Genomic DNA, 60,948 nt, shown 5'->3' with positions numbered 1-60,948 from the left:
AACCAATGGGATTTCTAAACCCTTCCGCTACATAAGTGATTTATCATTCTAGATGGGTACATTTCCAAACCAAATGAAAATTGTTAAACTTATTCCATTGTGCAAACCTGACAGCAAATACAAATTTTCATTACTTCCACAATTCTCAAAAATATTAGATAAATTGGAGTAAACAGTAGATTAGATTCATTTTTACTAAAGTGCAATTTACTCTCAGAAAATCAATATAGAGTCGGAGGTAATAAATCAACAGACCATGCAATAATATGATCAAGCAAGAGACAATAAAAATCATGAATTCATTGACATTAAACATCATTAATCTTGACATATTACTAATCAAAATTGGTATTTAATTGACAATCATTGTTCAGCATTTTCAAATATTACTTACGGTGTCCCCCAGGGGTCAGTATTGTGACCCAAATTATTCACTACAACACTTCAGTGAACATTATAATTTGCTAGAAATAATGGATGAGGTACTTTTTTTTACATATGGCACAATTATTTTTATTCAGGTGATGATCAAAGTCACTTACAGCAAACAACAGACAAGGAGTTGAACATGCTTCAAATGTGGTTTGATTTGAACAAACAATCATTACGTGTAGACTTAACCTTGTTGCAGGTACTGAACCCCACAAGTTTCCTATACACATTCATTGAACCCTTCTTTATTGAAAAATAAAATGTGGTTGTTGTTTTTTTTTGTTTCAAAATTACTTTCAATTAATTTCAAAGTCAAATCTAAATGAATTTCAAATTAAATTCCAAATTACACAAATACTAGTGATATATATAGTGGCATCATTAAAAACAAACAAGGCTTTTTACATGTTTGTTTTTTTGTTTTTTGTTTTTGACAAATGCACAACTATATACTAAAAGAAGTTTTGGCTTGCCATGTTCCCTGCAGCGACATCCATTCGAAAATTCATAATGTCATCATATCAAGAAAGTCTTCAAATGCTTGATGAAACGGCCTTTCAAACCAGACAAAGGTATAACAAGCCAAATGAATCCTATCGTCTATCACAATTTCTATGGAAAAAAAAATACCTGTCCCTTTGAGAAAGACACATTTTCATTTTCTTTTCATTTGTGTGCCTAGACGAAGTTCACCCGTGTCCTCCGTTCGTGGCTTTGCATTTCGTCGACAAACTGAGACGGAGACCCTTGAGATCGGACGTGCTGCTGAGCTTTTTCAATCGACTCTGGAAGGCCTTCACAAAAAACTGAAGCAGAGGTTTAAAAGGGATATCACAGCAACAGGCAGGCTCACTTTTAATAGTAAGGCGCGACAACAATGAATCTTTGAACGTCCTCTGCTGATTTTTCTGCAAAGGTTTGATTTCGTGGGAGCACGTGGAGCTGATGGCAGAACTGTCAGGATGTCGACCTCCAGCGCATGCAGCTATCTGCCATAATCATTACCTCAGCAAGTATCGCTCCATAAATGGCATGTGCAACAATAGGTATTCTACAATGCTTTGATCCACACAAATGTCAAAAAGTTAGACCATTCAACTATTAACTAACTATGAGAGTCAATAAATCCAAAATGTGGTGTGAATGTTGAGAGATGTAATAAAAAAAAAAAAAAAAAGAAAGAAATTGAGGACTATATCACTGCACACGTGTACGCGTGTACTTGTTGTTGTGCATCACAAATCAGTCTTGATGTTTGTTTGTTTTTGCCAGGCACAATCATCTGTGGGGAGCAGCCAACATCCCTTTGGTAAGGTGGCTTCCACCTCAATATGAAGATGGAGTGCGACAACCCAAAGGCTGGAACACAGGAAGGCTCTATAATGGATTTGAGCTTCCCGTGGTAATATGTCAAAAAAATAAAGAAAGAAATATTTTTTTAGTATTCAAATCAAATTTTATTGATGTAGCAATTTTCATACATCAAAATGCAACTGAAAGTGTAATTGTGCGTAACCTGCATTCTCTAGTTAATGTAGGTTTGAATTTATTTTTTAGGGCGGTTTTACAGCAGCAATTTCAAAGCAGCATCATTTTGTTTGACAGGTCACAATTATATGAATAGGTCTATGCATTCAAAGACATCCAGTGTATTTATCTTGAAATATTTTTTGTTCCGCAAGTGAATAGCTATTATTTTTTTCTCATTAAATTTCAGTTTTAATATGTACATTCATCATACAATTGAGGGTCTTGTCTTTCCTCCAGTGGCATTTTTACTATGTTCAAGTCTTAACTGGCATAGAGGATCATTCATTCTTTTTTGCAAGCTTCTTATGGTTGAATGCTTTGCATTTTATTTTGCACGTTATTATTTTTTTTCAATTACATGGTGTGTTTATAGTTGCTCTCCACTGGGTGAAATGAGACATTTGGGACAAGGAACTTTCTGGAACACACAACACAACAATCATTTCATCTAGTGATTAAATTTGCAATAATTTGCACCAGCAAACACACTCTTGTCTAATAGTAATGGAAGAGTGAGGCCAGTTCCTTCCTTTTTGCTGTAGCCTGAAAACATTTGGCTTTTCATTTCACAACAAACAGATGGACATGAGACACGAGAGCAACATTTTAGCTTGTAGTTCCAGGTTTGGATCAATGTAGAGGTCGAAACTTTGGTGTGGACCTGCTGTGGTATCTGTTTTTCTAGCACCTCTTTAAATTCGTTGATGTTTGTTCATGAAATAAAGACAGCTGACTGTATCTGGGAAAAGGTACATGAACATCAATACTATACAAGCAGAATGCACTTCAGAATTGACCACATCAATACAATAAGACACTAGCTAAATGTAGACCCCCTTTGCTACGCAAACGTGGTCCTGTTGCACCATCAGGTATAGTTCGAATTTTTTGACATGAATCTCTATTTCATCCTCACTTCCAGTGTGTGCGATCAGCACTGACTTACCCCTGACAACGTTCTGTGACATGAGTTCTGGTCCGGTGTCGAGAGGAAAATAGTCCAGCAAGTTGGCTGGGGTCACTGAAATAAAGCGTTTTTCTTCTAAAAACTATTTGTGTTCAAAAGAGTGATACCTTTCCATCACAAAACTTCTTCTGATTCCATAAACTTCACCCTAGAAAAAAGTCAGACTCCATTACCTCCGGGCACTATTTTTCTGTTCGTTCGTATCACTGCGTGTCGCGCTGTAGACAGCTGATCTGTAGACAGCTGTAGACAGCTGGAGGTGAGGATGAAATAGAGATTCATGTAAAAAAATCCAAACTATCCCTTTAGAGGCTGAAGAAGTGGCTCATATTAATCCCGAGATGCTACAGTAAGTACATTCTGAACTCAGCACTGACTCTATGTTCATGTTTTGATGTCAAAATGTTTTGGTTTTTTTTTTCATTTTTTTGTTAAAACAAAAGGATTAGCCTTACTGTTTCAATATTTCTGGAAGGCAGTATTTATCAGGCACAGCATAGCATTGCATTCATGTCTGTTCTCATTGTAAGTACTGACTAGATGTCTTGTGAAATTTCACCAGCCAAAGGAAGTGAGCAAAAAGATCATGGAGAGCTCGATCAAGTGTGAAGATGATGCGTACTCTCACATGCTTGTGGAGTGGGGCCAATACATTGACCACGACATAACCTTTACCCCTCAAAGCCCCGGGAAACCTGGAGATGATTGCCTCAACTGTCAAAATGTGAATCCCTGCTTTCCAATCCAGGTAAACTGGAACACAGCAAACATTCTCCCGCACTTTTTCCAATCCATTCTTAAACTGACTTCCAAATAATTACTGACTCAAGTTGGAGCTTTTCTGCAGATGTTTTTGCATATTCTGTTGGGACACCCGACCGTATTCGTCAAGCCGTCAACATTTCAAGACGAATTGCATTGTAATCGCCAATCGTCATTCCTCAGCAAAATGATGGGCAGCCCGCCATTGACGGATTGACAGACGAAAACCCACTTACGTCAATTTAAAAAAAAAAAAGTTTTTTATCACTATCAGAAGACGGCTCTTTTAACACTTCCTGTCGAGTGAAAATTACATCATTGTTGTTGAGGTCTCAGGTAACAACCAATTACAGCTCAGCTTCAGAAAACAGATGAGCTGTGATGGATCGTTGCCTGAGCCCTGAGCAACTCTGACGTCGTCTTTAAGTTGACAGCAGGTGGCAAAATGGATAAAAATGGATGAATTTTGCTGCATACCTCTTATTCCACAAATGTATTATTAAACAGAATGTCATTTTTAGACTAGTGAGGTCCCATATAACATATTATTCTCAAGAAATGATTAAGTTTGCCTTCCACTTTAAATCTGTTTCAGGGTTGATAACTAGATACTACTTGCATTTTTATTTTTATTTTTTTTTGTCTTTACTGTACTCAATGTGAACCGAATCAATTAAGGTACGTACTGGAAAGTGTTTTTTGACATACCTAGTGACATATACATTCATGTGGTTTCACCGTTAAAATCTACCCCCACCCCCAAAGGACCCCATAAGTACGACAAGGGCGAGGATAAAAACAAGTTTGGCATGCCAGTAGTTCATTCGCCTAACTTCACAGTGAGATGTGCAAACTCTAGCTTTGAACACAAAACATTCCTGCTGTAAATCAAAAACCACTCGACTTTTACTTTCTGTAATTTCATTCGTTTGCCCAGGCACATGACAACATCGCAGGTACACCAAGCTGCATGCCTTTCAACCGTTCGTTACCAGCCTGCTTCAACGGCTTTGGGCCTGACATCTCGCAAGCCTTGCAGCAACAGCAGATGAATTCCATCACATCCTTCATTGATGCTTCAGTCGTGTATGGCTCGAGTTCAAAAGTCAACAACTTTCTGCGAGACCTCTGCGGGTTGAACGGGAAACTCGCTGTTAATGAGCACTTACAGGACCCCAAAGGAAGACCCTTCCTACCTTTTGAAGAATCTCTGCAATCAGTCTGTCTCCATGGGGAGGAACATTTGGCATGTTTCCGTGCTGGAGACAGTCGCGTCAACGAGGGTCTGCCTCTGACCAGTTTGCATATGCTGTGGATGAGGCAACACAATCTAATAGCAGAGACACTTCAACTCCTCAATGGTCACTGGAACGCTGAGACCATATATGAAGAAACACGCAAGATCATTGGGGCTCAGCACCAGGTACAGTAAATTACTGCACATATTGCAAAATATCGGTGTTGAGATTGAACTTTGCTCACATGGCGTCATTTTGATACTGGTTTTCTGTCTTTAAAGGGATAGTTGACTCATTGCGCCATTTTCAGCAGTAAAAAGTTATTTTGTCCAGAATTAATTTGATCATGTCATTTTTCTTCATGTACAATTAATACCTTTTAAAACACATTTTTCCACTTGCTATCGACTGAAGATGACATCACCTGTCTTCCTTGACAGGTAACGACCAATCATGGTGTGATTGGTTGTTACCTATTTCCTCATCACAGGTGATGTCATCTTCAGTCAACAGCAAGTGGAAAAAATTTTTTAAACGGTCTTAATTGTTCATGAAAAATAAAGAAGTTATCACATTAATTATAGACAAAAATATGAACTTTTTTTTACAGTTGAAAATGTCTCAATTAGTCAAGTATCCCTTTAATGACAAAATGAAGACACATACACATTACATTACTCACACAAGTGCAAGAAAACTGTGAGTGAAACAATCACTTGATTAATTTGTTATTTTCATTTCATTTCATTTCATTTATTACTTCGATTAGAATCTATTAAAATCAGAATCTTCCAGAATAACTTGGGGGGGATTTTATTTTTTTGGCCATATTGCCTGGCCCTAACATTATGTCTATATATGTTGCCTATTTTTTTGCCATATGATAATACGCAGAGTTTCCCAAATGAAACTGAAGAATTATGTAATGTATGATGATGTTTTCACGCTTTCATGAAGTCTGTTGGAAGACAAGGCATTTGTGAGCATGGTGAAGCAGCCACAATTAGTTCTTCTTTGGGTTTGGAATGCATCTTTTGAGACACCAGTCCTCAACTCAACTTTATTTCTAAAGCACTTTAAGAACAGGCATTGCTGTATACAAAGTGCTGTACATGAAACATAAATCGGTTGTGCAGTAAAGAATAAGGTAACAAAACAAGAACAAAGCAAACATTTTGAAGTGTGTATACATGTTTGTTTGCTTTTTTTGTTTGTTTTTACAAGTACATTTTACATCAGTAAATTAATAAGACGTAGGCGAGTGAACAAATAAATAAATAAATGCATTGATAAATAAGTAGACTAAACATCAAACTCATACACACCACAAAACACCAAGAACAAGTTTCATGTTGCTCCAAAAGCCAAAGAACACAGATGTGTTTTAAGACGTGTTTTAAAAGAGGATAACGAGGGGGACTGCCTAATATTTAGTGGAAGGTCGTTCTAAAGGGAGGGACCGGCAACAGCAAAGGCTCGATCTCCTCTAAGCCTCCGCTTAGCCCTTGGTACCTCCAATTGAGTCTGGCCTGCTGACCTGAGGCACCGGGCAGGTGTGTAGGGGTGCGAGATAAGATGGGGCAAGACCATTGAGAGATTTGAAAAAAAAATAGAAGAATCTTAAAATGGATTCTAAATTTCATGGGCAGCCAGTGAAGAGAGGCCAGAATAGGGGTTATGTGTTCCCTCTTCCGGGCACCAGTAACGAGACGCACAGCAGCATTTTGGACAAGCTGGAGACGCTGCAGGGAGGACTGGCTGATTCCAAAGTAAAGTGCATTACAGTAATCCAGCCGAGATGTAACAAAGGCATGGATTACCATTTCTAAGTGCTACTGAAATAGAAGATTTTTTTACCTTAGCCAGCTGCCTAAGATGAAAAAAGCTGGATTTGACAACAGCGACACGCTTGGTATTAATAGTGAAGAAGCTGAACACTTTTGAATTTGTAGAACTGAAATAAGTAGTGTAAGCATTTTGATTTTTGTTGTAGTTTTAGTTGTTGTTGTTGTTGTTGGTCTGGCAGAGTTGAGTCTAACGATCCAGTAAAGAGCGCAGAGCAGCCTCAGTCCTCACGACCTTGCGGTTCAAGACAGAGCAGGAAGTAATATGATTACCCGTATGTGGTCCAGGAGATGATGTTGTCATTCTGCAAGATTAGGGTTAGTTTAATTAAGGTTGCAAGACCAAAAGGGAGGAGCTACAACAATCAATAAGATAGTAACAAGGGAGGTGACGAGTGGAGCTGTGGTGTGTGTTGATTAGGCTCACCTACTGAAATTTTCAAGCCTGCAGCTATAAATGTGAGGTGGTGAATTTCTAATGCCACCAATGGATTTACTGACAGTCTCGTCACATCTGACCAATGAAACTGTCCAAGGTCACGCTCGTCGGGAATCGTCATATCAGTCATTTGCACAGTTTAGTGGGAAACTCGGATGATGATGATGGACGATTAGAAATCTTCTACCAAAACTGTCCATATGCGAGAAAAGAGCAATTATTGCTCAAGTTTGCCAGTGGATCTTGACAAACATGGAGTCATGTCAAAGAATGGACTGAAATTACCTCAAAAGGTTTGCACTGCTGCATGATGAAGAAGACTGCACACGCTTGTGCATGCTGATGAATATTCTTAGCAAGCATACATTTACATTTGGCCAGAGGTGACTCTAGGGTCTGTTGTGGGGGAATCACTGGTATAAAGTGTCTTTCAAAACATAACAAACTTATGAATGACACATCGACATTTCCACTAATGCCAAAAAAAGGAAGTGGTTATGCAAATGTTTGTCACATAGAGCATCTCTCTTCCACTTTTCAGTCCTTTTACAATGTTGTGGCAGCTGTAGCTGTGTTAGTATGTGTAAGGAATTTGGCTTTGGCTTGGAATTTGGTTGAGTCGGAGGGTCGTGTTTGAGTCCCACTGCGGACAAATGTAAAAATGGCAACAAGCTGTGTGAGAGATGTTTGCTTGTTTCCTGGCAACTGCCGAGGTCCCCCCACACCTGATGCGGTCCCATCCCCTGTGGAGAACAGCAGAACTGTTTGCAGGCCCTTTTCACTCATACATATCGTCGCTGACCTGTGAAAAACACTTATGTGCATTTTTTTGAAATATTTTTTTTAGTTTTATGGTTTTGTAATGTCTGAATGTGGAAGCCCATTCACACCAGTAAACAAAAATAAATAAATGAAAATAAAAAGGTTTATTTATTTATTTATTTATTTATTTATTTATTTATTTGTTTATTTTTAGTTGAAGACCTTTTCTGTCAGCCCTCCATGCATAAGACATCCATCGGCAAGCAAAGTCTGAAACAATTTGTCACACTCAACGGGAATCTAAAAGTTGATTTCATGAAGGTAAAACTTTCTTTTTCTTTTTCTTTTTTTTTTTTGTAATAGGAATCTGGCTTCTGACAGAACTCACCCCCGCCCACCCCCCATTGGGCTTCTGATGGTTTGGGGGACTTTTTTTTTTTTTTTTTTATTAACTGGTGGGAATGGGCTTCCATGGCATTCAGTTTCATCCCATAAATGAAAAGTGTAAAACATGCCAAAAATGGGACATAGTTGTTATTCATAGGACAGCAACGATTTGAATAGTGTACATGCATGTGATAGTTTGCTTCTGTGTGTGGTGTACAACCAGTGGCGGAGCCAGACTTTTATAAATAGGGGGGCCAGGGGGGGGGCAAGGATACTTCATCCAAAGATGATGCCAAATTTGTTTTCATCCATCCATCCATTTTCTTGACCGCTTATTCCTCACAAGGGTCGCGGGGGCTGCTGGCGCCTATCTCAGCTGGCTCTGGGCAGTAGGCGGGGGACACCCTGGACTGGTTGCCAACCAATCGCAGGGCACACAGAGACGAACAACCATCCACACTCACACGCACACCTAGGGACAATTCGGAGCGCCCAATTAACCTGCCATGCATGTCTTTGGAATGTAGGAGGAGACCGGAGTACCCGGAGAAGACCCACGCGGGCACGGGGAGAACATGCAAACTCCACCCAGGAAGGTCCGAGCCTGGACTCGAACCGGAGACCTCAGAACTGGGAAGCGGATGTGCTAACCACTCGACTACCGTGCCGCCCCAAATTTGTTTTCATGTTAATTTCAATCGGAGTCTCTATCAATGTTCAAATATATTTAAGTACATATTAAGCACAGGGGAGATTTTTGCACATAATGTGCCGTTTATTAAGAATGTATAAAATGTACAAAAAAAATAATTCAGCACTGTTTAACTTGAATGAACTTGCACGCACACGCAGATACTGTATTCATGCAATTACAGTACTTTTATCAACATAACATTATATGAACATAATGCAAATTTGTATTACAGTATGACTAAAGATCCTGTCTAAGTGCCAAACTTAATTTTCCACACACCTTATGAAAAACAAATTTATTACTCCAACTACTACTTCATTTACAACCGAATAATTTATTAATGTGATTAATTAATAATAATGTTAATAAATCCTCCACTTCTACTTGTAAATGCAAACGTCAGTTAGTGTCTGTTTGAACTTTCAACCATTGTAAGGTGCTATTGTCTTGCATAACAACAACAACATACTATTTTTAGCTTGCACAAAACTACATTGCTTATTGATGTCCGTCCAAAAAAATCTGAACTCGAGGTGTCAGTGGATTAAAATTTGAAATCATAATTAATCGCATTACTTCAATAATTAACTGACTATTAATCACACATTAATTGCACATTTTATATCTCAATTTATACCTACATTTACAATAAAATGTACACCCCCCCAAATTTCAATATGGTTTTATTTTTTTTTTAGTCATTGATAGAGTAATTTCATAACAATTCAAGAAAAAAAGTTAAAAAAAATAAAAATAAAATATGTGCTGTACTGTAAAACCAAACCAAAGCGTGACTGAAATGTTTTGGGTCATTTTTCTATCACTACAACATGATATAATTGCATTTGTAAGACAATAGTGAAAGCTCAATGCATTTCTCTTTTCATATTAGGAGCTGCCTAATTTTTTAACATGAAGTAACTTGTGAAATTATGCACATTTTTAAAACTGTAAAATACAACACAGTCCCCACAAATATATGCATTCGCGCTAGGCTTTTATTTTGTTAAGTGAAATAGGATGTGCCTTATTCAGATGCTGAATAAAATACGCCTCACATTTAAAGATAAATAGGATTGGGCTCACTCCAACTGTCAAGACGGCGTCCATTCGGCTCTTTACTCTCACGGTTGTTTCAGGGTGCCCATGGACGCCTCTTGGTGCTCGGTGCGAACGCAACGGCTAACCGAGTGCGTTCTTTCAAAGCAAGGCACGGGTGGTAGTGGTGAGACACAGTCCAAATGGCTCCTCCACCTATATTCTGCCCCTTAAACATTGTATTTTAGCTCCAGTGCATTTCTATTGGGTAGTTTTGACGTGGACGTTTCTACTGCGTGGTGACTAGAATTCCCTGAGTAGAGCCTTTCCAAATAAGGAGCGGTCGTTCATCGAGCGTTAAAAAAAATAGTGCCGTTCAAGGCATTTTAAGTTAACGAGATAATAACACGACAATTTTGACACCCATAATCTTAACATAAAAGTTATTTTAAACAGTCACTCACGTCTCACAGGCAAACAAACATGATATAGCCAAATGCCAACATGCATTCTTGATGTGCCGGTACTCAGGAGACTGCTCCTTAAAACAGATGATTCTCCTTTTCCAGACTCCTAGTGAGGTGAATTATAATGCTTTGTCGTAAGTAGCGCCAGCCACTGTTCAGGAGGGGCATAACAATTAGTAGGCGTCTGCTTGAAAAAAAATGCTGGCAGGCTGCATCGGCCAGGCGTGCGACGTCACTGCGCCGGTGCCGTGATATGTCAATCATTTGGCGTCTGCTGGGTCCAATCACATTTCAGCAGGGGCACGTGCCACCCCGGCCCCCCCTCTGGCTCCGCCATTGTGTACAACACAAACAGCAGAGTTTAAGATGAATTGTTTTGTACAACTCAGCAAGTGAGCGGATGTGTGTCAACAGGTTGCTAATGGCAAAGCCCTTTCTAATTATTTCACAACATCTTACTACTGAACCTCTCTCACTTTGGTTTTCTGTTTTTTTTTCTGTAATGAAGTAAATATAATCAGGACGGACCAACGGTTAACGACCCCTGCAAACGAACAGACTACGATTACGATATGTATCTGCGGCAAGCGATGCAAAAACAATCACGGCCTAAAAATCCATCAGGCCAGAATGAAATGTTTGGAGCGGGAGAGCGAGGTACAACGCACAGGTCCTGGACCTGGTGAGACGCAGGAGGAGCCCGGACAGGAGGCAACCCACAGATCCCAGTCCCTCCACGTGCCAGAGTCTCCCAACCCCAGCAGAGTAGTTCCACAGCAGCGGATAAAATGGCCCCCAGCGAGCAGACTGAGCGAGTGGCGGCAGTTTGACGAGGATGTGTGTAAGATCATCCAAGCCACAGCCAAAGGAGATGTTGACAGCAGACTCCAAGCGATGACCACCATCATCGTCAGCTTTGGCTCAGAGAGATTCGGCTGGACTGAATATGTCAATACCAAGACCACCTCCTACACCATGAACCGCAGAGCCACCAAGATACATCAACTCCGCCAGGAGCTTCGAACCCTCAAGAAGCAGTTCAAGAGAGCTACTGAGGAGGAGAAGCAACCGTTGGCAGAACTGCATAACATCCTGCGGAAGAAGTTGACAACCCTACGCAGAGCAGAGTGGCACAGGAGGCGAGGAAGAGAGAGAGCTAGAAAGCGGGCGGACTTCATCGCCAATCCCTTCCGTTTTGCTAAGCGGTTGCTTGGGGACAAGCGCAGTGGCCGGCTCGAGTGTTCAAGTGAAGAGGTGAACCACTTCCTCCGGAACACAATGACCGACCCACTGAGGGAAGAAGAGCTAGGTCACAACAAAGCTCTCATTAGCCCTGACCCACCAACAGTGGAGTTCAAGCTGTCGGAGCCGAGCCTGAAGGAGGTTGAGGAAGTCATCAAGGGAGCCCGGTCAGCATCTTCACCGGGCCCAAGTGGTGTACCCTACCTGGTCTATAAGCGTTGCCCAGAGCTTCTCCGGCACCTGTGGAAGACATTGAAGGTGATCTGGCGAAGGGGGAGAGTGGCCAACCAGTGGAGGCGTGCTGAGGGAGTTTGGATTCCCAAGGAGGAGGACTCGAAAAACATCAACCAGTTTCGGACAATCTCACTATTGAGTGTGGAAGGGAAGGTGTTCTTCAGCATCGTCTCCCGAAGACTGACCGAGTTTCTCCTCAAGAACAACTACATCGACACTTCCGTCCAGAAAGGTGGGATTCCCGGAGCTCCTGGCTGCCTAGAGCACACTGGTGTCGTCACACAGCTCATCAGAGAGGCCCATGAGAACAGAGGTGACCTTGCTGTGTTGTGGTTGGACCTGACTAACGCCTACGGGTCCATCCCGCACAAACTAGTGGAGCTTGCTCTACACCTCCACCACGTCCCTAATAAGATCAAGGACCTGATCCTGGATTATTATGCCAATTTCAGGCTCAGGTTCACTTCTGGGTCAGTAACATCTGACTGGCATCGCCTTGGGAAAGGTATAATAACAGGTTGTACCATCTCCGTTACCCTTTTTGCATTGGCAATGAACATGGTGGTCAAAGCTGCAGAGGTGGAATGTAGAGGGCCCATATCCAGATCAGGTGTTCGCCAGCCTCCCATAAGAGCCTACATGGTTGACCTTACCATCACCACAACATCTGTCCCAGGGTGCAGGTGGATACTGCAGGGTTTGGAAAGACACATCACATGGGCGAGGATGAGCTTCAAGCCCTCCAAGTCAAGATCCATGGTTCTGAAGAGGGGAAAGGTGATGGACAAGTTCCGGTTTTCGATCTCGGGAACCGAGATCCCGACAATCTCGGAACAGCCAGTTAAGAGCCTGGGGAAGCTCTTTGATGCAACTTTGAGAGACTCTGCTGCCATACAGGAGTCTGGTGAACAACTGGGAGCGTGGCTCACCAAGGTGGACAAGTCTGGCTTGCCAGGTAGATTTAAAGCCTGGATCTACCAGCACTCCATCCTGCCCAGAGTCTTGTGGCCTCTCCTTGTTTATGCAGTCCCATTAACAACTGTGGAGTCTCTCGAAAGGAAGATCAGTGGCTTTCTTCGAAAGTGGCTGGGACTTCCCCGCAGCCTCACCAGCGCTGCCCTGTACGGGACAAGCAACACCCTCCAGCTACCCCTCAGTGGGCTCACTGAAGAGTTGAAGGTGGCACGTACAAGAGAGGCTCTACAGTACAGGGATTCCAGGGACAACAAGGTGTCATCAGCAGGGATCGAAGTGAGAACTGGAAGGAAGTGGAGAGCTGAGAAAGCAGTGGAGGTGGCAGAGTCACGCCTAAGGCAGAAAGCGCTGGTAGGGGTTTTGGCAACGGGGAGAGCAGGCCTGGGCTACTTCCCAAAGACCCAAGTGAGCCAGGCCCGGGGAAAGGAGAGACATCAGCTACTCCAGGAAGAGGTCCGAGCAGGTGTGGAGGAAGAGCGAGTGACCAGGGCAGTTGGACTCCGGCAGCAGGGGGCATGGACAAGGTGGGAGAGCGTGTTAAAGCGCAAAGTGACCTGGTCGAACATCATGCAGGCAGACTTCCACCGCGTCCGGTTCCTTGTGCAGGCAGTTTACGACGCCCTCCCGAGCCCAGCGAACCTTCATGTGTGGGGGAAGAGTGAGACACCCACCTGTCCCCTTTGCTCTGGAAGAGGCTCTTTGGAACATCTCCTCAGCAGCTGCCCAAAGTCCCTGGCTGAAGGTCGCTATCGCTGGCGCCATGACCAGGTTCTGAAAGCAGTTGCTGAGAGCATAGCCCTGTGAATCAGCACGAACACACATCACAAAGCTCCGAGCAGGGCAGTCCCTTTCATCAAGGCAGGAGAGAGACCCCAGCCATGTCCACAGACAGCAAGAGGACTACTCCACACTGCCTCGGATTGGCAGTTGCAAGTCGACCTGGGAAAACAGCTAAAGTTCCCCCAGCACATCGCAGCAACATCTCTCCGGCCAGACATGATCATTACCTCTGAGGCTTCAAGACACCTGATCATGCTGGAACTCACAGTACCCTGGGAAGAGCGCATGGAGGAAGCCAATGAGAGGAAACGTGCAAAGTACCAGGAACTGGTGGAGGAATGCAGGGGTAGGGGCTGGAAGATCTTCTATGAGCCCATAGAAGTTGGCTGCAGAGGCTTTGGTCGATCCTTCTGCAAAGTCCTAGGACGCTTGGGTGTATCAGGGGCGGCCAAGAAGAAAGCCATTAAGTCAGTTAGCGAAGCTGCAGAGAAAGCCACCAGGTGGCTATGGCTCAAAAGGGCAGATCCGTGGACTGCTACTGGGACGCAAGCCGAGGCTTGATCAACCTCGGCTGGGTCACCTGGGCAAGAGTGTCTGATGTTGCGAGACCCGAAACACTCAATGAACCCAGGCTACATCACTGATGATGCGTCCCAGTTGCATCCAGGAGATGTTTCTCTTAAGTAAGGATAAAGTTGAGGCACCTGAGCAGAGGACAGATTTAATTATCTGCTAGAGTAAATATGCACGCCTTCCTGGGTGGAGTTTGCATGTTCTCCCCGTGCCCGCGTGGGTCTTCTCCGGGTACTCCGGTCTCCTCCCACATTCCAAAGACATGCTTGGCAGGTTAATTGGGCGCTCCGAATTATCCCTAGGTGTGCTTGTGAGTGTAGATGGTTGTTCGTCTCTGTGTGCCCTGCGATTGGCTGGCAACCATTTAAGGGTGTATCCCGCCTACTCCCCAAAGCTAGCTGAGATAGGCTCCAGCACCCCTCACGACCCTTGTGAGGAGTAAGCAGTTCAGAAAATGGATGGATGGATGGATGGATGGATGGATGGATGGAGTAAATATGCACATGCTTATTATTTGTATGTCTAAACGGGGCTTTTAAATTACATGATACCATTTAATTGTAAATCCTACTGTATTTGCATTCATATCACACAAGGTTTTTTTAATATATAATTTCATAGCAGGGTACCAGTAATGGTACTTTCTCATTGGGCTTTAGTTTGATAATTGATATTGTTGTCTTGTTTTTCTTAGATTATAACTATGAGAGATTATCTTCCAAAAATAATTGGTAAGGAGTTTTTTGACAATTACATTGGACCGTATGGAGGATATGACCCAAATGTGGACCCGTCTGCCTCAAATGTTTTTGCCACGGCGGCATTCCGGTTCGGTCATGCGACTATCTCCCCGGTCGTCAGGCGACTCAATGAGAGCTACCAGGAAGATGAACGTTTCCCCAGCTTAAAGCTGCACGACACCTTCTTCAGTCCATGGAGAATCATCAAAGAAGGTAAGAGTAATTTCTCCATAAGACTGGTCACAGTTATGCTTTTCATTTCTGTACCCTGCTGAAATTGTCACCATCACCACCACCATATGATATGTTCCCTAATGGATCACTTAGGCATGGCAAATTCAACATTGTAATGAATGACCAGGCAGAAAATGTGGTTATGTGGCAGAACATACAAGTATGTTTTTCCATATACACTATCTATCTATAGAGGAGAATATTATCAGTTGTTTAAGCACATAAAGGAGGAAAAAACTGCAAATAAGAAGACATTCAAACTGGAAGGATTCAAATTAGGTGTGCATACCACATCCAATGAGATAGAGTTTGCACTGAATACAACATTTTAAAAAATGAAAAATTCCATTAGTTTTTTTTTTCTTCTAATATCTAAACTATTACAGACAACAGTTTCAAAAAATAAAATACATTGTAATCAACTCTGAAATGAATCCGGAATATTTCTGTCGATATAGATAACCAAACAAAACAATATAAATGCTATCCCCCCATCCATTAAAAAAAAAAAAAATCTCTTTATTTTTTTCTGACCTTTTCTCTGGTCTCCTGACCATTTAAACCTCACGACTCTGGCAAGATTCTGAAGTACCTGGTTAAGGCGAAGGGTAATGGGATATTTATAAGGTTTTAGGTGAATTAATGAGTATAAATTTATACGTATTTGCACGCACGCAAACGCACACACGCAAACGCACGCAAACCCACGCACACACACACACACACACACACACACACACACACACACACACACACACACACACACACACAAAAAAGAGCAATGATGATAAGACGTTGAATCGGTAAGACTACCGAATGAACAATTCTGAGCTCTTTAAAAAATAAAAAATAAAAATAAAAATAAAAAATTGAGGGAAAAAAAGGGGAAAAGAAAAAAAAAAAAACGTTTTTAAGAAAATCACCTGACCAATTCTGTCATCTATTGTCCATGGAGAGTTTCTTCCTGTACAGTATGTACAGTATGTTTTAGGGCACAGATGTCAAACTCCAGTCCTCGAGGGCCGCAGTCCTCCATGTTTTAGAGGTTTCTCTCCTCAAACACAGCTGAATCATATAATGAGGATCATTATCAGGTTCCCGCAGAGCTTGCTGATGAATCATGTGTGTTTGAGGAGAGAAACCTCTAAAACATGCAGGACTGTGGCCCTCGAGGACTGGAGTTTGACACCTGTGTTTTAGGGGATGCAAAAATAGTATGTAGTGACTGTTCGCAAGTATGTTGCTTTTCATACATCTTCTGAGGTTAGAGAAAGTTTTTTTTTTTTTTTTTTTTTTTTTTTAAGGTGGGATTGACCCTATCCTGAGAGGTGCAATTGGAACGGAAGCTGCAGCCATCCATTCAAGCAAGCTGATGACAGATGAGTTGACAGGAAGGCTAATTGTTCTTGCTATCTCACAAGACATGGACCTGGCTGCGTTGAACTTGCAGCGAGGACGAGATCATGGTCTCCCAGGTTGGTGGACAATCAGTAATTGGAACCTATAATATTGTCTGTTCATGTTGCTCGAAATCTTCATTGCATTTCTTCATACATTTACGTGTGCACGTCAGCCGGCCACGAGCGACGCGGCACTTAAAATTCATGAGCGCCGCCGATCATGTGATCGACGGCGCTCATCGACGCGAGATTTATGCCTCCACGTTTGCTCTCGCGTCGATGAGCGCCGTCGATCACGTGATCTACGGCGCTCATGAATTTTAAAGCCTAATTTATGCCTCCACGTTTGCTCTCGCGTCGATGAGCGCCGTCCTCCACGTTTGCTCTCGCGTCGATGAGCGCCGTCGATCACATGATCTACGGCGCTCATGAATTTTAAGTGCCGCGTCGCTCGTGGCCGGCTGACGTGCACACGTCGCCAATCCTTGGACGCCGTAGATGGCGGGGCGTAGCTCGCTTCTGATTGGTCCGTTCGATGGCGTTTTTTCTTTTTTCTCTCTCTCTCTCTCCCCGCCCCCCGCCCAGATAGTTTCCGTGAAGGCAACTGGCGGCGCAAATCGACTTCCTGCTCGGAGACCACGGCTGTGCATGTGGATATGTGCCTGGGACGAGAGGCGGAAAACAACAATAACAAAAAAAAACAAAAAAAAAACTGTGTTCGCTGAGCGCACGGCTGTTGTGTTTTGGCGAGTTTACGGCCGACACCGGTGCAAATTGGAAATAATTAATTGCCACGGTGATGAACTTACTCTCCCCCCGGCTTTGTTTTGTGTTTCTGAATTAAATTGAACTTCCTGAATCCGTCATAAAATGCAGAGGAATCGCCACTCTGTGGCGGCCCAGCCATAGCGACAGCGGGACTTGGTGTGAAACTCCAGCAGACACCGATGTGTATTGTGATGTGTATTGCGCACAAGTCGGAAGGCAAACGCATGAGCGGAGCAACGCCGTAACCCCCCCGTGCGAGCCCGTCGCAGAAGCATACTGAGGCCTTTAGGACGTTATTAGCATCGCTAGCCGGTGGGGCCTTCGGACGCGGTCGAAACGGCCGCGTCACCGCTTCAACTATGACTTAACTCCGTCATCACTGTGCTCTTGAGCACTGGTCGATGCTTTTGAGCTTTGAAAATAAGGATCAAGCGTGAGCTGATTGCCATCTGTAGCCTTTTTGACTCCCTTAGCCAAGTTAGCCATTCTCTCCCCCTCAACACTCTAGCTCCGCCTCTCTTCTTCTACTGTTGTCTCCTACCCGATCTTGTCCAAAAGACTCATCACAGCCATCTAGTGGCCAGGAATACTCATTATAGTAACCCGATCGGCTTGATACTTGGAGCACAACTACCCAAGGCTTTCCTCCACCCGTTTCCATAAAAAAACATAGTAGACGTCAATTAACGTCTATGGCGGCCAATTCTAGGTTTATACTGAACGTCTTTAAACGTTTATGGCGGTCAAAGAGTGGCATATGATACCATCCTGCCTGCTACACTGTAAAAAAATAAAAAAAATAAAAAATAATAATAATAATAATATTATGATTATTTTAGCCATTATATTCTAACTTAATATGTTTTCACACATCAATACATGTTTTCAATTGTTAACGTATGTTTAAAGGGGAATAACTCTTTGAGGTGAATTGTTCAAACAAAAACGTAAAACTTGAATAGTAGAAGCCCGATGTAGCCACAAAGCCTTTTAATACGCTGCACATATAGTTATATCATTTGTTATATACAGAATATTATATGGCCTTTAGTGGAGTGACCTTCCAGTGACCAAGTGGAAGTATCCTTCAATTATTTTCAACCACCAATAGATTCGGATGCCGTAGCATGTGGAGGTGAATGAGGAGACCATATTAGTACCTTGACGATAGAAAATAATTACAATATATGAATGAAAGCTCATTTACTATTTACTTTACAGGGTACAATGATTGGAGAGATTTTTGCGGACTGAAGCGCATCGGGACACTCCAAGACTTTCAACAGGTTGTAAGTGATGCCAGTATTGCTGAGAGGATACTTCAACTGTACAAACACCCTGACAACATTGACGTATGGCTCGGAGGACTTGTTGAAGCGTTTCTGCCAGGCTCAAGAACTGGTCCTGTGTTTGCATGCCTGATTGCAAAGCAGATGAAAGCACTCCGTGACGGCGACAGGTGAGAGCTATACTGGAAATTTGCAAGGACATTTGGGCCATCAAATATTTAAAGGCATGGCCTGAAGTTTTTACATTGCTGCACAACATTCAAAACTGACGATCGAGGAAGCAGCCAACCAAGAACGAGCGTGAAAGCAACCCACCAATCAGGAATGCGCGTTCGCACAGACGACTTGCATATGCAGACAAGACACAGGACTCAAACTCTTAACACGTCCACGGAATCAGTCCACCAACCAGGAACGAGCGTGAAACCAGCCCACTAATCAGGTGTGCATGTTGGTGCAGCAAAATTAGCATATGTCACTGATAGTCGCTTGCCTCCGTGGCTTGGCTGGAAGGAAAACGTTGGGTCTCCACCCAGAAACGTCCCAGACAGACCAAAACAAATCTGTTGGACCATACCTTTAAAAAAAAAAAAAATAAAATGCAGATGAATAATCTATCAGTTACCAAAAGAAAGAAAGTCAAGATTATATTGGCGTGCCATTAGTAAAGTGACGTCAATAAAATGAAAATAGGACCAACATTTTGTTACACTTGCAGAATATAATTTTTCTGCACATTTACAACAATAGTGGAATTGTGGAAGACCAGAGGGTATGCTCCAACTACAAGTGGGTCACACTCATCAGTCTTCTTGTTAAGGTCTATTCAGGGATGCCGGAGAGGAGGGTCCATCAGGAATTTGAATTTCAGATTCAGGAGGAGCAGTGTGGTTTTCGTCTTGGCCGTGAAACTGTGGAGCAGCCCTACCTCCTTGGCAGCGTCCTCGAGGGAGCTTGGGAGATTGCCCAACCAACATGTGTCACTTTATTTGTAACTGCTGTTCATGTTGTAGAGATTTTTGTTCCATGTCAATCATTGACACATTCCATTTGGCACAATGTCCAATCATTCCACGATTTAATTTGTTTCAACACTTAACACGACAGGTATTGCTTTAAATACTGAGTTACCTCTTTTTCCAAGGTTTTGGTGGGAGGCAGACGGCATGTTCAGCCACCAGCAGAGGGACGAACTTCTAAAAGTTTCATTGTCTAAGATCATCTGTGACAATACTGACATCACCGAGGTCCCACCAGACGCCTTCGTATTTGGGAACTACCCCTCAGGTTACGTTTCTTGTAACAATTTACCAGCAATAAATTTGGAGGCGTGGAAAGAGGAAGAAAGTGAAGGTATGCGCTACACCTGACGGCTGCTAATCATGAAGCAAATGAACTGTTAGCATTTTAGCATTGTATCAGTTTGTATGAGAATTAGCACCTGACTGCTTCTATGTTGAGGTTGCTAAACTGTTGAATGACAATGTTAGCATTTGGGCATTTCTGACCGGAATAATTACCCACCAACATGGCACAAAGTAGAATCCATATGCCTCAGCACTTTCAGCACTCAGGTTGTTTTCTTTATATTTGAACAGATCAACACTTTGTTAGCTTTTGGGAATTCCTATTTGAAGTCATGCCTGATTGCAGGACAAGATGTAAAATTAAAATTGATCTGCCGTAGCGCTTTTACTATTTAGATTACTATCTAGATCGGCGGTGTCCAAACTCGGTCCTCGTGGGCCAGAATCCTGCAGCTTTTGGATGTTTCTCTTCTCCAACGCACCTGAAGCTCATGAGTAATCTCTGCATAAGCTTGATAATGATCCTGTTCTTTGGAACAGTTGTGTTGGTGCAGGGAAACATCCAAAACCTGCAAGACTCCGGCCTTCAAGGACCGAGTTTGGACACCACTGATGGTATGCCATCACTCCAACTGCTATCATGTTGGCATTTAAGCTGTCCTCATTCCAAATAATAGGCTACCTGAAACTGTTATCATATATCAGCTTTTCATCGTTTAAAATGCAAAATAATTGAGTTAAAAGTGTATTAACCATGCCATTTGTATTGTGTATTAACATGAGAATCTATCCTCCGCCCCCAGATTTGAAACGTTGTGGCTCTCCCGGACAGATAGATAATGGTGATTACGTACTGCTCTCATTAGCTGGCAAATTGGTGGCCCAGTACTCCTGTTACTACGGCTTTAAATTAACGGGTGATGCCTTGATCACTTGTGAAGGAAGCCAGTGGAGCGACAAACTTCCACATTGTGAAAATTCATGCAATAATTAGTCAAATGTAAGTGCTGAATATCGAATATTGTATTTTCAATAGCTTTCTAGCAAGTTATTTTCACACCAGACATGACCAAAGCAAATCTCTGCCTTTGGGAACACTGTTTATTATGCTGCACTCTGACTGGAGTGTGATACCCATCTACTGGTACAAATACAATTACTTAACAAATGAATATCTTAACATCTTGACTTTTCCCTGAATGCTTACAAAATAATTGCACAAACTAGATTGGCAAGCAATAACCACGTCTTTTCATTTCCTCAAGGAATTCCCTTGAAAGTGGAGAGACAATGGAGCAGACCTCCCCACCACAGGAAATGCTGCAATCCTCCTTTGGGTCCAAGAGGAAAATTTAGTTTCAGTCATGTATTAAGTGACTCTTTAATTAAGATGAAATTTGGTGTTGTTTTTTTTTTTGTTTTTTTTTAATTCATAATGTGTTTTTGTGACTCATTTGCAGATTAACTACCCAGCAGGAAAGTTAGACAGAAACCAAAATAAAATATTGTATATTGCATATTGTATGAGCTTATTTGTTTTATCTTGATTTTGTATTTCTATGTGATATGTATATGTTAATATATGTATAAGGGGACTACAGATGCAAATTAGCAACTGCTACTAGAATCTGGCATATTTACAACTTATGTTGTTCATTGATGTGCATTGTCCTTTTCAAATAAAATGAAATGAAATATTATCTGTGGAAAAGGTACTGCTGCTATCCACGGCATATATTGGTTTGCTGAGCAGTTGCAGCCTTAATGTTTGTTTCTTACAACTAGTAATATTCCATGTTTTCAATTTTTGACATTTGTGTGTGCAATGCAGTTGGATATGTAGAGCTGTTCAATTTAAGATGAAATATAAGATCCGGGGACCAAACTAGATGGTAATGATAAAATATGTTTAATGATAAAATCATTGTTTGACACTGATCAATTTTAATAAAAATGTATATATATTACAATACTTCTATCAATTTATAATGTTCTAACAATGTAGAGAACAGAAAAATATAAAAAACATATTTTTACATTATTTTGTAAATCTGTTTAAAATTTCAAATGATCACTGTTGAGCTATTTTTAGACCCAGCCCACTCATGGATGTGACAACTATCCTACACCTTGACCTGAAAACAGCAAATAGCTGTATGTTGGAAGCATTCCTGTTTGTATTTGTTATGGAGTTAATATACAATACATTCATAATTCTATATTCCAATAGATATCAAATCATCTAGCAGTTTTTCAAGGAAATCATTGAAACCATTTTTATTCATGATTGATTTTACAAGTACAGTAGTTGATTTTAATAATGCAGTAGATATCGTAGTTCAGATCACACCGAAAAAAATATTTTAGTACAGATACGATTAAAAACAATAACGAGAGGCTTTGACCTGGAATCATCAAGTACAGAGCGCAAACATAGCCATCTGTTTTATGCCCTTTTATGTGAATGCATTCTTCCACTGTTGTTCTTTTTTGGCACAATCAAATGCACCTTTGTTTTCTTCTCACCCATCTTCAGGTAGACATGGAAAGTTGCATCCACTGAAAAATAGAAATACATAATTACACCATGCATCTCCAGGATGGCACATTGATGTTTCATACCTCAGATTCAGGAAGTGTCAGAGTCATTCCATCAGAAAAACGTTTAAAGATTTCTAATGGAGGAAAAAGAAAACTCTTGTTAAAGATAAAAGTATAGTTTGTGAGAATGTGATGGAGAATATTTCACATGCAATGACAGGAATCCAAATTCATTTCCCAACATGATCACCCCCAAGGGTAGGAATTGATTGTTTTCACTAGTGGTGGTGTGGTTGTGCAGTTTGTTAAGAACATATCCCGTTTTCAAGAGAAAAAAAAATACAACTAAAACGGGACCTTTGAACAACGCTTTTTGTTTCCAAATGGTCGGCATGAAGCATTGCGCTCCCAGCGTATTTCCAAATGTAGCCTAGGGAATATGGTAAGTGCGAGCTCCAAATTTAATATATACGTACATGTCACACCTGGTTTAAGTACTTGTAGCATAGCTTGCCAAACTGCACTCAACAAAAACTTAAATGCAACACTTTTGTTTTTGCTCCCATTTTTTTAATGAGATGAACTCAAAGATGTAAAACTTCTTCCACATACACAATATCACCATTTCTCTCAAATATTGTTCACAAACCAGTCTAAATCTGTGATAATGAACACTTCTCCTTTGCTGAGAGAATCCATCCCACCTCACAGGTGTGACATGCAACATGCTGATTAGTCACTATGATTGGTACACAGGTGTGCCTTAGACTGCCCACAATAAAAGGCCACTCTGAAAGGTGCAGTTTTGTTTTATGGGGTAGATGCCACAAGTTCCGACTTCCGTGTTTCCACACTTCAGCGCTGTTTCCGGCCACGCGTTTCATCACTTGCACCCCCACCCCTGATCCCCCCCAACCAACCGCGTGCGGCGGGAGCCCACAGTGTGACGTATAGTCCGAAAAATACGGTACCTGTGTCTACCAAAACTGATCATTATTATGATTGTAAGGGTAACATATTTGTATGTAGCACATGTATTGGCTCTTGTTCGTGACCAGAACTGAGTAACTCACAGAAAAGTTAATTGCTTTAGATGACCTCAACATAAACAGAGCCAAATGATTATGCATGTAGTATTTAAATTAAATAAACATTTAAGCTATGTATGTTTTTTTTTTTCCTGTCTATTTAGAACACTAATATACATTTTGGATAGGTTTGATCATTAGTTTTCTATAAGAACGGTCCTCATTTAAGCAATTTTTTTTTTTTTTAACAGCATTGGCAATTCTGCAGTTGAAAGGCGTGTAATGACCTCCAAAGAAATCATTTGTGTGTGATTCAGAAAGGAAACTTGTTACTTCAGATCAATGCCTCCTAAGGAGAGCATCTGTCAGGCAAACGCTTCATATGGGGTATATGCCACGGAAGAGGCGGGACTGTTTTTGCTTTTTGGTTCTGGTTCAGTTTGAGATGTGTGGGATGCGTCAAAATACTTGTGCTTCCGACTTTGTGCCCTTCTATTGCGTGTTCGCAACCCGGACCGGAACCAAACTGATGTGCAAAATCACGGAGGTCGGAAGTCCCGCCTCTTCCATGGCATATACCCCATTAAGGGAAGACATTTACTGTATTATAAAACCTCACGTTGAGGATAAAAAATGTATTCACTGTAAATTGTATGGACCGGTTAGGAAAATGAACAAACCAGCACACAGCATGTGTAACAGAATCCACCCACTTTTCATGCAGACAAGGCGAAGCGCTAGAGTGATGAAGTTCTCCATTGTTACATGTCCAGAGGAAGTCCCATAGCGCACAGCCAACACGTTCAACATGTAATCACTGACCCTTATTCCTGAGAACACGTGTAGAAGAAAAGTCATTGAATATCAAGACTCATAATGGAAACATGAGGGACACATTTTTCTGTTTGTGCTTAAGTCAGTTTCTCATGCACTTTCAATATTTGCCGAGTCATGATTCGGTGAAGTCTGAGGGTGTCCCAGATTGTGGAAATTAATCGAATCAAAACGTGCAATATGATGTTTCATCATTAAAAGGCGCTAGAGAGGTGTGGAAGTGAAAAGATTCTTAAGTCTGTGTGAGAATTTGCACTCCGCCAGATTTGACAGTCAACGCCCACATTTCAGGGACGCTCCGCCCAGATTGCGTACATTCCATCAAGGTGAGCTTGTGCAGCCAAAAAAGTGCACAGCAGCACACCTTTTCTGACTTAAGCACATGGGAGGATATGCCCCGAAGTGAATAATGACGGCCACATTTTATCAACAAAATACTCTCCTCACTATACCTAAAGTAACAACAGCATTCTTCAGCTCAATCAGTGAAAGTGATCCATTTGTTGACACATCAGTACGCAGGAAAAGATCCTGGAAAATGAGACACGTAGCTACATAAAAATTGATCAACAACTACTTAACTGCATTATAGTGAAATAAATAGTCTCTAATGATGAAGATTTGACTTCTATGGATGCATTTACCTTGAACGTGACAACCTTCTTCCACAAACTATAAAGTTCCCCAGCATTCAGTTTGCCGTTGGTAGTTGTCTTGTCAAATTAACATCAAGGTGGAAGGATGGGACATGTTGAATATTAAAACTTCATTTCAGGAATGCACGTTAAAATTAGAAGCCACATGCAGCCATCTTTTTTTTCACCGCCGTCCCATGTTGGGTAAGTTACTTCCAAGAGGCTGGGTACACTTTGGTTTAGTCATCAGTCAATCACAGGGCACAAATGGGCAAACCTTCTCATTGTCATTCACATCTATGGGTAGTCTAGTCTAACCTGAAATGCATTCTTTTGGAATGTGGGTTAGCAAACTCAGGGCAGAGAAGCTGCAACCCATTCAAATCTCCATTGTTTTAGACCAGTAGTCTCCAAACTACGGCCCGGGGGCCATTTGCGGCCCGCCGTCCATTTTTTAGTGGCCCGTGAGTCCGCGACATATGCTAAAAATGGCATTTGACTCAGTTCAAATAAAATAAAAACAAAAATGTTTGGAGATGGTCAAAGTAAGAAGGGAAGGTGTCAAAAACACAGGAGCTATTAAAGGTTATTTTTGTTAACTCAAACTAACGAAAAAACTAAAACTCAAAAAACAATTTCGTTAACGAAATAAAACAAAAACAAAGATGCTTTTTTAATAAGGAAAACTAACTGAAACTGCATTTTATGCTTACAAAACTAACTAAAATAAAACTATAATTATAGCAAAAAATGTCCTTTGTTTTAGTCTTTGGTAATTGATTTAATGCATGAGCCTTTGGGGATGATTTAAATGTGACTTTTAGTGGATTTATTTTGATATAAACTGGAATAATGACGTCGTGCCCATGGTGTTTTTTAAATGTTGCGCACGAGTAATACACACTAAAAAAAATAATAATAAAAAATAAAAAATACTGAAACTAACTAAACTAAAACTAAGCATTTATTAAAGAACTAAAACTAATAAAAAAAAAAAAAGAGAGAACCACCCTGAAAAAGAATTGAAACTAACTAAATTTAAAAAAACAAAACTTAAACTAAACTAAATATATAACTAAAAAATATATAACTAAATATGCAAAAGCACAAATAAATTATTTATACAATTTTTAGGACCAAACACAACTTCTCTTCATAATATTATGTGGCCCTTGCATCCTTCTGATTTTCTGTATGTGGCCCTCAAATGAAAAAGTTTGGACACCCCTGTTTTAGACTATAAAAGAGACGTGCTAACCAAGTTTGCCACATGTCGTAATTTCAAATATTTCAATATTTTTGCTGTCGTCAGGTGGACTCCTTACCTCCAAAATCAACACTTGCTAACTGTGGTGGTCCTAGAAGAGGAGCTACATTGCATAATTTACATGCTCACAACAGAAATTTCATAAACAAAATACCTTTACGAGCTACTCTAACAGTATAAGTGTTCATCATTGTAGATGATGACATCATTGCCATGACGCAAGCCACCAAAATGACGACTTTGGGAGATCTAATCACAATTCTGGTAGTCCGAGTGTTTAAGAAAGTTTTTTTGAAGTGGGTTGTGGTTTTGGGTTAGGGTCACATCGCATCAACAATCCACTCCGCTAAAGTCTCTGGCGTACAAATAGTCCATCGTATACATTGTGAAAAAATATGTAATTTACCAAATTGTGACATAGGAAGTTTTGTCCCAACAACAGCTTTTTTTTACTGTCATTTTTATTGTTATTATGGTCCCAATGATGTTGCCTGACGTGTACAAGCATATGGGTTCAATGACCTTTGGTAGACTGATGACCAGTCCTCCGTGTAGTCTGTTTTGCGCCAGCTGGGATCGGCTTCATCTCACCTGTGACCCTCGGTAGGTTAATGGGCAAAGATGGATGGATCACATTCTTGTGAACTGGAATGCATGACACAACTTTGAGTTACTCTGACTAAACAGCTGCGGAATCCTCAAATAATACATTTTCAATGCCCTCATTTTAAGAATTCTAGCAAGGGCCATAAATTCATTCCTGGATCATCATCACCAGTATATCCGGTTCTGAACCAAAATAATAACATTGGCTGGTGGATCCCATGATGTGGGGAATAAATATGCATTTATTTATTTATGGTCTTGTTCTGCCTGACTTAGAACACAAACTAAAAAGGATACACTCATCATAACAACCATGCTGCGGCATGCATCAATACTGAAGCCCCCAGTTTTCAAGTCTCCTACAGGAAAAATAAATAAATAAATAACAGCACATCAGAACCATGCAAGCGAATTCCTTTGATAGTATTTGTGCAAATTGTCCCAATGTTACCTTTCAAGACTTTATCATTGAGGAGCTTCTGAAGCAGTTCGGCATCCACTTCATCGTACTGAAATGAAATAAGATTATGTGATGAACTTTCTGAGATTAAAAATCAGATGCAAATGTCGGTGGGGATAGCGGGCGCTACAAAAATTAAATTAAATGAATTAAATATATGTATATATAAACAATTGTATTTTTAATCAGATTAGTCATCTTAGAATTTTGATTAATCACGATTAGTCACTTAATTCAAAAGGCTTTTTTCATCAACATTTTTTGCCTGCCAAATTTGAGAGCACCTGTTATGTGTTAATTCTTTCGACATTTGATGTTATGAGGACGTCCAACATTTTTTTTAATCCACTGCACACATAATCAAAACCTTATTGTGTATTGTTTGTGTTTTAACAATTTATACTAAAACCTCTAAGGCGAAAAATGAACTTGATCTGTTAAAATGTAGCATCCTTCACTTTAATGACTGATTTACCGAGGTCAGCATCTGATAAAACGATCTCAAAACTGATGTGGTGCTCCAAAGGGCGAGCTCAAGTTTAATCTAAATATTAAACTTATGTCTTCTCCAATTAATCAATCAATAATTTATCCAGTCATCCATTAACTAAACCGCTTATCGTCACAAGGGTCACATTTAAAAATTAATTGATCCGATATATTCTGTGGTTAGTGCCTAATAAGTGTGTAGTGGATGAGGATCGAATTCACGTCACGCTTTTAACAAGAGTCTATCAGTGATCTGTGCGCCAAACTGGAGGATAAAAGAGATAACTGAATACCTTTTATTTATCAAAACCAGTACACTCTTTATCCTGATGTCTTGCCACTGATGATTGCAGAACAAATACAGTTCAAAAGGTTATGGTCACTACTTCTTTCAGAGTTGAAATTCACTTGACATGAAAGGCAACGGTGTGCCAACTGTAAGTGACAGTTTGAATCTTCATGCCAACAAGTGACTCATTCAGCAGTGCAATGCCAACACACCCCAGAAAAGTGGGCGGACTTTTTCCGCTTAAATATATCGACAATGATGTGTACGGTAATCAACATTTACTTCACACCTGTCAACACGAACGCAGCAGCTGCTTGTTTATGAGCTAGCTTATAAGCAAACTTAGCTTGTCCCTTACGAAACGAAAATATATTTACCAATATATTATTTGAAATATATTGCAACATATTCAAATATATTATTTCCCAGTATATACAACAATATATTATATATTGTAAATATATGGAATTTTATATTAGTGATAATATATTACACAAGATATTATATCTTCATGTAATATATTGTAATATATTGCAAAATATCCAAAAAATTGCCGCTTTCCATATATCACAATATATTGAGTACAAGATATAATATATTTGTTTATATATTCCAAAATATATTTAATTATATATTCATAAATATCCAGTCATGCCTTGTAATTTATACAGGAAAATGTATTGGTAATATATGTAAAGATATAGTGTTGCATATATTTTCAATGTATGTGTCAATGTATTTTACATATATGGAGAAATATATGAACATATATGTAAAAATATATGAGAAAATATATGGTAGAATGTACCATAAATATGTAAAAATATGTGCATTAATATATTTATTACATTATAGAATAGGTGTGTAATTATATAGAAATGTGTAACAAACAGTATATGGGCAAATCATTAACACAGACTAATCGGCATTTATCAAAATTCACCTTTATTTCCTTTTAAAAGAAAAGCAAAAAAAACTACAGGATTTTGAGGCAGACATGTACTTTGTTCACAGGAACAGCATTAAACAGTGCAAATTCTTGAAAGTGCAATCTTGTATAAGTACAAACAAATTTATTTATTATTATTATTTATTATCCTATAATAGTGCAATACACAAGTTGAAAATACTTATAAAGCTTACAATTTCCGCTTCACCTGATGTCTTAGCTCACAGATTCGATTATTGGTGGACTTTCTCACATCAGCTTCTTTGGCCCCGGGAAACTGCTGGACAACACAGAGAAAAACACCACAAGCAATAATGCTATAAGTTCTAATGTTAGAAATTCAAATACCAGTACTTACTTGTGTGGGTCCGCGAAGTATGCAAAGTGATGTTTCGCCGAGATAGTCACTCTCAGCATCTGGTCCAACAGCATCTTTGGTGGGGCGGTTGTCAACATTTTCGTTGGTCGCGGTGTTGTGGGAAACTAGCTTTTTCACCTCCACCAACAGAGCAGGAATTTCTATTTTTTTTTTAAAGTACAAGATTATACAGACAGTCAATAACTTTGTCCACGAAGCCACACATCAGTTGACATATCAAATAATTATAACTGGAGTAATTTAGAGTAGACACCGACTCCATGCACAGTTTATCATGCTCGTTCATCCTTTTATCCACAGTGGTCCTACCTATCTGACTACACATGCCAATAATGGGCGACTGCTTTTTAGATGTAGATAGCACATTAAGAATCAGCCTCAGGCTATAGTTGTCTAAATACCATATGATGTACAATAATAATGAATTACATAATGCTCAATACTCGCCTTTAACTACCATGCTTCACAGTTTTGAATTTTCTTTACATAAAGCCTTGATCTGGCTCTGCAGATCACTGATGAGGACGTCGTTTTCCTGGCTAGACAGCAGCTCTCAGTGTGGCCTCTTTTTCTATATTAATTAACAAATACAAATTTAATGTCAATGTTAACACCAATGTAATTGAAAAAAATATTACAGAATAAATGATTAAAATAGTCAAACAAGGATACACGTATGCTAAACTAAACAGAACAAACATTTTGGCGTTTTTTTTTGTTTTTTTTTTAAATAAGGCAACGCTAACTTGAAGGAGAAAAGTGATAAATTGTGCTTGAGAAGAGCGACTCACCTGCTAACTGAAGAACAACAGCATCTTCGACGGGCCATCCATTAGCAGGCTTCTTGCTGTTAGTTGTGCGACATTGAACAAGATACGTCGTGTTTGTAATGGCAACTGGGTCAAAATAAATTATCCAGTTGATAACGAGGGCGAAGTCCGAACCTATATTTTGACATTTTCTGCTCCGGGCAATTCTTTTACCGTCGCCGGGAGCGAGCTACTCGGCATACTCTAGTCTCGCGTTCAAATGTTTCTTCGCGCCTAACATTGCGCATGCGCCAAAGACATTGCGTGCGCTATGATTGGTTGTCATTCGCGCTGAGCACTCTGGTAAATGTAGTTATTTATATCTCATTCCTATCAAACGAGCTAAAGCTACAGAGCAGCTAGGCTATGACAAACATTGAAAATGGACCGATCCAAAATGAAAAGAAAATATATCCTTCCGGATTCTGATCAAACGGATATTCCAAGAAGAACCAGATGTTTAATGTTGAAAATGTAGTTGGTATGAAAGGGAATTTCATAGTTGAAAACAGATTTTTGATTTGATTTTTTTTTTTTTTTTTTTTTAAAGAAAATGTATGCTAATTGATCTGCCACAACATCCATGTCTGTATTCATGCATACGTCCAAGATCCAGTGTGGAGGGTTGAAAACAATGGAAGTATATTTCAAGGTGGCCAAAAATAAATATTTCATTATGCAATTTTTTGTCTTCATTGTATTTTCTCAATGTTGTACAGTTTATAGTGGGAATATGTGAGCGCACACGCATACACATATATTACAGTATATTGTTGTAACAATCTGTTACACGTAAAAATATAGTGCTCCTTTTGGTCTGGACTGCAATACATTTTTTATATTTATCAATATATACACATATATTGTCTATGCATATATTGCAATATATAGTGAAATATAAATACTAAATGTCATATATGGGAATATATCGCTAAATGTATTGCATGATATTTTGCTATATATTGCAATATATTTTCGTTTCGTAAGGGGTAGCAAACGTGTGTGACGTCATGCACGCTGAGCTCACGTCTCTGATCAACTGATTTCTGTCCTCTTTCATCTATAACTGCTTCAAACATCAAAGCGTATTTAGGAATGGAAGAATGTTGATTTGTTGTGATTGTATTAGTGTTAATGTTTTATGTTATTATGTTATGTTTGGGTTTTTTTTTTGGTTTCTGTAAAGCGCTTTGTGACAGCTCAGGCTGTTTGAAAGTGCTATATAAACAAAGTTGAGTTGAGAGTTGAGTTGCATCCAAGTAAAAATGTGTGTTGCTCCACTTGAACATACCTTGTCAAATAATTGCCGGAACAAGATTCTCCTGTCATCGTCAGCGTCTGTCTACAAAACAATTAGTGTTAAATCGACAAGAAAGATTTGTTTTTGTTTTAAATTCATTCAAATAATCTTGTCATGCAACCTCTACTGCTGAATCTTTACGTCCATAGCTATGACCACCAGAAGTCTCACTGTGGAGAGATATTTTGTAAAGGTCAAGAACTCGATTGGAATGTAAGCAGTGCATGAACTGCATTTTAGGAGGAACTCCTGAGACTTACTGGATATGGGCCTCTGCCTTGGAGACGATGGTCAGGATGAAGGAGGCGGTCTCATTGGGCTTGAAAGTTGCCGGTACAATCAGGTAGTCCCCGGGCCGCAACATGACGAGCTCCATCACCTCACGGGCGTTGATGTAGTTTTTAGTCTGCACAACCGGTTTGTTGGTGCTGAAGAACGATGCTGGAAACATTTCTCTCTGCGCTTTCAACTGAAATGCAGTTTAATGCACACGGAATTTATAGTAAATCGCAACATTCAATGGATGATACCGATGGAAGTATACTCACTTCTTGTGGTACCTGGAATTTGAGAAAAATGGGTTCATGTTGGGGACAAAAAAAACCAAGACTCCGTTATTTTTCTGTGAAATTAAATAAAATACAAACATATACAAACACAGAAAAAACAAAATGAATTCCATTCAATTTGCTGCCTGACTTTCAATTTGTTCAAATAATCTTTAAATAAATAGCCAATAAAAAAAAAAATCTGATCTAATTATTTCAAATAATCTGAATCCAATGTACATAAACCCAGCTAATTTTGCGGTGTACATTTCTTTGCAATTGCTGAATTTGTCGCATTGTATCGGGCAGCCGGGTCAGAGATGCCTTTATAAAATGACTGTGCGTACTTTGCATGCGTATATCATATACAACAGGGGTCAGGGCCAAACTTTTTCCCAACATGCACACGATTGTCTTTGTATCTTAATGGGGACATCTCATTGACGTAATGCATTCCAGTGGTGGGCAAACTTGGTCCCCGAGGGCCGAAGTCCTGCAGGTTTGGGATGTTTCCCTGCTCTAACGCAGCTGATTCCAACCAACAGGATAGTTATCAGGCTTATGCAAAGCTTGCTGATGAGCTGACCATTAATCAGCTGTTTTGGAGAAGGGCAACATCCAAAACCTGCAGGACTCCGGCCCTCGAGGACCAAGCTAGCCCCTTTACCAAACCTTAACCATCCCAACTGATTGCCTTAATTACCCTAACCCCAAACAAAATCCAATTCAAACCTGAACTCTAAAACCAAGTCTTGAACCTCCAAAAGAGGACTGAACTTGTAGGGTCCACCAACATGTCCCCACAAGTCGGTCCCCACAATGGTAGTTAAACCGGGGAAAACCGTGAGCATGGGCCCCAATAAGGTAGCAAAGACAAAGATACAGTGCACACACCAACAGCTAAAAGCAAATTTTTGAACAGCTTGTGAGGCACATTTTAATTTCCCTGAGTGCTTTGGTTAAACTAACAACTACATAATATTTTGACTATTCCATTTTTGAGGGCACACTGCACTGCATGTTTCTTATACTAATAAGTCAACAAAACTGAGCTATTAAGTTATTATTTTTTTTAATTATATATTAGGAACTGTTTTGTTCTTGTACACATTTTGGCTTACTAGCACTATTTCAGTATATGAATAATGACAGCATTAAACATGTTGCTATTGACCTCAAATACTGAGAATCCAATATGAAGAGTCTTGACCAGGGCTCTGTTTCTTTTGTCCGGCTTTTGCATGAGGGACACCAGCATGTTTCTTTCCCCTTGTTTGGAAACACATTCACTGTGAACTTGGTCAATCCTGACTCGATACTGCGGGTTAGTCCAGAAGCTCTGCTCTGTAATGTAAACAAACAATTTGTCAGTTTGTCCAGCAGCCTTCCGGCGTTGTTGATGACCAATAACCAGATCTAGGCAAAACCACGTCGCTGCATCGGCCTGTCGTTGATGGATGTCCACTTTTCGGTGAGTGCTTTATGACATGAAACCTCGGACTGAGATGGAGCGTCTGTACTGACCCGAATTTACGGACGTAAACCTGCTTCAGTCGATGCTCAGTTTATGCGTCATAGAGCACTTGCCGAAAGGCGGGCATCCATCAATGATGGGCCAATGTAACGAAAAATCTGAAATTAGTGTGCGCTCACAGAGTCGTGGACAACTGTCCACATGCATCGACCCACATATACTAATGTGTCTCATTGTCAATATGCTTTCCTGTTTTTTGAAAAATTACGAACATGTACCAGAATACTATAAATTTCACTGTAGCTTAAAACAGTTCCACAACAAAAACAAGACAAAAACCTATACATGTGTAGGTAGGTTGTTTGCTAGTAACTGAATTAAGTCCATCTGTTCAAAAGTACCACGGTACCATTCATGCATCCTCCAGCTGTTTTCCCAGCAAGCCATCTGCCCTCATAGAAGGACGTCTTCCAATGGCAGGACGAGTTTTCGTCAAGGAAGTCGGGACACAGACAGCAGATGTCAAGATCATTATAAAATCGACAAAATTCTCCCAGGCTCATCCTGTGGAAATTATTGTTTGGTGAGAATCATCAATGAGTAGCATCACGTTAATTAATTTTGCGCTGCTTACCAAAACTCCCCATTTTCAACCACAGAAAGACACAGAGCTCGATCTTGTGGGCTCACAGTTTCCCACAAAGGTGACCTGGCAATTTGGAGAAGAAGCAGCATTTCAAAGTGCTCACTCTTGAACAGACAAGCTCCAGCACACATTTCTGAAATACTGGGGCCATAATGGTAACATGGGAAATGCTCTTTCACCTGTATGGCACTCAAGAAGATTCACACTAACTTTGCATTGACTACTGATGGCGCAGCATCAGGAGCACCTGGGGGTTCTGTATCTTCTATCTATGTCCTGCAATACTTCTCATGTTCCTATTCTGGTGAATTAATTTAGTTTTGGAATTTTGAAATCATTTGAAATTCCAAGCAGAATTTGCAATTTCAAAGCATTCAGTCATAACGTCATCATCAACATCGCTTCCCACTTTCTCGTTTACATTTCCAGCCAAAAGAAACCCTTCACAAAATAAAAGTTTATATACAATATTGTACATCAACTCTTGAGTTTGGCTGAAACTAATCATTATGACCTTTACAATATGTGCTGTAGTAGATGGTGATTATACAGCTAATGAAAGGACCTCTGACATTTTCAAGTAGAATTAGGAATAGTCTTTAAAAGTCTTTTTTTTTTAACACTCTTGTATGGCTAGGAAATGATCCTGATTGTATTTGATTGACAGTGATTACTTTGCCTGACGGGACCTACCGATCACTCCAGTCTCCGTTCCACTCCCCCTTGCCCCAGGGGTTTAACAAACGCACCAGATATACTGGTTGGCCGCGACTCATCATCTGTCAAATAAAGGCAACAGAGAACACCACATGAGTTTCTCATCCTCTTAAACACACTCGACTCCTATCCCTGAATGAAACATTCATGAAACAAACGTAACCAAAAATGATCATTTACACTACAACTTTCATGTTCATTAGAACAGAAGTCACAATCGTTCACCTGTTTGACCCCTGTGACTGTGTAGGCGTGGCCTTGAACCAATCCATTTGGCAAAACAGTGTTGGCTGGTGTCTCCTGCAAGTCCCAGCAAGCACGTTTTAGGTAATCACATAACAAACATCGTGACCGCACAGAAAAAAAAGCATGTTATTTCATTTGGCTCCTTACTTGCTCGTTTTTGACAAGATGTGAAGTGACAGATCTTGCTTTCGTGGGCACTTATATAACAATAACTTAATCTTACGCTAAGCTTTTCTTTTATGTGCAAGTTTGCTCTCACAGCGTGAATGAAACTGACTTGTACAATCTTGAAATGCCCTAAAGAATCTGAGTAGAAATGTCATCCAAAGTTTGTACTCAACATAGTTAACTTTGGGCCATGCTTTTCCTGGTAACTCACTTGGGACCTGTTTGCCATGGGTGACCCTGCCAGGGGCATAAAGCCCCAGACAACTTAGCTCCTGGGATCACTGGCACACCCAACACCCCCATACCACCACAATGAAATAATGAAAATATCCCTGAATTGTCTTTTATGGTCGAGCTTACCCCTTGAGGAGTGCCACATCCCATCAGTGACATGGATTGTCCGGCTCTGCACATTAGCTCCCAAAGGTCTTGGGGAGGATCTGACAGGTCGATGCAAATGTGAACACCACCTGTGAAGTCCACCAACGCCTCGTTGGGTGTTCCAGAACTCATGTCTGAATAGGAGCCACACACTCTGACACAAGTACATTGGAATTACTTGCAAAGACGACAAAACTAAACATATATTTTTTTTTTTAAATAGAAATGATTTCCGGAGACATGTCCATACTTAGCATAAGCTTTCTCCAGCAATGCAGGCCAAAATTCTGTTGGGTCTTTGGAGCGGACAAAAATAAGGTTGCCATTGAGTGTCGGGAGCTTGTCATCAATGACTACATCGACCCATCTGCCAAATCTCCAGAACTGAAATGTTGTGAGACATTATTAGCCTACTACTGTTTAGTTTGCAACAATGTAATGTTTAAATCACAGTTTGTTGTATTTTCCATTACAGGCTTGTTTGTTACCACAGACATGATGTTTCGAGGGGGCATCATGAGCTAGTTTGCGCACTGGCGGAAGAATACGTCATGTGATACAAGACATGCTCCTCAGTTACTGCTGTTAATTGGTTTTCATCTGATTGTTTTATTATTATTATTATTATTATTATTATTATTATTAAAAGTAGAACTATTGATTATGATAATAGTAGATGTGCATAATTACAGTAAATTTACAATACAGTAAATACAGGTATTCATAATTACTGTAATTATGACAACTACTGCATTAGCATAGGTTAACAGGACTGGGTTTAAACAACTTTGGGGCATATTCACTAAGAATGCGCTGCTCCGGTAATAGCGCAAAATATTGCACCACAATTGCACCCGCAGTCTGCGCCCAGTTACCCACCTATTCAATAAGGATATTGTTCTAATCATATACCGGCGCAAACACGCCCACAAAACTGACAGCTTGGAGCAAATTTGCACCTTGATTTACCACACATGGCAATGGATTTGCGCCAAGAACATGGTTGTTATATTAACAGTTGCGAGAAAGATGACATTATCAGAAAGCGAGGTTGGACCGAGAGTAAGCGTTTAGAGCGCCATTAAGCTGTACAGAGCAGAGAGAACGACAATGACCATTCATTCATAAAGTACAAATTATTGGTGCGATCGTGTTTTAAAAATATATTTTCAGAGGTTGGCGTGGGCGTACAGAATGCATCTCGCACGTAAAAATGATCGTAAAATGCCTCCCCGCCATTGCCGGTTACGTTATGTGTCCTAAACTAACACGGAAATATTTCCCCTTCTCTCTCTTTTTCTCTCCTTTCTGCGTGATCAGCCGCGCATGTTATGCGGCAAATGGCATGCACTGCTGGAGATCGAGGTGCGTCACGTTAATATATGCTTTCCAAAAACGTTATTTGCGTCACGCAAACGCGTTGTTGCTATTTGCGCTGGCGTTAGTGAATTAGACGTTGTATATCAATGAGTCTTATTTGCATTGGGGTGGGCATATTTTGCGTCAAAAATATGCAAATTACCTCATTTACATACGCGCAAATAACACCGGCGCACGTGACGCAATCTGTTCGGCAGAGCACTTAGTGACGGATTTCCCCATTTGCACGTGTTTAGTGAATTAGGTGCTCCCTAATTGCTCCATTTTTGCCGGTTAGCGCGGTGCAAAGGCGACGCAAACCTTTAGTGAATAGGCCCCTTTGTTCTGTTGCCACCGTAAGAACAGAACTATTGAACAAACTGAGGGCCTTCTGTATTGTTTATATACATATATATTATATATATATATATATGTATTCTATTAAGGGAATGGTCTGTGAATTAAAAACATGCATTGAACTGCTTTTATGAGCCATGTTACTAAAACACATATACACCATGACAACATGTAATGAAAATCCAAAAGACAAGCACAATTTTCATTCCTTTTCATCTAAATTGTGTATTTACCCGAAAGTGAAAGAGTCCACAGTATTCCTGAACAAAGTTTTGCTCAAGAGGAACAACATGCTTGAAGACAGTGCTCTGGAATGTCAGTGCACCCAGGGAAGCAAGAAACCAGCAGTTTCCTGTGACAACACATATTTAGTGAGTGGTTAGGAAGGTGAAGGTGAGGACAAACACAATAAAAATATTTTTAAACGGCTATGAATTCAGTCATTTTCTTACCAAGTAAACCTTGACCAAAGTCAAACCTTGAAATACCATCAACAACAAATGATGGATTGGGAACCAATTTCTGAAAGAGACATGGTGAAACAACAACACTATGAAATTAAGAACTTGTGACTATGCATTTGCATGTATGCAATCTGTAGGCTACACTTGTAATGAACTGTGTTCTTGAGGGTCCACTTTATTTTGACTATGATAACTTGAAATTAGATGTTTTGGGATGCATATAATCACAGGAGTTTGTCATTAAAAAAAAAAAAAAAAATTCTTACCCCAGGTCTGTGCCATTGTACATTACTCAGGTCTGAGGGTGACAGTAGGCCATTGCCAATGGATCTTATGTCGGGAGGGAACATATCATCAATGTATCGTAGTTTCCGGTTGACGCAGTACTCCTTCAAGCGTTGATAGTCTTGATTGAAGAACGGCTCAGGGTTGTTGACGGTCCCATAACCATCTTTGTTATGACGTGCATTCAAGATGCTCATACACACGCCTGCAGAAGGCATTTCGGTCGTGACTTAGCTCTGTTAAGGAATAAGAGTTTTAAAAAATTAGGCCAAGCTTGCCTCCATCCATCCATCCATTTTCTTGACCGCTCATTCCTCACAAGGGTCCCAGGGGGTGCTGGAGCCTATCCCAGCTGGCTCTGGGCAATAGGCGGGGGACACCCTGGACTGGTTGCCAGCCAATCGCAGAGCCTGCCTCCTTTACCGTGATTACTATTTGATGAAGGTGGCAGTTGAAAGTTGAACCCACAGTCAAGAGTCAAACCCTTCTTTAATGGGAAATAAACACAGAGAGTTTATTTTGGAGATGGGTGCGTCTCCATCCAACCATCAGTCAATTCTGTTTATCTTGTTAAGAGCCACAGACTGTCCAGCTGAATTTTTAGGACGGATGATTGCCAGCATAATCGCAAAATAAATCCCACACGTTGAGTGGGAAATGAGCTCTTAACCTAGATTGGATCGACCTTGGTTCAGTGAGTCACTCACACACCCAACTCATATGATTTGTGATGATGTGCCCCGCTTGGCCATCACTGGCTGCTGGTGATCATTCGCCATTTGGCCTATCTGCGTGGCAGGGAATTTGGTGAGCTCAGTAGTCGACTTGGGACTGTTGTGATAGTACGTCGTGTGATTTCTTTATTAAGATAATCTCTTCATACTACTAAGCAAAAAAAAAAAAGGTGACCGGACAAATATGTGCAATATGAATTCACATGTATAACGGAACGTATGGTGTTCAATTCTGGGCCTCTGCTTTTTTCATTGTATCTGGGTTCCATCTCAAGAAAACAACGGTTGTTGTTTTAAAGTGCTCTATAAATATTGAGTTGAGTGATGGGAGTCAGCGTCCGAACTGCATTATTTGCAATGAAAAGTTGAGCAACTCTAGTTCAGCACAACTATGTAGCAAAATTAAAGGAACATTTCCTTAAAGATGCATTGTGGAGTTGCTCCTGCCACCTCTGGCCTAAAGTGTAACTGCAGCCTGAGCCTCTGTGTTAAGCTCGTACGGGGTGCGTGTGCGTGTATGTGCTCTTCGTTTTTTCAGTTTTCTTGGAGTCTGAGCTGGAGTTTGGGCCGTGTTCAAAGCCAGCCTCTTCTTGTGTGTGTGTGTTGTTGTTTTTTTTCCAGTTTCCAATTGTGTTGTACGGTCGTACACTTGCTAATTAGCACTGCATGTCCGCGGAGACGAGCTTGACGTTACCTCCCCACCCCCAAATAACTGTGGAGTGTTGACCCTGAATACTCCACACTGAAGACAAGATACAAGCTGATAGGTGCGGTCACAGTTAAAAAGTCAAGGCTTTTTGTACTCATCTGGGCATTGATGGAGCATGCATGATGTACAAAAGGCTTTAACATTAACATTTTAAACTCTATAATGCATCTTTAATAAGCTGCGTGGAAATGAGCCATATTCAATTAAAATGCCACTCTGCCTATTCATTTTTTTCACCACCCTATGTCTTGAATTTGGGGATATATATATATACATATATATATATATATATATATATATATATATATATATATATATATATATATATATATATATATATATATATATATATATATTAATCAACTGGATTTTTTTATTTTTTTGTATTTTTATTTTTATTTTATTTTTATTTTTTTTAATTAATAATGAAGGGTTTGGTGAATGCACATAGGAATCTGGTGGGGTTCACTACCTCCAAAACGTTTATGAACCACTACACTATACACTATGTGACCAACATCAAGACGTGGCTTGTGGTCAAACTGTCAGGTTCCAATAATACATTGTACTTGAAAATAATGGAAGATTCTGCTCTTAATAAAAGTGATAATGATTATGCATGAAACATTATCCACACAAATATTATAATAATGTACTCCAAAATCTCTACGCAAGTATTTTAATTCAGTTGGTGTCAGAAATAATAATAAAGCAAAACATAATTATTCTAAATGCTCAATGCCAACATATTTGTGTGTGACTCAATTTTTTAGTTTCACTGACTTCGCTGCCTCAGCATTTTTAGCTACAGATTACTGTATTTTCCGGGCTATAAGTCACACTTTTTTTTCATAGGTTTCATAGGCTGTTCTTGCTACTTGTACTACGGAGTGTCTTATAAATGAAAACACCAGGGTTATATAATTTCACAGTCAGCCACAAGAGGGCACTCTAGACGTCCGCATCAATATCTCATACTCCTTAACAATTACATTTGTAAACAATAAACGTTCGAGACACCTGAGAAGGAATGAACTAAAATGCCAAAAAATAAATAAGTAAATAAAAAAATAAAAATAAAAAAATCATGTTCTGCAGACCACAAGCTACAATAGTGAACCTTCATTGTGCCTGTTGTCTATTATTTTATTAATATTATAACTTGCCTTCAAAGATGACGTCATGTGTGTTTTTTGGGCAAGTAGTTTGTAAAAAAAAAATGCGACTAATACTCCAGTGAAACTTATGGATGTTGTTTTTCTACCTAATTATGCATTTTTGGCCTATAGTGGGACTTGTGACTTAGAGTCCAGCAAATAAGGAATGTTCAACTTCCCATTATATTCTGCAAGACAGTAGTTAGCATCTCAAAAGTATCAAGAATTTTTTATTTATTAAGTGTGTCGAAACAAAATATTTACATTGATGACCTTTCTTCAGATCTGTAATTAACTCAGGTAGGTATACTGAAAGTAGATTTCTCATGACAACAATGTAAGAGCACGGAGAATCACAAAGATCACATTTTAAGCATGCAGGTTGGTAAAAGTTGAATCCCGTGTCATTGACACAAGTTTTGCACATCAATGTGTGTCTTTTATGCCTTTGAAAAAAAGCAGACACATTCGACTGTCAATAATGAGAAGATGAATCATGTTAACAAAGTGATTGAGCCGGTTTTACAGCTCCAAGATCATTGAGCAGATCTTACTGTTATGTAAGGTAAATAAACAATGTTGATCTCAAATTTGACATTTGGATGCATATTTGTCACTATATTGCAAACCATTTTATAGTTGTGAAATACATCCATGTACTGTATATGTGGTTTTAGCTGCAAAGCAGTATGGGTGCTGTTGGCTGTCAAGCTCAAAGATGCTCATTTGAACAATTTGCATTTTTAGGCAACTGACATTCATCGCATGCATTATATGTGCTTCAGATTGTAACTTTGCACATACAATACATATTGTATTTGTATACAAAGTCATATGCAATATCAGCGATTATGACGCAATCGATGCAAGCCAATGCAAAAACAAGGAACCAAAACTGATAACTGTTCATTTATTTAAGCAACATTTTAAAATGAAGGTAAAGATATATATATATATATATATATATATATATATATATATATATATATATATATATATATATATATATATATATATATATATATATATATATATATATATAAATTACATATTAAGATCCCAGAGTGTTAACTCACCGGGGCAGATAGGTTGTGTGTCTTGTATTGTGTCCAAGTGGAACAGCATGTGTGAGAAAGCTTGGTTTGTTATATAATAGCAGCACATCCCCGAGGCTATACAGCAGTGAATATGTTAATGATCCAAATACGTCACCATAAAAAAAAAAAAAAAATTGCAATCCACCTTTATTTGATAACATGTTGTTGCATGCTAAAATATTCGAACTGCCCTGGCTTGTTGAAGGTGTCGCAATAGTTTGGTAGTTCAACACAGGCCACACAAACACACACAAAATAAATTAGGTACAGTAAATTACTTGAATGACACAGAAAAACCACAATGTTTTTTTGTACTGTAAATTCTATAAACACCATGTCATAACATATTTGTTTCGTCAACATTATAAAATCAATTTCAATGGTCAACTTGTGCACTCACTGGAGGTCAATTACTGGCCAGTCCAAAGCCCAGGCAAAAAAAAAAAAAAAAAAAAAAAAAGGATGTGACGATGGGCATCGTGATGTAAAAACAATGTTTAACAAATCCTGCCAGTGACTCGCTGTGGCGAGCTCTGATGGGACAAACTGAGAGAGTCGCAACAACAACAACTGCTCACATTGGGTTTCATTCACTAATAAATGCATAGAAATTTTCATGTACGCACACAAGTTGAGCTTGTATGCAAAGTCACCATTGGATTTATGACACAATCCATACTGGCCAGTTTTCTTTGCAATACTGTGCTTTTGTTGAGGAAGAATTCACCTGTGGTGCTATAAATTGCAAGACCCGCCCATATTTCCCTATACAAGGTCATCCGTCTGATGGATTCTCAGCAAATCTGTGGAGCGTCTACTTCCATTTATTATTATTATTATTTTAACTATACCCTTGACTGGTGCCAAATGTCTTTACTTAAAATGGCCACTTAAAATGGATAGAGGGCCTCAATTAGCCCCTGGGCCATAGTTTGGACACCACAGCCTTAACTTAGCCAGGAAATGTTCGTGGTTGGATGCATTTTCTGGGCTTGTGATCAAATAACACTTCATTGCTGTGCGAAGTAAAGTAAAATTACACGATTTGAAGTAGGTGGGACTGCACAATGCAGCCTTTAACCTTTTATCAGGAGTTATCATTGAAAATAAGTATATAATTGATTTTAATTATAAGCCTTTACAAAGTGTGCTTAAAATAAAATTTTAAAATTTTAGCTCTTAATAAAACAGGGCCCATAATATGGAAATATTATTATTATTATTATTATTATTATTATTATTGTGGATTTTGTGTTGTAAATACAACTTCTAAATATTGTACATGCACAATTGAAAGCAGTTGATTAATAAAAAATCAAAAGAATAGAACATTTGGTTGTCAGTTACATTGAAATCACATTTCAATTTAAGACCATATATTCATTGTAACAAAAAAAATCATTGGTACCATGAAAAATTGGCTATTATCAAGTATCTTGCTTGTTATATCAGGAGCCAAAGACAAGAGATAAAGCAAATACATGTAATCAGAAGGAAATTTTATGCACCAAAAGTACTCGTGGTATATGTACTTGATATCGTACTGGTATCGGTCTGAAAAACCGTGGTATTGAACATCCCTAGTTTTATAAATGACTAGTCTCAATACTTTGTGCATCTTGGGTAAAAGCTGTGTGTTTGACATTTTTTGACTACGGCTTACTGTGTTTTCATGTCAAATTACAGTATATCAAGTACTTAATTAAATTTGTTACAAAATCCAGAATTTGTTGTCTTAAGTGTACATGGAAATGTACAACCACTGGGGAGAAAGATTGAGAGAAAGTAGTGTTACGAAAAACATTCATACTTGGGGGAAAAAAAACAGTTAAAATGTTTTACCTCTGACTTTTGAAGATACATCGTGTTTCCATCAGACAATTTCTGGAAGATTTCTGTTAAAAGATGCAGAGAACATGTGACATTGACTTGAATGTGCACGACTCTTCTTTATGTGTCTACTTCACACACTGTTCATGCATTCCAGGCGAAGGATCAGACTGATGAAGTTCTCCAGGGTCATGTGTCCGGACGAAGCACCATAACGCAGAGCCATCAAATTTAGCATGTCGTCTCCCACGTTCATCCCTAAACACACAAATCACCTTTGTTAGATTGCTTTTCTCACATAGGGAGTAAACAAAGCAAATGTTTGGGAGCAATTGTAACATAAACATGTCATAATCCTAATAGTCTTATTTTTGGATTACATCAGAGTGGTAGTTGAAAAGGGGGCGGGGCGCTTGGGAACCAGCAACTCTATGTCAATAAATTAGGGCTGTCAAAATTAAAGCATTAATTCTGGAGATGAATTTAATTTCTTTCAAGGTGCATTGTGCTGTACAAAGAGACTTTTTTTTTTTTTTTCAATTCCAACTGCGCCTATCAGCTTGTATCGTTGAACAGTTTTTTGGAGGTGGGGAGGGGTGGAGTGGTGGAGGGTGACATCATGCTCGTCCCCACGGACATTTTTGTTAGCGTATGACACAATTGTGCGGCAAGAAAAAAAAAAGTTCTAGCACAGCTCCAAGAAAAAAAAAGTTTATTCCAGCGCACATACTCGCACGCACAGGAGCTTGAAACAGAGGCTGCAGTTACACTTTTAGGTCAGAGGGTGGCAGTGGCAAAGCAAAAAAATGACCAATTTCCAGGAAGCACTTTTAAAGCGTTATTTTTTTTATTTTCATTTTTTTTAATACTCAGTTTTATTATTTATTGATTGATTGAATTTTTATTTTTTATTTTATTTTTCTTATTATTATTATTATTATTATTATTATTGTTATTATTATTAATTCAATATCTGGTGTAATAACCTTATTTATTGATTGATTTAATTTTTATTTTTCATTTTATTATTATTACTATTTTATTATTATTATTATTATTATTATTATTATTATTATTATTATTATTATTATTATTATTATTTCAATCTCTGGTGTAATAACCTTATTTATTGATTGATTGAATTATTTTCTGTTTTATTATCTGTTCTCATTGCTGCTGCACATGTAAATTTCCAGAGGGAGGCATCCCAAAGGGATCAATAAAGTCAAGTCCAAGTCTAAGTCTAAGTTTTATTTACTTCCTGTTACAGCCTGTAAACTGCAGCCAAACTTAACCACTGACGTGAAGATGGACGATATTTTCCACTCAGTTGAACTTGATGCTTGTTGGAGAAATCTCAAGTAGTTTGCACACTTAAGCCAAATAGCATATTTGTTGTATGTCTTTGGCATATCATCTCAGAGCAAAATTTCCTGCTCAAGTTCCCTCCACAGGCCTCACGAATCAATCCTTCTGAAGTGTGCTGTTTGCAGACACAACTAATCCTGGAAGCGAGAAGTTCTGAGAATCGTTTCAAAGAGAAACAAAGTAAAGCTAGTCCATTTTGATCATTCTTTGATTCTACTTTGATTATACTTTCTATTTGATGATTTTACATTAATTCCAAGGTTTTACTCAAGTAAATATCAAATATCAGTTTCAATTATGGATTATAGTCAAATACTGTACGTATGCGTAAATGATCAACAATATTCCAAAAAAATGTTGATTTTCCGTCAGGCTAATACATAACCAAACAGATAAGCTCCATTCTTTTCCTAGTTGGGTATTTGCAGAGGTTCTTTTTGGAAATCTACCCTCTGTTATTTGCTGAAAACTCATGTAGTATTTGTTCAAGGCCTAATGCGCCTGGCAAAACATGCCTCTACATTTTAGAGGCGTCCATAAGGGGCTTTAAGCAATAAAAGTCTCACTTTGGCGCCATCTGGTGGAATCTTTGTTTTGTTTTTAGGTTTAATTCATCAATAGGGTTTGAGATGTTGGGAGCTGAATGTTTTATTCTTGCAAGAGGTTATTCAAATGTATGACTATTCTGCTGTTTACTAAAAATCCTGTAGATGCTTGCGAGAAAATGTCATGTGGACTACCTGAAGCCCTGATCGCGTTCCTCAGCTCACTCAGTGACAGTTTTCCAGTTTGTGAAACATCAGTCTGGTAGAAAATGTCCTGAGGAAATCCATAAAAATAATAAAAACAACAACAACAACAACAACAACAACAACAACAAAACACTATAACCAGAAAACTCCTCGTAGGATATACAAAGTCTGTCAGAAAGACAAGTGTCACAAAAGATATTTCAAATCCAAACTATAAAGTGCAAAGCCTTCTCTGACATGACTGTTTTTTTTTGCCACAATTCCATCATTACAGCTATTTTGATGTGATCCCTATCTTCTAAACGCCCCTTGAATTTGGGATAAAGAAAAACATCCCGGCCGAAATGAGTTTCTTCCGCAGGGTGTCCGGGCTCTCCCTTAGAGATAGAGTGAGAAGCTCGGTCATCCGGGAGGGACTCAGAGTCGAGCCGCTGCTCCTCCGCGTTGAGAGGAGCCAGCTGAGGTGGCTCGGGCATCTGGTTCGGATGCCTCCTGGACGCCTCCCTGGGGAGGTGTTCCAGGCATGTCCCACCGGCGGGAGGCCCCGGGGACGAACCAGGACACGCTGGAGAGACTATGTCTCTCGGCTGGCCTGGGAACACCTTGGGATCCCGCCGGAGGAGCTGGTTGAAGTGGCTGAGGAGAGGGAGGTCTGGTTTCCCTCCTAAAGCTGCTGCCCCCGCGACCCGACCTCGGATAAGCGGTAGTAAATGAATGGATGGATGGATGGATGGATTGATGGATGGATGGATGGATGGATGGATGGATGGATGGATATGGATGGATGGATGGATGGATGGATGGATGGATGGATGGATGGATGGATGGATGGATGGATGGATGGATGGATGGATGGATGGATGGATGAAAAACATCCCAGGGATCCAGAGTAGCTGAGTCGGAAAGTTGTTCTTTGCGGCCAGGAATTGTCAGATGCTCAGCGCATTGTCAACCAGAGCTCTCTCCTGACAAAATGCTGACCTCTTCTCACGCACTAAACAAAGAAAATGCTGCAGGATGTTTTTGTAGGCGGTCCACACTGAAGAAGAGACAAACTTGTCGTTTGTAGTTTAGATTTGAAATATATCTTTTTGGGACACAAGTCCTGGAGCTTTTCTGACTCGCCATGAGGTCAGTATCTTTCGAAGAAGGTGCTTGAAAGGAGGTACCAGGCTGGAATTGAATCACTTTACCTTGTATATGACCACTTTCTTCCACAAGCGAACAAATTCCTCACTGTTCAGTCTCCCAGTGATCGATGTCTTTATATGTCCTCAAATTAAAGAATGAAAGCGGCGTTGTATGAACCTGTCATTCCAACTGATCAGTACTACCAATCAAGAGTTGTAAATAACCTCAATTCTACACACTGAACATCCCAATAGGATACATCCATGAGCGCGACCATACTGCGACAAGCATCAATGCTGAATCCTCCAGATTTCAAGTCTCCTATACGTACAAAAAGAATTCAAATCAAAACTGTGACGAAAAGTACAACTTGTTCCACCCAAAAAAAAAAATAATCCCCAAACCTTTGAGGATGTTCTCGTTTAGAAGTATCTGAAGCTGCTCTGCATCCACTTCTTCATGCTATAAAGATGGAAAAACAATTGCAGAAATTAGTCAAAACCTACTTCTGATTTTCACGTCTGTTGGCTTGGCTGCTAAATCACACAAATAATAATGATAATAATAATAATTATCATCGTCATCATAATGATAATAAACCTTGAAAATGAGAATTTCATTTGCGCATTCAATAATACTCATTCGTTATCGCCTTCATCTTTAGTAAACAACTGAGTAGAGAGTACAGAGGTAGTAAATAGGAAAATGAAGGTTCATGAAGCACTTTTAATATTTTGCTTCATGAAGCTTATATTACCATCACTAGGGATTATCTACTATATATAGTAAAATAAGTTAAATAATAAGATAAATAATTAATAAACTGCACCCACTAGATTAGAAAAACAAGAGAAAAAAAACCCATTTGTAATTATCCATATGAAGCACGTGTATATTTTTCATAGCGGAGCAGTTTTGATAAACAATGACTTCACTTGGGGAGTTACTTCAGTCATGTCTCCCGTATTCCTTATACTAAGGATGAGCAACTTCACACCGCCATCCCCACCAAGTTCATACACAGCCTGGCATGGAACGATAATTACGCTACTCAAATTGTAGTCACACAAAATAAGCAATGTTTTCTGATGTTGTGAATGCAAAAGTTTTATATACCTTGTCGGAGTACTGTCGAAAAAATAATTTCTTGTTTTCATCATCCTGTATATTTGGGACCTTTTTGACCTGGGGATGAAAAATTCCAACGGAATTGTTCAAACATAAAATACTTGACAAATGAGCATTTATGATCAATTCTGGTTAATAATTTAACAGTGAACATCCTGAAATTCGGGTTACCTTTTCATGTGGCTCATATCTGTGCTCTTGTGAATTTTCACTGTGAAGAGAGTCGAGAAGTTACACAGAGTCAAATACATATACAGGTACATTTCTTTTATTGAGATTTCCCTTCAAATTTGTGGACTCATGAGTGTGAATGTGCATACTAGCCGAGGATGTCCATTTTGGAGTAGATGGTCAGGATGAAGGAGGCGCTCCCGTTAGGATTGAAGGTGGAAGGCACGATGACGTATTCACCAGGTTTCAGCAAGATGAACTCCATGACATCACGTCCATTCAAATGCATTTTAGTTTGGGCAACAGCTGCCTGACTACTGAAGAATGCAGCTGGGAACTTCCCCCTGTGCTGCTTGTACTGAAAAATAGTCATTTTAGAACTTCATGAACTGCACATGTATAATAATACATATTGGAATTACTTACCTTTTCAGTCACCTTGCAGGGGAGGATGTGGATGTCCGTTCATGTTGACAGCAACAACAGCAACAAACAATATTTTAGCGTTCGTTAGAATGTTGTATTAAAATGCATGTTATTGCTTGACTCACAAAGCAAACCTAAACTTTAACCTGACGATCTCTAAAGCTAGATGTGGTTTACATTTGCTAATAGGGAGCCACCGTGGCAGTGGGAAATGATGGTCTGGCTGCCCAAGCTCTTTACACTACACCACACAAATAGTTGGACATTTGTGCTATATTTGATTGTGTTGCAGATTCTTTTTGCACTTGATTAAAGTCATGCTATCATACGTCGCGCTTACTGTAGAAATTAATTTAGGTCACCACCTATGACAATAATAACAATTGGAGTATGGAAAAAGCACAGATTTTTTTTTCTTCTTCTATACAGTACTTTTACACAAATTCAATTTTTGGTATGATTCTGGAGCTCGATTGCTGACTCTGAACTTTTCGGTATTCAAGTGGAATGAACCAGGCAATTAAGTAAATCAATTGAATTAAAGAAGGTGGATGAAACCCACCCTATTCCTAATTAAAAGGCACACAACAAGCATATATGTACATTATGGAACACATTGGACAAAGGGGAACTACGTGTAATAGTTTCAACCTGAACTGTGAGGAATTCTGGGATGCCGTCAACTTTGACAGAGACACAACGGAGAAGGGGAAAGACTTACATTTTCAAGATGAAAATAGTCACGATTTTATTTGTTTCAGCTAAAGATGAAAATATTAAGGTTCGTCACCTCGCTCCCATCACTTCACTGAGTGATTTTAGACGCCGAATGCAAAGTAGGTACGCTTGCTTGTTAATTCAGCAGCTTAATTAAACCTTAACCATGGCTACACCCCCTGGTGGTTGGCTGAATACTGGTCGACAAAGTGCTTGATTAGATGTGCAGCAAAGTCCAAATTTTAAATGTAAAATTCACTGATGATGAGTGTCTTTTAATCATGGCATCCAAAATCTTGATCATGATTAAAATTGGATTACCATATTTTCACGACTATAAGGCGCACCTAAGAGCCTTATTTTTTTTTCAAAAGCTGACCATGCGCCTTATAATCCAGTGCGCCTTATATATGGATCAATATTGACCCGCAACAGGTCTCGCTGTCAAGACGCTATCGGTGACCCTGCACGATCGGTGACGCGCATGCGCAGAAGATCCCGCCATCTTGGATCGCTAGCTAATACCAATACTTTACCTGCGAGAAAATAATAAAACAGCTGTTTATTCATTTTAGGAGTGAATGGAGTTCTCAGAAAGCTGGTTTGTAATTTATTAATAAAGTTTGACTGACCTATCTGACTGTTTTGTTGACATTCCCTTTAGCGCAGCACCATCTAATGGATGCATAACTGCATCAACCCCAGCCTCTACTGTAGTGCCTTATATATGGAAAAAGTTTTAAAATATGTCATTCATTGAAGGTGCGCCTTATAATGCGGTGCACCTTATATATGGAAAAAGTTGTAAAATATGTCATTCATTGAAGGTGCGCCTTATAATGCGGTGTGCCTTATAGTGCAGAAAATACGGTAATTGTGAATCCCTAATTTATATTGAGTGACGTCTAGACTGTCATTATCTTGTTTATTTATTTCCATCCATCCATTATCTGAACCGTTTGTTCCTCACAGAGGTCGTGGGGGGTGCTGAAGCCTATCTCAGCTAGCTATGGTCAGCAGGCGGGGTTCACCCTGAACTGGTTGCCAGCCAATCGCAGGGCACACAGATGAACAACCATCCACACGCACAAGCATAAGCACAGCTAGGGACAATTCGTAGCACCCAATTAACATGCCACACATGTCTTTGGAATGTGGGAGGAGACCCACGCAGGCACAGGGAGAACGTGCAAACTCCACCCAGGAAGGCCGGAGCCTGGACTCGATTCCTCAGTACTCAGGACATGCTAACCAGTCACCACTGTGCCGCCCTATTTATTATTTTTTTTAATTTTAATAATTAAAAACAAAAAACAAAAACAAAAACAAGTAGCTAGCCTGTGGTATGTGTAATCCAGAAAGACTGTTTTTTATATAGTAAAATATGTAGATATGTTAAGATAATAGAATCTGTCTTGAGTTTATTTTGATTTAAACTTTATTCTTAAAACATGCTGTTTAAATAGGCACTTCCAATAAAGTGTAGGCAAAAGCAGTCTCATTTCATGTTAAGATTATGGTGAATGTAATTAATAAAATAATTGTAGTGTAACTTAGTTGCTTTAAAAATCAAGTAATCAGTAAAGTAACTCATTACTATTATTATATTATTTATGAGCTTATTATTATTCAAGGTAACTGCTGCATCACTGCTAAACTATGAAGCAAAATATGTGTATTTGTCAATAAAGTCAGTGTAGAGTGTAACAGAAACAATAAAAGCCAATGTTGTCAGTACCTCAAATACATTGAACCCGATGTGAAGATTCTTGACCAAGCGCCTGTATCTTTTGTCCGCCTTTTGAATGAGAGATACCACTGTATTATTTTGTCCAGTTTTCATAGACTCCTCATTGGTGATCTTGATCCGGTATTGTGGATTAGTCCAGAAACCCTCTAAAGGGATTTACAAAATAAAAATGTAATCTTGCATTTCAGTAAGTGATGTGCAACTGTGTCTTGTTGATGAGGATAAGGTAGACTTGTCATGATTGCAAAGTCTCCACTTAAAATGTTGTAAGACATTGTTGTCTGTACTGGTAAAAATAAAAAGTGAAAGTTAAGTTATTGTAATGGATTAGCATTGAAATATCCTGGCATCACCTCTATTATTCATGCAGCCTCCCGCAGTAGTTCCTGCAACCCATCTGCCTTCATAGGATGAGATCTTCCACTGGTCAATACTGCTCCCATCGAGAAAGTCGGGAAAGGGTGAACAGATATCCAGATCCACAAAGAATTTACACAAATCTTCAAGGGTCATCCTGTTTGTGAGGAACAAAAATTGTGTTCAATATGAAAATCTTGTACCTCTTAGAAATAACATTACAAAAGTACTCTTTGACTATTAAAAAGTATAAGTGGATATATACGATAATATATGAATAAAATACTCTGAATTTTACTTTAGAAAGGCTGTCGTTTGCCTAGCACTCCTTTAAATTTGTAAAGGTCCTCCACGTGACCAACTTTGGGCTAAATAGGGATATGTTTGAAAAAGTAAGAGCTTACCAAAACTCTCCATCGTCACGGGCCTTAAGGGTCATTTGGCGATCGGTATCGCTCACTGTGTTCCACAAAGGAGACCTGAGAACAGATGGTCAAGTTGGGGTGTCGAGATAACAGATGCCTCGAACCTTCATATACGACAACGTAAAGGTAAACAGACATGGAGTCAAAACAAAATTTGACTTCACAAACCTTTAGTTTTTGGTTCTAGGGTCTTTGCCACTGAAACCAGCCATCTTGTGTTTCATACATTTCTTCTCATTTTTTACTTTTTTTTTTTTTTTTTATAAGAAAGACCTGTGGGTATTATTCTTTTTATTATTTTTTTGTAATGTCAAGTGTAGTGTGTAATTGTGAGGACAACAAACTAGATCAGCTCAAATTCAATTTGCGTTAACCGCTATACATACTGTAAATATTTCTTACCGATCACTCCAATCTCCATTCCATTCCACTTTTCCCCAAGGGTTCCACAGTCGCACCAACCTTACAATTTGACCAGAACTCATCAACTGTTCAGGAAATAATGACATTGTTCATGAATAACACACACACAAAAATATGTGACAAAATGCAATTTTCTCTCTTTAATTGTTACCTGTTTGACACCTGTTATGGTGTAGGCATGGCCTTGGACCAATCCATTTTTTGAAACATAACTCTCTGGCATTTCCTAAAAAGCAGAAAGAAGGTAGGCGAAAAGCTGATACATTCGTGATTCCGGAAGCTTTCCGTGTGCCACACAAACTGACCAATTGTGAATCTTCTATAAGAATCCAAGAAAATATTGACAGGACGGGACGTTGCTCTATGACATTTAATGCTTACCCCTTGCGGTGTACCACAGCCCATGAGAGTTTTGGAATTTCCTGCTCTGCACATCAGCTCCCACAGGTGAGCTGGAGCTTGGGACAACTGGATACACATATGAACCCCACCTGTGAAGTCCATCATAGCTTCCGAAGGAGTTCCAACTCGCATGTCTACATAGGAACCACACACCCTGAAAGAGTATGTCAAATATTATTCTGTTGAATATTAATAGATAGAAGAGAAACATTGAGTTAATCTAATCAGTGTATTGTTATTAAAGGAACAAGGGAAGTGTCTTGTACTTGGCATAGGCTTTTTCCAACAAAGCAGGCCAGAACTCGTTTTTGTTTTTGGAATGAACAAAGATTAGTCTGCCATCGAGGGTCGGTAGTTTGTCGTCGATGACGACATCCACCCATGTTCCAAATCTCCAGAACTAGATTTTGAAGACAAAAAATAGACAAATTGTGCTTTAAAACACTGTTGTACACTGTTGTCATGTACACAATTGTTATTTAGAATATTTGGAATGATTACGCCCCCTTTGTACGGTATAGCAGGCTCATTGAAGGCACTGACAACGCACACATAAGCACTGGGTGTGTTTATTAAACTGAAATGCAACGTGGAAGCCAAAAGTTTCTTGCTACACATGTAGTCATAATTTTTTTTTTTTTTTTTTTTTTTTTATACCACTTGACATTTACACACATAACAAAAATCAGAAGGGTTTTTTCATTTAATTTTTTTTATTTTTTATTTTTTATTTTTTATCTTTTGGAAATGTGAATCCGTTTTGAAAATCTGTGGTATCACAATAAACACCATTTGGAACTCATCACGACTAATGGGAAGTGCCTCTGAAAACCTATATCACAATTTGGCTGGCTTAATTTGGACATGGAAAGACGTTACAGTGTTCCCTCGTTTTCCGCTGGGGTTAGGTTCCAAAAAATACCCGCGATAAATGAAATCCGCGAAGTAGTTAGCTTTATGTTTTACAACTCTTATAAATGTTTTAAGGCTCTAAAATCCCCGACTGCACAATTTATACACTTTTCTCATTGAGGCATTTACATGTTCTCACATTTCTCTCTTGTTCAAACATTGACAATGTTCAAACCTTCATAAATTTTATAAAATGGGTATAATACTGTAAAAAAAATATGCAAAATTGCACTTAAAAAAAATCCGCGATACAGCGAGACCGCGAAAAGTGAACCGCGTTATAGCGAGGGAAGACTGTACATCGACAATAAAATCACACTTTCATTTTTTGTTTTGTTTTGTTTTGTTTTGTTTTGTTTTGTTTTGTTTTGTTTTGTTTTGTTTTGTTTTGTTTTGTTTTGTTTTGTTTTGTTTTGTTTTGTTTTGTTTTAATCCATCGCACTTGTGGGTAAATTACTGATAGTGGATCACTAGTGGATAAACGCAACCTACAAAGTAATTAACAGGCACAAAACAACATCAAAGATTAAGTAGTTTTTAACCATTTTCCATGAAATTACTCAGTAATTGCACCTGTTGAAGACTGATTAGTGAACTTTATATGAATCAATATATTCGGTCATACAATCAAACCTTGAAGCTCATTTATGCTACTTTAATAATGAATAGAGAACAGTATGCATCCACCCTGAAGTGGAACAGTCCGCAGTAGTCCTCATCAAAGGTTTGCTCAAAAGGAACCACTTTCTTGAGGATGTCGTTCTGGAATGTGAGGGCCCCGATTGATGCAAGAAACCAACAGTTTCCTGACGCAAAACGTGACACAAAACATCATTAAAAAGTCAGTGAGGCACAGTAGTAAAATATTGCTCATGATGAGATTCTCCTACCAAGCATTCCTTGGCCAAAATCAAATCTGGATACACCACTCATTATGAAGGATGGATTATGAGAAATTTTCTGAAACACAAACAGCCTTAAATGTTCGATGAGAATTTGTATTAACTATTAAATATTGAATTGAAAGTATTTACCGGCATGTTGACACAAAGCAATATGTCTTTAATCTTCTATTCACATCAACCATGTGAGGTAAAGAAGACATCGAGTTGAGATTTACAGAATTAGATTTGATCAACCCAGTAATTCTGCTCTGTGTATGTTGTGTTATACATCCATCTATCCATCCATTTTCTTGACCGCTTATTCCTCACAAGGGTCGCGGGGGCGGGATTGCTGGAGCCTATCTCAGCCGGCTTTGGGCAGTAGGCAGGGGACACCCTGGACTGGTTGACAGCCAATCGCAGGGCACACTCACAATCACACCTAGGGACAATTCGGAGCACCCAATGAACCGGACGTGCTAACCAGTCACCACCCCACCCGTCGTGTTATACACATAATTAAAATAAATTAAAAATGTTTCAGATGAATCTAGTTGATTTCTACGTGGTTAAGCGTGCCAGCCTGTCTATTAAGTGTAGGCTATGTTAGAACACAGACTAAGCATAATATCAAAGGAAAGTAGAGATCTGGGGGCGAGTACAGAAACCTTTCTACAATCTATCGCACAACCTTGAGTTTAACCTGTACAAATGGCAATAAAACTCTATTCTACAACGTTGAGGGTCTTTATGTTCTTAGCATGGCTTTGCTCCATCATCTCTAAAGGGAAGAAGTTTGGAATCACCAAGACTTGTTCTAAAGCTTTAGTCAGGGAGGTGACCAAGAACTTGTTGTCACTCGGTGGTTTCACTCTGGGAATAGAAGAATCTTCCAGATGGACAATCATCTCTGCAATCCACCAGTCAGTCTTGCATGACAATGAGGTCTGTATGTTAAAATGACCATGAAAGGCACGTCTGGGGTTTGTCCAAAGGCACCTTAAGGACTCCTAGACTTGTAGACTAAGAGCAAAATTATCTGGTCTGATGAGACAAACATTTTAACTCACTCATGTTTTTCAAAAGCAATAACTGCAAGACTAGTCGACATTGAGATACTGTACTGTACTATGAAATCACTCACCGCTGGTCTGAGCCAGACCACTTTGTCCAAGTCAGATGGACGAAGTAAACCCGCACCAATGGAGTTCCTGTCAGGAGGAAACTTCTCATCTATGTATCTTACTCTTTGGACTAAACAGTACTGTTTCAGCTGTTGGAAGTTTTGGCTCAAGAAACTCTGGTCAAAACTCCCACAATCACCTTGTTTGTGACGAGCCTCCAATATGTTGAGGCACGCACCTGGAGCTGGCATTGGTGTGGTGATGAATATCTGGAGTAGAAGATACAGAGCAAGGTTCTCAGTGGCAATTTTCGGAATGCAACGCATAGAGGCATGTCCTATGAATGAATGAATGAATGAATGAATGAATGAATGAATGAATGAATAAATAAATAAATAAATAAATAAATAAATAAATAAATAAATAAATGTAATCACTACCAATTAAGTCAATCCAAGGGTTTTTAATAACTAACTTTTTCAAATGTCTAATGTGTCTTTCACATTTGATTTTCTTGCACATTAAATCTAAAAGATGGTTATTTTCAATGTCATTTATTTTCACTACCGTTTGTGTCTACTTAAATAGCCACTTGTTCTACAAGTCACTCGTAAAACACTTACTGCACTAACCTGTCTGCCATAGAATTAGTTATTTCCCTTACCTCGGTTTGACAGAGAACGTATCCTACAGAGAGCGACTGAATCAGCAGGTAAGAGAAGCAAAGATCAGATAATGATAATGTTCTTAAGTCTCTTTGTATGTCCCTGCATTGGCCAACTCACTGGTAAGGTGGACTGCTGTTGTGTATGCAAATGATGCTTGAACGCCTCCCCAAATCACCTGTCGTATTAGAGAGTGTTTCTGTTTTTACCGGGTGACCTTGTAAAGTCTGTGAATTCAAGTTTGTAGAATAACCCACACTATCACAGGTATTTGGTAATAAAAATAGGATACGGAAAATTTCAATGCTCTTCCATTTACTATTGAATAGAAATCATTGTGTGTGACTGAATGATTCACTTCAAAGTTTGAGGTCAACCATCATAAACCCAAGTACACAAGTTGAAAGCAAGATTTATGGCAGCATAATAAAAAAAATGGGCATGAAAACAACTTGATATGCATCCACACCAGATATCATTTACAACAATGTTTGAACAACCGCTCGACGAAGAGTTGAGAACAGCAAACAACATTCATGTATTGTCTCCTGTTTTGTTTGCATAACAATTCATTCAAAGTTCCTTAAAAGCGCCATCTTTCTTGTAAAAGTACATTACTGCACATCAGTCCATTCATGTGTCTATTAAATGAATCATAGCATTTTATTCCTCTCCAAATTTTGTGTTTTATCCTCCTATCCACAATGTTCCCAGAAATTGAAAGACATCATGTCGGTGCATGGTTATGTGTTTGCTATTTTGTATGAGTCGGGCTGTGACCCAATTATAAAGTGCAAACAAAGAAAGTCCAAAGCTCAATCTCAAAAATGCAAACCAGGTTTATGTAATTTCGAAGACCTGATAGAGTCAAGGTAGAGTACTTCCAATACAGCATGCTGTGACGCTGCAATGGAAATACATATATATATATATATATATATATATGTATGTATGTGTTGCACATTCCATCCCCGTTGTTAGGTGGAAGTCAAAAGCCTCTGTTTCGCAATTAATGGACGAGCAGCTCAAGCAATGAATGTTATTAGACACTTCTCCACAAGGGGAACAACTGTTTCATGTGTACGTACTGTCAAGCCACACATCAGTGCTCTCAAGAAAGAGCATCTCGTTGTTGTCATTTGGTTACTTCATGTTCATGTTGGGATAAGGTGTCAACAGGTGAACACATTTGAATTTTTGTTTGTTTTAAACCTAACACAGAAGTTTATTTGGCAACTGGAATAAGCGGTTCAGGAAATGGATAGATGGATGTTTAAAAATGATTCTAGATGCTTTTCATGCTATCAACATAAGGTTAAAAAAAAAAAAAAAAAAAAAAAAAAAAAAAGCATGATGAATGTTTCCCTGTTTTCACTGACCTGGCTTTTGTGGTAGGCGTGACTGGCTGGAATTCCTGCCATTGAAGATGGCCATCCGCTGAGTTTAAACAAACACAGGAACTGTTGTGATTCAGTGTTCGGACCACCTAAACCCAGCGTCAGCAGTAAACTTACAGTGAAGAAAATGTTTTGTTAAATCCATACAGTTGGACTGAAATGGTACCTTTGTTGTATAGCTCAATGATTCTTAACATTGTTGGAGCGACTGAAAACCATCAGTTTCCTATTCACATAAATCTACGGAGCCCCTAAAGTGACACGGGAGAAAATATATATATATATATATATATATATATATATATATATATATATATATATATATATATATATATATATATATATATATATATATATATATATATGTGTATATACATCCATCCATCCATCCATTTTCTTGACCGCTTATTCCTCACAAGGGTCGCGGGGGCTGCTGGCGCCTATCTCAGCTGGCTCTGGGCAGTAGGCGGGGGACACCCTGGACTGGTTGCCAACCAATCGCAGGGCAATGTGTATATACACACACATATATATATATATATATATATATATATACAGTGATACCTCAGCTCACGAACATAATTGTTTCCCAGAAAGTGTGTGTAAGGCGAAAAGTTTGTTTTCCGAACATTTATTTCCCATAAGAAACCATTAAAATGAAAATAATCCGTTCCCAGGTAAAACATAATTTTCTACTAAATAAGCCTTAAAACTACACAAAAATATACCTTATTTTATGTATAATAAATGTGCTATTGTATTGTGTTATGGAAAATAATTATTTAACATGTATTAACATAAGTTTGTACTGTATTGTATTACGGACACCTGGAGTTTGTTTCACTATGGACTGCTCATTCTTTGTACATGAAGGAATAACAAAGTGACCTTCACTGATAAGCTTGCTCGGAAGAGACTGCATGTTTCCCTGCCCAGTTGACCCTCCCTTCGCCTCCCAAATTCCTAAAAGAATCTTGCTTTCGTCTTTCTGCGCACTCTCTCACAGACCACTATCTTGTACACTGCTCTGTTAGACTTGTGTATATTTGAAGCTTCAAATATAAAGAAACCCAAAAGACAAATTGTTTTCCAGACTATTTTATTCATCTCGCCTAACTGCTAAAAATTCCACAACAATTGTAATTAAAGAAATAAACTGTACTGTATAATAAAGTCGTTTTATTTACCTTTGTGATGGTAGTTCTTAAGGATGGTAGAAATGGTAGACTTACTTCATTCGCGAGCGTTTCACCGCGTAGAGTGTTTATGGAACGGTTGCCGCTCATTCGTGCTTTCGTGCTCACCGGAGCGGAGGAGGCGTGTCCCTTGGTGAACAAGGAAGTGGAGCACTTTAGCGAGTCAACAAAAAGTGAGCACTGCCAACTACTTTCACCTCTTTCCTGAGACTAAACAGCTGTGGCACGATTTTCTCCTTTTTTGAGGTACGTGATAGCACTTTCGCTTTTTTTAGTGGCGCGAACTCCATTGACTACAATGCAAACGCGTCGCCGTCCCTCACCGTCCCTCGCTTTTGGTGAGAACATAGCATTCGGCTTAACACTAGCCTGTGGTGGGGTCTTTTTCGGTCCCATAATAGCAAAAGTACACTCAATATGGTCCAAAATGTCTATCAAACACAAACCGCGTCCGCACTAAAAGAAAGGGGGTGACGAACTGGGACGCCGTGAGCGTGCGTCAGCTTCTCGTGGCCGCCACCGTGGTGCTGTTCGACCGCGTGGTTTGGTTCATCCGCCGAAAACTAGTTCGTCAGCAGAGACTAAATTCTCGCGAATTTAATGTTCGTGAGGCGAAAAGTTCGTGAGCTTAAGCACAGTCAGCCGAGGTATTACTGTATATATATATATATATATATATATATATATATATACATATATATATATATATATATATATATATATATATATATATATATATATATATATATATATATATATATATATATATATATATATATATATATATATATATATGTGTGTGTGTGTGTGTTTCTTGTCCGGACGAGAAAGTTTCTTGTCTTGTTATCCCGTTCCGTGTCATCACCAATCATATGAGTCAGGTGTGTATATTGACTTCTCATCGAACCCCTGAGACTGACACCGTATTCAAAGTTAAGAACCACTGTTATAGATGTAGACCAATAAAGAGGGAACAAAGTGTCATGGTCTATGTTCTGGTTTTGTTTATGGGTCATGTTTTCCTTGTGTGTCTGCTTTTGTCAATGTCTCGTCATAGTTAACCTCGTCCACCTGTGCTTGTTATCCCGTTGCCTTGTGTTGCCCAATCAGCTCCCCAAGCCTCTTGTGTCTTGCCCAGGTGTCTCTCGTCTCGTTATCATGCGCATTTAGTCCCCTTCTTTCTTTTCCCTCCCCCCACTCACTCACACAAACACACACACATACAAACTTACATGGTCTCCCAGGTGGGGAAGCGAACCCACGCCAACTGGCACCGAAGGCAAGCGACGGTTCCACTCCTCCACCTGGAGCCCAATTCTCTGCTTTCTTTCAGTCCTCGTCGAGTCATTGACACTGTCACACCCATGCCATGCCATGTTGTCCTGTTATCCTGTTGCCCCATTGCCCTCGTGTTTCTGGTTGCTTTAGTTTATGTTTTTTGGACCTTGTGAATTTCGTTATTTTTTGCCAATTACAATGTTTGCCTTTTTTTCTTAATTAAATCCTCTTTTTTTATTTTTTGACTACATCCCTGCCTTGCTTTCGTTGCTCCCTTCATTTGGGTCCTCCTCCTACGGCCTCATCCTGACACAAAGATGATGATTACAAGGGACCCATGACATAAAATTGATGGGACCAGGGTAATATTTTTTATGAAAACACCTTCCCGAACGTATTCCCCAACAATTGCAACACAGTGCAAAAAAAAAAATCTAGCTGATTATTTGACAAACTGCCAGTCACTGTTATCACTCTTATCAATTTGCAGTACAGTATGAAAGACTTACTCAATCCAAACATGTACCTTTGTTGATAAGTGGTAGCTACACCTTCCTTGGTTTTGGCATTTTTATAGCTAAT

General features: G+C 39.4%; 2 protein-coding genes and 1 long non-coding RNA gene across 4 annotated transcripts; 1 reads left to right on the top strand and 2 right to left on the bottom strand.

The window, feature by feature from the left end:
• Nucleotides 1-532: 532 nt before the first annotated feature.
• On the top strand, nt 533-22,016 carry tpo (thyroid peroxidase). Its single transcript, XM_077539511.1, has 12 exons — nt 533-1,004; nt 1,115-1,275; nt 1,349-1,478; nt 1,705-1,834; nt 3,492-3,677; nt 4,629-5,114; nt 15,059-15,317; nt 16,643-16,813; nt 18,728-18,965; nt 19,940-20,148; nt 20,906-21,102; nt 21,368-22,016. Exons 1-11 carry the CDS (start codon nt 907-909, stop codon nt 21,094-21,096), a joined length of 2,259 nt encoding a protein of 752 aa, XP_077395637.1. The 5' UTR covers nt 533-906; the 3' UTR covers nt 21,097-21,102; nt 21,368-22,016.
• Nucleotides 21,189-56,081, bottom strand: LOC144031953 (calpain-1 catalytic subunit). Its single transcript, XM_077539498.1, has 38 exons — nt 55,851-56,081; nt 54,713-54,782; nt 54,510-54,628; nt 53,177-53,310; nt 52,890-53,064; nt 52,660-52,734; nt 52,488-52,573; nt 52,065-52,139; nt 51,657-51,817; nt 51,292-51,449; nt 48,837-48,848; nt 48,560-48,768; nt 48,411-48,450; nt 48,228-48,287; nt 47,516-47,573; nt 47,371-47,432; nt 47,174-47,242; nt 45,969-46,047; nt 44,002-44,118; nt 43,873-43,925; nt 36,119-36,252; nt 35,848-36,022; nt 35,299-35,373; nt 35,050-35,135; nt 34,345-34,419; nt 34,120-34,274; nt 33,411-33,580; nt 32,237-32,248; nt 31,949-32,157; nt 31,810-31,858; nt 31,680-31,730; nt 27,465-27,522; nt 27,311-27,372; nt 25,150-25,218; nt 24,958-25,036; nt 24,385-24,501; nt 22,725-22,777; nt 21,189-22,661 (listed from the first exon to the last, which is right to left on the bottom strand). The coding sequence occupies exons 1-38, from the start codon at nt 56,079-56,081 to the stop codon at nt 22,635-22,637; spliced, it is 3,699 nt and encodes a 1,232-aa protein (XP_077395624.1). The 3' UTR covers nt 21,189-22,634.
• On the bottom strand, nt 29,174-30,685 carry LOC144031962 (uncharacterized). Of its 2 annotated transcripts, XR_013287638.1 has the most exons (4): nt 30,371-30,685; nt 30,027-30,150; nt 29,559-29,719; nt 29,174-29,480 (listed from the first exon to the last, which is right to left on the bottom strand). It is a non-coding gene; the product is annotated as an uncharacterized LOC144031962 (long non-coding RNA). The 2 variants fall into 2 exon arrangements; XR_013287639.1 differs by lacking the exon at nt 30,027-30,150 and having other exon boundaries at nt 30,371-30,679.
• Nucleotides 56,082-60,948: the final 4,867 nt, after the last annotated feature.

Source organism: Festucalex cinctus, chromosome 12, assembly GCF_051991245.1.
Source record: "Festucalex cinctus isolate MCC-2025b chromosome 12, RoL_Fcin_1.0, whole genome shotgun sequence".
Classification (NCBI taxonomy): domain Eukaryota; kingdom Metazoa; phylum Chordata; class Actinopteri; order Syngnathiformes; family Syngnathidae; genus Festucalex; species Festucalex cinctus.
Note: the sequence above shows the minus strand (reverse complement) of the source record. Positions and strands in the feature narration are given on the sequence as shown.

Excerpts from the sequence above, each read along its gene's own strand:
- tpo (XM_077539511.1), top strand. The coding sequence starts at position 907 with ATGTTCCCTGCAGCGACATCCATTCGAAAATTCATAATGTCATCATAT. Across the intron at positions 5,115-15,058 it reads TCATTGGGGCTCAGCACCAG|ATTATAACTATGAGAGATTA; the intron begins GTACAGTAAATT and ends TGTTTTTCTTAG. Across the intron at positions 18,966-19,939 it reads GCACTCCGTGACGGCGACAG|GTTTTGGTGGGAGGCAGACG; the intron begins GTGAGAGCTATA and ends TCTTTTTCCAAG.
- LOC144031953 (XM_077539498.1), bottom strand. The coding sequence starts at position 56,081 with ATGCCAGCTCCAGGTGCGTGCCTCAACATATTGGAGGCTCGTCACAAA. Across the intron at positions 53,311-54,509 it reads GCGGACTGTTCCACTTCAGG|TTCTGGAGATTTGGAACATG; the intron begins GTGGATGCATAC and ends TTCAAAATCTAG. Across the intron at positions 27,373-27,464 it reads CAATGATAAAGTCTTGAAAG|GAGACTTGAAAACTGGGGGC; the intron begins GTAACATTGGGA and ends TTTTTCCTGTAG.